The sequence below is a fragment of the Balaenoptera ricei genome, chromosome 14 (genome assembly GCF_028023285.1).
Source record: "Balaenoptera ricei isolate mBalRic1 chromosome 14, mBalRic1.hap2, whole genome shotgun sequence".
Lineage (NCBI taxonomy): Eukaryota > Metazoa > Chordata > Mammalia > Artiodactyla > Balaenopteridae > Balaenoptera > Balaenoptera ricei.
Genome location: NC_082652.1, coordinates 30,304,564 through 30,375,491, shown reverse-complemented (window position 1 = coordinate 30,375,491; position 70,928 = coordinate 30,304,564). Strand labels below are relative to the sequence as shown.

Sequence of the window (70,928 nt, the reverse complement as noted above, 5' to 3'; positions counted from 1 at the left end):
CACAAATACTTTACCTCTTAGCAAAGATGAAAATAGTTTTCACAGATTTCCTGGCAGGCAGCACCACAGCCTCGCCAATCCCTTTCATCTGCAGATTTCAACATAATAAAGTATTGATCTAGGGAACAGAGCTTGTTTCAGTGTCACATTCCCAAAATGTATAAAACCAGATTCACCAGGGCCTCCACTTTGGGATACTGCGAATGTTCCTGAGGCTTTGTGGAGTGATATTGGGATAGAAAGCGCTGGTGGGGTAAGAGAGACATGAACCTCCAGGGTGTGAGATGCTTTATTCAAGAGCAGAACATCTTCCTATCGGTTGCCTGGTTACTCATCTTAACTGGGTGTTACACTGATGCACAAAACTCTCCTCTGCCTCCAGTGCCCTGAATGGTCCCGCTTCCACACCACAGCCTTGTAGTCAAAGCTCTCCTGGTGCCAGACCGGCCTGAGCCCCAGGGTGGGAAGCCGGCGGCATCTGAAGGTGTGGCTCTTGTAAGAATCTGATCCCTGCCCCTGCCCGACTCCAGTCTGAGAATCTTTGTCTTTCAACTGCGCACTACATTTAGTGTAATTACTGGTATAATTGGGTTAAAGTCTATCCTTTTACTATTTTTTTAAATCGTCCCCCATCTGTGTTTCTTTTTCTTTTATTGCCCCTTTTGAGGTTAATCTTTTTAAAAATTCATCCCTCTCGCCTATGAGTTCTTTAGCTGCATACCATTTTACTGTTCTTTTCGTGGTTACCATAGAAACTGGGACATCTTTCCTTGACCCATTAAAGTCTAACATAAGTTAATTCTTTCACCACTTTCTGAACAAAGGGATCTTAGAACACTTTAACTCCATTGTTGTGCTAGTCTCAGCCTATGATAGTCATGCTCTTGGCTAGGGGTGCCTGGGGCGCTCACCTGGGCCGTCCTACCTGCAGCAGCCTCCACAGACACTTCCCTGACCAGGATCCAGTGACGTGGCTGGACTGGACCTTGTGGGTCTTATGACTGCAGGACGCACCTCAGCGACAACCGTCAGGGAACTTCGGGAAAAAAGATTCGTGACTCACAGGTCCTGGAGGACACACAGCACACCCTTGGCTACACATCAAGGTTGGGGTGGAGGGAGGGAGGGAGTGAGGATCTGGGGCTCTGCCTTTATTAGGGTCCCAGGTGGGGTGTGTGAGGTTTTGTGAGTTCACTCTTTATTGGCGAATTTAAAGCATAAGAGTGGGAATCGGGGCACAGGAAGGGAGAAGAGGGGTTACTTGAGTGGTCACTTATCCGGGTCACCCGGGGCCTTCTGAGAGGGGACCTTCCTGGGTGGGCGGCCGGCTCCTTATCTATTTGGTTTGCTAGTAGCCAAGTCGTCTGGCTGGAGGTCCACTCATTAGAGATGGATGCCTTTGAAGTGGATGCTGGGCAACCAAAAGCTTGTCAGGCTCCTACACCACATCCATCTGCCCACCCCCTTTCTCTCGTGCTCTTGCTGCGTGTGTTTTAACTTTATGCACATCTAAAACCCTTCAGGGCAGGATGACTGTTTATTCGGTTGGTATTGATTTCTGTTTCCCACACACCCGATGCTCGTGGTGCCTTCCTGAGCCCCTGGGGTCCACCTGGGACGATGTCTCTTTGCTTCTGAGAGGTTGCTGAGCTCCAGTTCCTAGAGGCTGGTCCATTTCTGGTTCCTTCTTGATCTTGGGTCAGCCTTTCAGGATCTGTGTGGACAAGCTGGCTGCTTCCCAGGGCCTCTTCTCTCCTGAGACTGAACTCGACGTTTTGCCCCCAGCACCATGATTTGCAGAAATCTCTGCTCAGCTTCTCGGCCACTGCCTTTGCTTTTGGAATTGGCATCTGCCCATGAGGAAGAGCGGCCCCCAAACCCACAGCTCCTCTGGGGGCTTCCCTCTTCTTCTGGATGTGCAAATTCTCGTGGTTCTGGTAGCTCGCAGTGTCCTTCAAGCAGGTTTCTTATGTAACATGATTTGCCCAAGGTCACGTGGCTGGTTTGGGGCTGAGCCCAGGCTCAAACTCTGGGACCCCGACTCAGTCCCATGCTCTTCCCTGAGGCCATGATCTTTGCATCACTTCTGACGCTGTCTTTGCAGGATTGAGGGGAGGAGGGAGCAGACCCTCACCTGGGGAAACTAGGCAGAGGCAGCAGGAGAAGGGCCCTTGGTAGCTCCGTGCTGCGTGACCTGATCCTTTCCCAGAGTCACAGCCCCAGGTGGAGGGGCCACCTGGCCAGCGGGTGCCCAAGCCCTCAGCAGTGGCCCAGCCTTGGTGTGGGCCAAGCTTAAAGCCAATCGTAGCGTGATGTGACATTCTGACATCAGCTTTCTACCGGCCAGTGTCTGGGACCATGGGGACATCTCACTATGGGGCAGCCCCTCTTGCTGTACGTGTACCTCCCAGAGGGGCAGTGACAAGCAACGGACACCAAGTCAGTATTTTCCCTTGGAATCTTCAACTTCCCAGGTCATCCAGCTCCCATTCTGAGGATGCTGAGGGTCCGGGCCTCCTCGGGGACAAATACTCAGGCCCCAGCCGTGTGCATTCCCTGCTGTTGTCCTGGGCCACACGTGTGCCCTTAGCTCTGTCCTGGGACTTGGATTCTTTGCCAACGGACTTCTCTTGGAGGTGGAAGGGAAACGATGCTTCTTCCCCTCTGACTGATGCCGTTGTTCATTTCACTTTCTCTCCAACCCTATGGCTTTGCTGGATTCTCAGAGTCACTTCTGATCCCTGGTGCAAGCTTCTTTGATTCCACAGTGAATTTTCTGAGAATCTTCTTTTGGTGTCAGTTTGATTCCTCACCCATATCTTCCACACATTACTGCCCCGAGGGAGGCAGGACGGCCAAGCCCTGAAGTGCACATCTGGGCATCAGAGATGCCTGGTTCTGCTCCAGCTCTGCCACTTAGTGGCCGTGTGAACAGGAACAGCTGACCTCTGTAAGCCTCGGTTTCCTCATCTGTTACATGGGGACATGATAGGAATTTAGGATTATTGGGGCACAGAGTAAACCCTCAGTAGGGGGTAGCTGTGTTACTGGTGTCGTGTTGTCAGCTTTGTCATGGGCTTGTTACCACAGATTGAAACTCAGATACTATTGTAGCCATGGAGATGAATCTTTTCCTTTTAAGTTTTGCAAGAACAGGTAAAGGTGTTTTAAGACGGGATCTTCTCACCTTCTAACCTATGCAAGACTTATGAAATCATTAATCTGAGTTTTTTCACATCCCTTTTCCCAGTATCATCACCGGAGAGCCAGCTGAAGCTCCCTCTCCTTGGAAACTTTCTTGGTGCTCCCAGCAGTGGGATCACACTCCCCTTTGGATGCTACAGCACTTACTTCCATCCTGCACAGGGAGCCGAGAGTTTATGTGCATCGCTTACTGCACAAAGATACCAAAAACTCAGAGCGGGCATGTGGGGATCACGGATATACGGTTTTACATTCCCACCAGCTTTCCCTGCAGCATGGTGGCAGTGTGGGGTGGGCTCAGAACAGGGATAAAACAGAACTGGAGTCAAATCCTGTGTCTGTTAATTATCCTGTCTTGGGAATGAGGGGATAATGGTTCCTACTTCTCAGGGTTGCTGTAAGGATTAAACAGTAGCTCAGCACAGCGATGGGCATCTACGAAGTGCCCGATAAATAGTAACTATAGTTTAGGAAGTATTGATTGACAAATTAATAGGGACACCTGAGATTTTGGCCATCTCTCTTCAGGGTCTGTAGCCTAAATGCCAGCTTCCCTTTTCCCAGATCATATTCATCAAATGCTCAGCAAAGTGAGCACGTGCTTAGCCGAGAGCAGCTCAGGAAGAACCCCGCAGACCTGACCTTGCTCTGCTGCCCTCACGCCCCGTCAATAAGCAAGTGCCAATGAATCAGCGAGGCAGCCTCATGAAAACCACGCTGGCCAGGAGGAGCCTCTCATGTTTAATACATTGCAGACCCAGGGAACTGTAAAAATAAATTAAAGCCCGCAATGCCATTGCTTTTTGAAGCCCTTAAAAAGTTCTTTCAACCATGGGGCGAGGAAATACGGTTTAAAACTAAGTGACGCGTTAAACACGACAGCATCTTCTTACAGTTTTTCTGATGACTTGCACCCATCCTCAGAGTATCACAGGCATTTTCGTTTGTTTTTCCAACAAGATGGTCACCTAGAAGAGAAAGCTTGACAATAATAAACAGCTTTAATTGTCAAATGCATCTTAGATCATATTTATGTGTAGAAACATCCTGGCGGGTGGAACGGAAACCTCCCGGGGGGATGGATGGTGGATGAGGGGTGGAGTTGCAGCGCGGAGGGAGGAGGGGACCCCATTGGGCATCTACCTCTGGACTTTTCCACGTGAGGCTCCCCTCGCAGCCTCAGACACAGTGGGCTCAGCGCAGTCAGGCCCGTGGCTTCAAGCACACGCTGCCCAGGATGGCGACTTGGCTGAAACGCCCCCAGACCTGAAGAGGCACCTGCTTCCCCACAGTATTAAAGGTCCCCGAACCATGCTGCTTCCGGATGGGCCGTTTTAACTTCCACTGCTCCCACCCCTTCCTCCATGGCCTGCCCGTGTATCTCGCCTCCCCCACCCAAACTGATCGGAGCTGTAGCCTCAGCTGGACGCGGCCCGTGAGCTACACTTGCTGTCAGATAAATGAACAGGTTCTCTGCTGCTTCAGGTCCCAGGGGCCTCCCCTCTCCTTCTTCAGCTTCCTTTGCATTCCCTCTTCTCCAAACACAGGGTCGGCGTGAGCAATGGGACAGCTGATGGACCAGAGGACAACAGCTAGGCTCTTCCAGGTCACGCTCCTTACCTGCACATCGGAAAAGGGAGTGACAGCAGAGGGAAATTCCTAACTCCTTGCCTTTGCGTGTCGTTATAGCTGTTTCCTGGAGAGGAGTCCCTGCTTCCCTCTTTCAGACCCTCCTCATAGCCTCTGTGTGCAATCCTGGAGGAGCGCTATCTCTCCTCCACTCCATCCAGTTCAACCCCATCCAGTCCAATTAACTGGAAACCAATCTGATCCGCACTGGGAGCCAGTCACCAGGGGCCATTTGTCTCTGCCTTCAAGAGCTCAATTAACTGCTGTAGTAATTTGTTACTATAGATTTACACATTGATTTTAGAAAACCCGAAAGCTCGAGCAAAGCACAAAAAATGAGAAAAAAAAAATCACCTTTAATCACACTCAGAGATTCCACCTTGATAATTTTACCATGTACATGTAGGTGTGTATATAGTACATATACGCACACGTTCGGATTCTGTGTTTTAGTCACACGTTGCCTTGCATCTTGGTCTGTCTGGGTATCCCCTGCTTTCCAGAGTCTGTGTCCCCATCGGCAGCTGCGGTGGACGGCAGCGGCGGCTGTTTCCCCCGTGAACGTGTTGAAAGGCTGATGCAGGAGTAAATCGTTACCTGTGCTCCGTTCATCTTACTTTATCTCCTGAGGCTGAGTCCACAGTAATAAGAAGGACTCTATTTTCAGTCCCGGGCGTGTTGCCCGTCCACGGGAGACCTGCCATCCCTCACGGCCTGGCTTGTTGGGAGGATCACCCTGGGCTCTGAGACAGAGGGTTAAGCAGAGCCAGGTCAGAGCGCTCTCAGAAACGCAGCCCCTTTGCAGAGGGGCCCGGAGCCTCTCCCCAGGGGGCGGGCAGTTGAGAGGAGCCTTATCTTCCAGGGCAATCATCAGGAGAAGTTGTACGTTTTCTGCACTACAAAGGCGCTGCTTTCTTCTCTTTGGCCCTGACAGGCGCTCTGGAGATCAAGACAACTGTTGGCCACAGTTCTGAAAACTCCAGATAAAGGCTTTGATTTGTTAATTAAATTTTTGCTATCTGCATGTGATATCTCAGCCAAATTGTATCCGCTGCAGGAACAAGAAGAAAGTCCCTCACTTCAAAGGGGCGCCCACTCGGTGACCTGTAATTATGGAATTTACTGTGGGGGAAGCGCTGTCTGGGGCGCACCTGCCGCCCTAGCGCCCCGCACGCCGCCCCCAGGGACAGCGCTGGTCTGCGGGGGGCCAAGGTGCCTGGCTCCGCGCAAGCGCAGAGGGGCCGAGCGGGCACCTGCAGGCGCGTCGCCCGGCCCCGCCCACCGCGCGCGGCCCCGCCCACGCCAGTGCTCAAGAGAACCGGCCTGTTTATTGACGCGAGAGAGGGGGTCACACCCTGGCTGCTGGTTCCAGGCAGGTCTCTGCCCTTTCGTTCCCTGTGGGTCGGGGACTTCATTAAAGGATATTTAGGGGTCCCTATATAGGGCTGTTTCCCCGGGGGAGCACGCTCACCATTCAGCACTGGCGGCTTTTCACAGGAATGCAATCCAACGCTGCAAACCGTCTACAGGGCCGAGTATCTACCGCGTGCTGTAGCTTCCCCTCTGCTGTAAGCAGAGCAGAGCCTGGTTTTGAGATTCCTTAAGCAATTCTGCAGGTCTAACCCCAATGCAGGCTTTGGTTTGACTAGTTTTTAAAAATCTTCCTTCGTCTTTAGTTTTAAAATTCAAAGTTGGTACTGTAATTATAAATATGATACAGAAAAAAATCTCCCTTCAAGCCATTTAGGAAAGATGCACAAGTACAAACTGGTCAAAAAGTATGAAATTCAATTAAGAAAGCAATTTGGGATCTATACAGCTTTCACGGAATAGATTGGAGTGGATTCTTTCTCAGAGGGAAGGCCTGGTAGTTTTGACTCAGGGTGGGTCCCATCATGACTGCAGAGCTGGTCTGCACTTAGCGAGGGTTCACGCTGGGAAGAGGAAGTGGAGGAAGAAAAGAAACTGTCCAGTGACCACGTGCTGCATTAAAGGGTACAGTCTAACGTGAGGCAAATAGATGCTGAGCTGTTGATCCGGGTCTGAAAATGCAGGCTTGCTGGTCATCAGGCGAGATCTGCCCTCTTCTCTCTCTCCACCATCACCCCATCTGCCCCCCGGGCTCTCTGCAGAGAACGAATCTGCTTTCGTTTGCTCTTGTATGGCTTCTTCTGAAAAGTGGCCTCTGGCGGTCACCAGTGGACATTTCACCAAGAAGGATATTAGCGGTGTCAGCATGTTCTAACGCAGACCTTGTCACTCGAAGTAAGAACGTTTTTAGAAACCACAAACTCTTTGGTATCTCCTTGCCTGGAAGCCTAAAAGAGAAGACACAGCACCAGGTCAAGAACCACAGAATTCGCGGCAAGGAAGAGAACCAATGGAAAAGGCAGCAGTAGCACCGGGAAAGGTGTGTGTGTGTGTGTGTGTGTGTGCGTATGTGTGTGATTGTGACATCATGACCCTCAATGTTTTATAGACCGAAGCTAAAGAATCTATTCTGGAACATTAAAATGGGTACCACTACTTCTAGCTTTCATTAACACTTACAGATGCCAGGCTCTATACTGAGTAAATTCTTCCCAACTATTTTCTCATTTAATCCTGACAGTAACTTTGTGAGTCAGATAATTTTATTGCCAATGAACAATAGGCTCACAAAGATCAACTTCTAACAAGGTCACACTGTGCTAAGATTTGATCCCAGGTCTATGTCTGTACCGTTCTCTTCCATGTTACACTGTTCCCTAAGATGGAGAGAACAACCTTCATAAAGGTACCTGAATACTTTCTGAAATGATATAAGATAGAGGAGTAGCCAAGGCCACATTTGTCCAAATATTAGAAGACAGACACATACTGTTATTTTTCAAATGAATTAACCTCATAATCCCAGGAATTTCTGCTCCTCTCCCTCAGATGATGATAATACTGTTTATAATTTGGCTGTAACTTCTGAGTCATTTATTTTGCGAACTTCAAGGAATAGTAGGTAACTTCAGATTTTAAAAACAACAAAAATCAGAGAAGAAAGACTACTTATAGGAATAAAGAGAAGACAACAACCTTAAATTCAAAGGCTTGAGAGGAAGATAAACATGCTTTTTTTCAAAATGTGCGTGAAGTCGAGAGACCACACATAAGAGAAATGAAGATTTTACTATAACATCTTCCCGTAATTGTTGGAATGAAGAGTGGCTTCCAAACAAAATATGGTAAAAGGTGCATCCGAGGTGCTTTGCATAATGAGCTTTATGTGTGGGTGAATCAGTGGTGGGTTAACTGACCACGCCTATTGTGAGTTTAACAAATATTGTAATTTCGTTTGTGCAAAGCCTATCACTATTCTTTTACACATCAGCCTCCATGATTCAGTGAGAAGGAGGGCACACAGGCAAGGGCAAGGATGTCGGGGCTCTGCAGTGATGCTCTGTCTCTGAACACCGGAGAGGAGATGCTTCCTTCAGAGGAATTTTATGATTTGACTCCACCCAATGAAGGGAACAGCTCTCTTTTCCTGAGCCCCCTTCCCTTCCAGCTGCCCCCCAAACAAATGTGAACAAAACAATCATAAGTGAGAACTGTTACGTCTATGGGAGGTGCTTTTTGGAAAACGATCCAGTGTCCTGTATTCCTTTGTGGCGACTGAGAGGGGCATTAGTCACACACCCATGTTATTTCTGATTTATGACCTGACGTGACATTGTGGTTTAAGGGAATAAGGAATCGGAGCTGCTGCTGCATTAGGGTGTAAGTCCGAGATGCGGAGATCCCCCGTCACATCTGGGGGCTCGGGGAGGTCTCAGCATTGCCCAGTCATCTCCTGCCACGTCAGAAAAGAAGAATCCCTCCCCCCCCCCCCCCAAATCTGCCTTAACTGCTGCCGTTCATGTTTCCTGAAACATCACGAACACTTTGGGGTTATTTGAAATGAGCTGGGTTTCGTATCTGTCCAATTGCTCAGAGATAACAGTGGGCAAATATGATTAAGATTCCAATCCTCCATAAGTCCTAGAAAACAGCATTAAAACTCCTTTGAAGTCTGTTTCGTCATCAGCCATGAGAAGGGCCAGGGTGACAAATTAGGATCAATACAGGGGCCTCGGGATCTGCGTCAAAAGGCCTGACCACTACGGTCCCCTGTCCATGTCTCCGGGGTCTTCCACGGGGTGGTGTGAAGGTTCTAGTAAACACAGCAGTGGACCTTGCCTGGAGGCTGCTCCTCCCAGCTGCAGGGAGGCTGGAACCCACAGGGTGTGACAGACATCTCCCTGACTCGTTCTTCTCTTCTAGGGAGAAGGTCACGAAAACCACGCACGTGCATTTTGACGGATCCTTTCAATCGCGTCAGGTTGGCATAAATGGACTAGAGGTGGCACAAAGCCCCTTTCCCTGGGGCTGGGGCAGCTCCTGTCTTCAGCCTTCATTTCTGACGATGGCAGGAGGCCGCCCACCGATCCCTGGGAGGCTGCCTTCCTACGCCGCTGTGCACGGAGGAAACTGCAAGCGTGGCTTCCTCCGAGCCTAAGAGAGCAGATCACAGCAAAGTGCGCCTGTGCAGGGTGGCCAGGGCAGCGCGGTTCTGAGCTTCAGGGAGAGAGGCTGGAACATGCACGCCTGGGAGGCGAGTTGAACAAGGCCTCCCCTGTGGACCAGAAGAGACCCAGGCCAGGTTCCACTGCTCTGTCTGCAGCCAGATATCTGGGTTGGAATCTCTGCCCTGCCACTTAGGGGCCTGGTGACCTTGGGCAAGGTCACTGATGCTCAGAGTGAGTCCCTTTCTGATAAAATGGGGCAGGTGATAGTGTCCGTTCATGGTGCTTGTGAAGAGGATCAAATGAATTAATACACGTGTGTCCTTAGAAGACTCTCTGCTCTGTAGTTATCAGGGACGTGTTAGTTATTATCACTGGATGGAGGGGGAATCTTTTTCTCATGAGCTTTAAATATCTCCTTGGTGGGCCCTCTGGTCAATCTGAGAGACTTAGGGTGAAGCAGACTTCCATGGCCATCAGCCCAACACACCACCATTGTCCCCTCTGCGTTTGGAGGGACAATCCATGAACTGCAGAGGCATCACCTGCCCTTGGTTCCGGCAGACGGGGCACTGCACGTAGGCAGATATGGCACGTGGAGTGCCTCCACCAGAGGGGCTGTGTGTGGACCCCGAGAAGCCGTCGGGACATGGCCCTGGGCTCTTCCTGGAGAGTGTGAATCCACGTCTTAGCTCCGCCATGGTCTAGCTGTGTCACCTGGCACTTTGCCAATCAGTGCTCCAGGCTCCTCACCAGGAAAAGAGGACTAATAAATCGTGCTTCCCTCCCAGGGCTGTTGGGGGGACTAAGTGCGTTGGCACATCGTGTAAGACACTTAGAATAGTACCATGTGTCCTACGCACCATGTGAGTGTTAACTCTCTCTACTATTCTTTTTATTAACAGAAAATAAGGACCCAGGTTCTCAGGGACACAGCCGCTGAATGCCAAATGGAAGAGTTGGTATACATTTCTTAATCAGCTAATAAGCATTTAAGAATACTCTGTCAGACACTCTGCTAGACCTTGGGGATGCAGAGGTGAAGAGGATTCTGGGCTTCAAGAAGCACAGGAGCTGGGGAGAGAGGGTAGACCCTACTTCACTGGGGGATGCTGAGGTGGTGCCTCCACAGCGAGCAGGTGGTGGCCAGGCAGGTAGGGCTGAGGGAACCACAGTGAAAATGATGGAAGCTGCAGCCGCATGCGCTGGGGGCTGGGGAACAATGGCTGTTTGTTATGGCCAAAGCACAGAGCAGGTGGGGAGGGTGATGTTGAGGATGGAAAGAGAAAAGGGCCAGCTCATGGAGGACCTTTATGTCACGTCGAGTTTGACTTTGTATTGAGCCAATGGGAATTTTTTGGTGGAGTTGGGCATAGTTCAGAGGCAGAGAGCCTTGAGAATGCTGGGGACCAGGATGATTAAAGTAGGCATTAGCCTTTGACCATCTGAGACTGGAGAGCTACTTTTCAGTCCCTGAGTTCCCAGTTCTTAGGGGAGCCATTTTCCTGCCCCCTTGGAACCTGTGTGGCTATGTGACTTCTCTAGGCTACAGGAAAGTGTTTTATTGCTACGTCTGCACTTTTGCTCCCCTGTTGTGGAGTAATGGGAGCCAGGAAGACACGGAGGTGCCCTGAGGTTGAATCACAGAGCTAGCTCATGGACGACAGCTGCCTTGAGAGTCACCAGGACCTGCAAGGACTTTGGTGAGTGAGAAATAAGCTCTGTTGTGCTGAGCCCTGGAGTGGGAGGGCAGAGAAGACTCCACTGGGACTCAGAGGTGGCCCTGAGTCGTTTGGTTATTTTTCCCTCTGTGTAGAATCAATGGATTTAAGAATCAGTGGGATTTCATAAGAGTTTATCTTGTAAAGTTATGGTTGTATTAAAAATTCTCAGAAACTGAAGTTTTTATCCCTAGGAATAGTAGCCAGGTGCTAGAAAAATCTGGAAAATAGCAGATTCCCAATTAATGTATTTTTCCTTTCTCCTTCCTTTTCTAAGCTTTGTAACTGATGCTGATTTGTTCTGACCTGAGAGAAATGCCCCTCTTCCCTTCTGCTCAGACATGTACAAGTTCTGTCTTATTCAGTCAATCTTCATTTGTATGTAACCATGTATTTACCATTTACTATTTCTAGTCTTCCATTTGGGGACATTTCCTTCTGCCAGAAGAAGAAAATTTCTTAGTATTTCATTTAGCATGGGTCTGCTTACCACTTGCATACTTGGGCTTTTGTTGGTATAAGGTGTCTTCATTTAACCTTCACCCTTGAAGAATATTTTTGCCATGTACAGTGTGATACTAGGTTGGCAGTAATTTCCTTCCATCTTTTGTAGTCATCATTCCATTGTTTTCTGCCTTTCATTGTTCTTCTGTTGAAAATCAGCTGTCAGACTAATTATTGCTCATTTGCAGTTACTTGTCTTCTTTCTCTGGCTGCTTATAAGATTTTCTTTTGGTCTTTTTGGTTTTCTGTAGTTTTATTGTGATGTATCCAGCTGTGCATTTCTTTATATTTATCTTGCTAGGGGTTTGTAGAACGACTTGACTCTGTGGATAAATAATTAAATAATTTGTCATTCTTAGACTTAACAAATGCTTTCTGAACACATGTCCCAGAGCTAGGAGTGTAGTGGTGTGAACAGACAGGAAAGTAGGCAGTCTCAGCACCAAGGCTGCTGTACCTCTGGGGCAAGCACGGGTGCTCTGGGAGCACATTCTGCTGGGGTAGTTGTCTAAGCCAGGTTCTGAAGGACAAGTAGGGGATCGGCAGGTAAAGCACAGGCAGAGGCTGGGACAGTGTGTCTGAGCAGAGGGTCCATGAATGCAAGGCTCCAAAAGAAGACGGCGAGAAGGCCTGTGGGGCTGGAAGTAGGTCAGCATGCCTGCAGAGCAAGAGCAGAGAGCTCTGAAGGGGGCTGGCAGGAGACAAGACTTTTTTGTCAAATGCCCAACTCCAACTGCTTTAGGCAGGTTTTCCTTCCTATGTGACATCTTTCCTAGGATGATTCAAACCACCTCAAATGCAGCTTGTCCAAGGATCTGGTTTATATTTCCCAAATCGCTGCTTCCTCCAGATGCCCAGTCCCCTTGATGCCCAGTTGCACATACTGGAGAACCGGGCGTCATTCTCTGGGTGACCTCATGGCCCTGATGGTGTGATTCTGTCCCTTTTACCCCTATAGTCTCACCTCTTATCATGCTTTGTCTTGCCCTCTCCACTCCAGCTCTGCTGACCTCCTTTGCAGTTGCACAAACACATGCTCCCTCCTATCAGATAGATTTTATAAATGGTGGTTCTTCCTCCTGGAAAGCTTCCCTGACCACTTCACTGCTTCCTTGAAGGAGCCTTTCATCCCCTACCCCACCCACCACAACTTCTCATCCCACATCACAGTTCCTCTCACAGTGCCAATCACAGCTTGTAGTCAGATGTTGATCTGCGTGGTTGTGTGTGTGGTGCTGGCTTCCCTGCTCCTCTAGCTCCATGAGGGTGGAGACCACGTGTGCTCTGCTTACATTTATTCCCAGGACCTGGCACAGAGAACATGGTCAATAAATACTTGCTGAATGAATGTTCTGTAGTTATATTAAGGAGTTTGGGTGTTATCTTGAGGGCAATGAGGAACCACCAATATTATAAACGAGGGAATGATTTCATAAGAGTTTTTGCTTTAGAAAGCTCACTTTTGATTACAGTATGGAAAAGTGTAGGGAGCCAAGACTGAAAGTGGAGAAGTCTGATGGGGCTGTTGTATTAATGCAGGTGGGAGATGAGGCCGCCCCCCTCCCCCCACCACCGACACAGCAGCAGTGGAGGTGGAGGCAGAGTGCAAGGTGTGAGGAGTGTTAGGGTCCGACCTGGTGAGATCTGGTGACTGAATGATGGGGAGACAGGATGACGTCACATCTCTCATCATTGGGTTGAATCGTTGGGCTGATGGTGGTTCCCTTCATGAAACAGGGAGCAGACGAAGGAGTAAGAGGGAGGGGTGCTAGAAGTGCCAGAAGAGGAGGATGACTTTACAGAAAGGAAGATGATGAAATTGGCCTCGGGCTTGTTGAATTGAAATGTAGATGCCCAGGAGGCAATTGATCTTAGTCTCATGAGAAATCAGCCCTGAAGACATAGGGTTGGGATTTGTCCTAAAAGCCATCACAAAGCTCTTCATTTGCAGTATGCCTTGGCTCTGAGTGACTCTGAGGAACACCAAGGACTCAAGTGTCACTTATAAATATTGACATACAAAATATATATGTTTGCATTTTATAGGGAAATAACAGCAAAGGGACAAGTGTGAATGGAGAACTTCCTGAAGTGACTTGAGATTGGAGATCGTTTGCCTCTGACTGATGCTGTCAGTTGAACATAGAATTTTCAGTAAAGCTGGGGAAGGTCTGACAGCGGAGGTCAGAGAATCTGGACAGGCCAGGCAGACAAACATCCTGCCTGACAGGGCCCCCACCCCTTGCAGAGAGCTGTCCCCCTTAGGCCCCTTCGTCTTGCAAATAGTTTGTTTAGTTTTCAGCTCTCACGAAGAGGGATGTAAAAAGATCAGCCACAGGGCAGATTCAGCAGGGTAAACATTAACTAGATGGTGACCTGGCCTCCTTCCCCGACTGATGAGTAATGGCTTGAACGCTCAAGCTGAGTTGCGTCCAGCCTGGAGAGTCTATATTGACTTTTGGAAGATGATAAAAGAGAAGCAGAGGCTCCTAAATGGGAACTGATCTCATGTATGTGGATGGGTTGCTGCTCCGAGTCCTGGAGGCTAACGTGGCCAGAAGGAGAGGAGACACCCTGCTCAGTGTTCATCCAGCAAACTGAGGGGTGCAGAGAGCTTGTTCTGAAATGGCCAGACGCTCTTCCCAACTCGATCAGTCCAACTGCTACTCATATCCAGAATGCTCGGTCTTCGGGGGAGCTCAGGGTGTTTGGCTGATGTCTGAGTCCAGGGAGAGACCTCACGTCTTGGGGGGCAGCAGAGCCCTTGTCACAGGAGAGATTCTTAGTGGGGCCTGGGGAACCAGTAAGCCACTTGGATTTCACAAAGGGTTGGGTTTATCGGGAACTATATTCAATATCCCGTGATAAACCATAATGGAAGAGAATATGAAAAAGAATGTATATGTGTGTATAACTGAATCACTTTGCTGTACAGCAGAAATTAACATAACATTGTAAATCAACTATACTTCAGTTAAAAAAAAGAGTTGAGTTTATCAAAGAAGGTCATGCAAAGGAATCCTCTGCTCATCCCTGAGTCTCCTGAGAGGGGCTCTCCTCCCCGGGGTTTGGTCCCACTCAGCCCCTGGGAAGACGACCGAGGGTCACCTGCTCCCACTCTCCTACCACATGACATGGCAAGAGATGTCAGCATTTTAAGTCTGTGTATTGAGAGTATGAAAAAGTCCACTGTTTTCTCATAAACTGTCTAAGAGACACAAATTGATTTTATGACAAGACCGTTTCTCTTCTGTCCTGTTTACTTTCTTTAGTTCTTGGTTCCTCACTTTGATCACTATGGCCTGATAAATTCAGCTCAGCCGAAGCCATCGTGTTCAGGAAGCCCAGGGAATTCCCGCTTAAACCGTTTGCAAGTGTTGCCTATTCATGGTGAAATAAGACCCTCAGAGCCTGACGTGCCTTAAGAGCTGACATTTGCCAGATAATGGAATGGATGAAGATAACCCTCCCCAAGTCCCCGTGACTTTGAGCCCCTCCCCGACAGGTCACAAGGTCGAGGAGGCCGTTATGGTTTTAGTGCCCAGTTTTGGGACCTCGTGTTCAAACCAACCCCACTTTGCTCTTGATTGTATTATGGAGAAATGTGAAAATAAACTGACTTTACAATTTTGGTACCATTTATCTATCTATCTATCTATCTATCTATCTATCTATCTATCTATGTACTGTTTATGAAAGCACTCTGAGTTATTAGACTTAAATGGAAACACTTGAATTTGAGTTCTAACTTTTCTTTGTGATGTGGGACAAGTCATTTAACCACCTGGCTTCAGTTCCTGTGAAATGTAAAATGAAAATTGAGCTACATGATATTGAAAGTGCTTTCCAGCCGCCCCCTCCCCCCAGTTCTGTGATTCTCAAGCATCCTTTGCTCCCTGGTCCCCCGGCCCTCACCCTGTGTTGGCAGCATCCAGGGCTGTGCTCAGCTCGGCTGCCCCTGCTTGGTCTCTGTGTGTCCTGAGTCCCAGTTCCTGGCGGAGGCCCAGTCACCCCCCCACCATGTTCCTGTCTCCCCTCCTCCTGCAGCTTCCCTGCCCCACGAGCACAGAGTAAGCCAAGTCTGTCTCCCAAGTTCCTCCGTCTCCCCTTGATGTTCCTATCCCCTCCTGCCACCTCCAGCCTCGGTTCCAAGCTCCAAGCCAGTGTTCTGTCCTGCACAGACCCTCTCGTGAAAGAAGAAAGTCACCTGATGAGCTGATTCGCAGTGAGATGCTAATGGCAATGCTCTTTCCTTTTGGGAAGCTCTCCCATCCACGGCACGTTCAGTGTGCGCCAGGCTCACGGCTATCCCTCTCCCCACAGTGTGGTGAGATCAGCACCGTCACCCCATCCACGGCCGGCACGATGGGCACTCCGAGCAGCCCCATGCGACTGCCCTGGGGGTCACTTAGAGGGGGACCAGGCAGTGCTTTAGGGATATAGACTATGGACATGAGGCGATTCCTGGAGCCTCTGAGCGTGCAGTCCTGATGTTATCACATGCACCCTCTCTCTGCCTGCATCCTTTAGCTCAGGCCAAGAGACGATGTTCGCTGCAGCATCGTGGGGACCGGCTGGCAGCACAGCTTCCTCTGTGCACCCTAGACTGGCCACAGGGAGCCCGGGTCCTGCCTCCCCAGTCGGCGAGGGTCCTTCTGCTCTGGTTTCCCTCCAGGGTGGGTCCCTCACGTTACTTTTGGTGGGGCAGGAGGGGAGTGTCATTAGTTTTGCTAAGGTTCATTATGTTAACATCATAACTCACGTCTGGAAAATGAAAAGGAAAAATATTTAGATGCCAAATGTTTATTGGCTTCCAAGGATGAACATAAATATTCAAATGTACAAACCCAAAATGGCAACCTGCCAAACCAAGCGTGTTTGCTGGACTGTTTGTTGTTGATGGTGAGTAAAGAGTGGCTTCTGAGACCTCAGTTTCGAGCCTCCCTCCCCATGTTTTGGATCTGAGCGCAGAGGTGGCCCAGGAGCTTCCCCTGGACAGGCTGCATTTCTATGGAAAAGCACTGGTCTCGTGACTCAGGAGGGGGCGTTGTTCTGAGTACTGACATCCTCGTGACTGGGAGAGAGATTTCTATCACTGCTGTCCTTTTGCCAGGTGGGTCGTTTTTGTCTGGTTTCAGACAGAGAAGAAGAAGTCTGTGCATCTTGAAGTTCATCCTGCTTGAAAAACAATTATTTACTTCATTTTGTGCCAATTTTTAATGATACGCTGGTATTTGGATTTAAAGCTCAAGCTTGAGCCATGAGTTTGAGGGAAGCAAAAAGTAATTTGGGGAATGTTGGAAACGTCTATTAGTAACTTTCGTGTTATAGGACCCCCTGCTTTAACTGGTGAGGCAGTCTCTCCTTGAATCCTGCTTCTTGAGATGAAAGATGGGATGAAATGGGTCTATTCGAGGCACTTTGAAATGAGGTCTTATCAAAATAAGGGAGGCGAACAGGAAGGGAAGGAGACAAAATGTCCAATTTTCTGTATCTTGTAGGAATGGAAATGTACTCAACTTCGTCCGGCCATGATTTTAGATACCTTCGTGCTCGTTAACATCACAAGGAGCCACTGCCACATGCCACACAAACCACACGCAAGTAAAGTGTGATCAGATGCACCGCAGGCCCCAGTCCCCAGAGTTTCTGACAGTTCTGTGAATTCACCTTTGGAAACAATTTGAAAGCCACACTTGACGGGAAAAGCCCTCCTCTGGTACTTAGGTGAGGATTTGAAGTTCTCTGACTGTTGCCCGTTTGCATAATGAGCTCTGATGCTCTGATGGCCATCTCATCCTGGCCATGCGCACAGATGCCCTGAGCACCTATTTGTAAGACACTGCTTAGAAATCGGGCGTGAGGCAGAGATGAAACAGCAGGACACCAGGGATCCCAGGAGCTGTCAGCCCTGAGCCCTGGCCTGTCCTGACGCTCAGGGCCAGTCTCTGGGCACAGGGGACACCCCAGCCACCAACTCGACCATAAGTGTCTGTGAGTCTTGAACAGGAAGGGGAGCAGCTGAGTGTGCATGGCCAACGGTCACGCGGAAGCATCCCTAAGCCTGGCTGTGACGGGTCACCTGCTCAGACACAGGCCTGGCCTCACCAGGGCCAGGTGGGAGAGGACGCCTTGGCCAGGAAGCCTCTCAAGTCTCACCAAGGTTCTTCCATCTGGAGTCTGATCCCCAGGACGCTCCCAGCCCCACCTGAGCTCAAGGGACATGCCGCCAACACGTGCGGACACTTGACAGAGGCAGACAGCTTGAGTTAATTGACACGAGTGACATCACAGCAGGTCTCTGCGCTGACACTTGAGCTCTGCGTAGGCAACTGGAGTCGTAGAGGGTACATTGAAGGGAGGCCAAGAGAGAGTGTTCCAAACCCTGAAAGGAATCCAGAATGGGTTGAAGAGGAGGAGGTCTTTGAAAAGGTGGCTTGACAAGGGCTGCTGGATGGTGGGGAATCCAGTTTGCCGTCCGTGTTGTTCAAGCGCAGGCTGTGAGCAAATCGGCTCGTGGTTAGTACGATCCCCGGGGAGAGCAACTGGGAGCGACTGCTGTAGTTCTCAAACTTCTCTGACTACAGCTCACCCTAAGAAGCTTTCACTTCCTATTCTGGTATCCCCCTCCCATCCACACACATACACACCTCAACACGAATTTCATGAAACAATACTTGCCCTTTTCTACACATTATGCACTGACATCTGATCTATTCTATTCTATTCCTATCCGATCTTTTCATGAATTCATTAAAATACTGCTATTCAGTATTTTATCACATTGATTCCAAATCAAAAGAGTAGATCTTTGTTCGTTTATGGCTGGGCCACCGCGCATCTCTTAGGAGAGAAATAAAACCAGGGACATAGATGTATCTGGGTGAAGCATAACCCCTCATTTCTCTAAGGGGTGGTGGAAGAAGCACCCAAAGGGACCCCCAGCTGTGTAAGCATCAGTTGACACAGGGGCCGGCTTCCTGCTCCAGAACACTGATGGGGCAGGGGCGCTCCCTTCTATGGAATCCCCACTGGGTGTATTGTGACATTTCCATAGTTTCCATCAGATTACAAATAACAAGAAGATTGCTTTCTTTTATGAGATGGTTCAGCTCATGAGAGGCTGGCTGAGCAGCTATGAGTTTGAGGAGGAATAACTCTGAGGATGGTTTAGGCGCATCGGAGGTGAAGCCCTTTGCAGCGCACCAGGGTTTCTCAAACTCCGCACTATTGACATTTTGGGCTGATAATTCTTTGCTGTGTGCTGTTATGGACTGAATGTTTGTTTCCCCCCTGAATTCATATGTTGAAGTCCTCACCTCCAATGTGATGGTATTTAGTAATGGGACCTTTGGGAGGTGATGAGGGCTGGGTAAGGTCACGAGGATGGGTCTGCATGATGGGATTAGTGCCCTTAGAAGCATAGTGAGACCAGAGCTCTCTCTCTGCCATGAGAAGACACAGCAAAGGGCTGTCTGCAAGCTGGAAAGAGAGCTCCCACCAGACACCAAACCCTGCAGGACCTTCATCTTGGGCTTCCAGCCTCCAGACTGTGAGAACATAAATTTCGGTTGTTTAAGCTATGCAATGTGCAGTGTTTGTTGTGGCAGCTCAAGCTGACACCTGTACTTTGTAGGATGTTTGGCAACATCTCTGCTTTCTACTCACTAGATGTCTGTAGCAACCCCTCCCCCTCAGTAGTGACAATTAAATGCTTCTGTATATTGCCATGTCCCTTGGGGTGCAAAACTGTCCCCATTTGAAAATCACCGAGGTGCAGACCGGGAGCAAGTCTCTGATTTTGTGTTGCTTATCCTGTACGGGTTCTGCGGATGGGGCATGAGTGAGAGGGGGGTTCATCCTGGGAACGGCCCTCACTGGCCACTTCTGGACTCTCATTGGTGCCACTGTGATAGCCTGAAGGTAGCTGTGGGCACCTTAGAGCTCTACGGCCCTTGAAAGGAACAGAGCCTTGCAGCCCATGCTGGCCCTTTAGTTCCCTCCCTTCCCCAAGGGCACTGCCACGCTGGCTGGCAGAGAAACAAAGCTCAGTATCATTAATGACCCGGTTTCTTCTCAACGTTTCAAAAACACTGTCTTGATTTGGCCACTACTACTCACATGGAAACTTCCGACACATGGATTTTGGAGAAGCTCCTTTTTAGACAAGCTTGGATGAGACAAGCTTTGAAATTTGGACTAAGATCAGACGGAAGACTCTGGTTAATTGCCCTTAAATTACCTGGGACTTTTGGGATGCTGAAGAGAGAAAATATTGCATAGACATATCCTGACAAATCATTTCCATCTGAGGTGGTTTGGATCAACTTTCCAATAAAGGGATGATGTGTCTACTTCCAGTTGAGCTATCCCCCCAAATGGACATAGCAGTTGCAATATTTCATAACTTCTCTCTGGTGATTAGTTTTAAGCCTGGTCCCTGCTCTTTTCCAGGCATTTCCGGAACCATGAGAAATACACAGCTCCATTCAGAGTTTATGGGCAGAAAGCACCCCACGACCCGTGTGGGTTGTTACATGGAGACCCTGGCGAGGTGATGGGTGCCACTGTGAACAGGGACATGCAGACCTCTCTGGGCCCCTCCCAGCTTCTTTAAAGTCTTGATAACAGATGTTGAGTCTCGGAAGTGGTGGCATTTTGCTCCCCCGTCTCTCTCCTCTGCCTCCCTGGCTCCGTCGAGCTGTCAGCTCTCCCCTGTCTTGTCTGAGCCACTCTCTGCCACAGACACACTCCCCAGAGCTTGCATCGCTGGCTGCACCTTGTCTCCTGGGTTTGCTGTTGCTGTTCTCTGAACTCTAACAGGCGGGGAGGAGTCGCTGGGGAAACGGCTCCTGAAACGAGCTTCCCCTGTGCGCTCACAGGCCCGTTGGCTGTAATCCGCCCCGGAGTGAAGCCTGCCCCCTGATTTTGATCCCCACCTGTTCTCCAACACACTCAGCCCCTCTCACACCTGCTGCTTTGGTGTCTCCTGCTCAGATCAGCGTGTGGATATCTGCTCCCAGGCAAAACACACGCTGGCTGGGTGTGGGATTGGACGGCACCCGGGAAAACGTAGAGCTCATGCCAGTAGGAACCATAACAGTAATTAATAGCCAGGGTAATAATCATCTTGCTGCAGTGGCCATGCACTTGAAAGAATATTCTTTGGGTGTTTTTTTTTTTTTAATGTCCCAGATGAGACAGGAAGATTGGGCTTTTGAAGACATAAAAGAAACCCAAAAAGGACTGGTCTGGGATCCATGTCGATGGCACTCACTATAGTCACTAAACTTGGTTTAGTGACTGGACACTTTTAGGTTCTGGACATTTTTTTCTTCTGAAGTGTTTGAAAAGTGTAAATACGGGAGATGGAACAATAAGGAAGAACCGTGGGGCCCTGCTTCGCAAGTGGACTCTGCCATCTCCTGCCCTCGAGATGGGGGCCCCCTGACCTCTGCGAACTCCTCCTTTCTCAGTTTTTAATGCTCCACACAGACCCTGGGATGATCTTAAGAAGTGTCGCCGTGAACTCTGGGCGTGCGTGTCTGACTCCTCAGACCCCAAGCGTCTCCCTGCTGCTGGACCAGCCCCTGCTTTTGGGCACAGATGGATCGAATGGGTCTGTCTCGCCCTCTGCATCCCAGCCAGTCTCAGAACCTAACATTTGCTCTCAGTCTCTCCAGCTCTGAGGCCCCGTCCTTGTCCTTGCAGGAATGAAGTCACCCATGGCAGCTCCTGTCTGGGAGTGGTATTGCCTCACCCTGGGGCACGGCACCTACTCCCCCCAACGAAACGTTCCCTTCCTCCTGCCTCGAGGACCTTAGACCTCGCGCTGACCATGGCCCCCCCTCCCCTCAGTGCCTGACTCCCTCTGCCGTGGCCAGCTCTGCGGGTCCCCTCTGCCCTGCCCACCGCCTGCTGTTGACTTGCTATAGGGACCTGGGCTTGCTACAAAGAGCCCTGTCTCTTCCACCTAGAAATAATAATTAAAAGTTAAACCTGGTATATATGTGGGCAATGGAATATTATTCACCCATAAAAAAGAAAGAAATCCTGGCTTTGTGACAACATGGATGGACCTTGAGGGCATTGTGCTAAGTGACATAAGTCAGACAGAGAAAGACCAACAGTGTATGATCTCACTTACATGTGGAATCTAAAAGGAAAAAAAAAAAACTCATAGAAAAAGAGATCAGAATTGTGGTTACCTGAGACGAAGGCTGAGGGTGGGGAAATTCGTTGAAGGGGGTCAAAAGGTACAAACTTACAAACCATTTATAAGAACCAGGGATGTAAGGTACAACATGGTACCACAGTTACCACCGCTGTATGATGTATAGGAAAGTTGATAAGAGAGAAGATTCTAAAAGTTCTCATCACAAGGAAATGAACATTTTTGGGGGTAACAATTTGATACGATGGCTGTTACCTAAACTTACTGTGGCGATCATTTTGCTATATATATATGTGTGTGTGTGTCAAGTAATTATGCTGACACTTTGAACTTGTATACAGAGCTCTGTGTCAATTATATCTCAATAAAACAGAAAAAAAAAAAAACCCTTAAACCTAAGGTGGGTGCCCACGTTTGGAGCTCTAGGCAGTTCACCCGGGAAAGGGCCAGGACGATGGGATGGGGGCTTCAGGCCCGTCAGGAGCCAGGCCCTGGTCCCCAGCTCCAGCCCCGTCAGACGCCCAGCTGCAAAAGTTACCTGAGAGGAAGGGAAAGCCACTGCACCAGATGCTGGAACAGCTGAACGCCCTCTTTCCTCTTTTCTGAAGCCGCCTACCTTTCATTTTTTTCCTGGAAGCCTTGCTGCTCCTCTTCCTTCTGGGGAAGGTGCCGCACACCCTGGTTCACACCTGTCCACAGGCCCGTCCCCAGGATGCTCATTAGCATTGATTTGCATCCTGAGCGCTAGTGCCAGGCCCGTGGGTCCCCTGCTCACGGTCCCTGAGCCCCTGCAGCCACCCTGCGTGAGGGTGCAGTGCTGGCCCCGGGGAGCCCTGTGGCCGCTCCTGGGCTGGGCACCCGGCAGCCTCGGGTCTCAGCCAAGTGCATGCCTGTAAGCCCGACTCTCGGGTTGTTTTTTCCCTCCTGGGATGTCGTCTGCTTGAACACATCCCAGGGAGCCAGGAGCATGGGGGGACTAGGGCACCCTGTGTCCCCAAGTGAACCCAGAGGCCAGGAGCGGGGGGCACTCTGACGCCCTGTCACCCTGGGTCCAGGCCCTTGTTCCTGAGCCAGACCTGCCCTCAGGCCCTGGCTCTGATCACTGGAGCTCGGCCTTCCCCCCAGCTCTGCCTCCACGCCGCCCCCGGGATTGGCAGCTGGAGTTTCTGGTACTTCCTGCGCTTAAGCCCTGCCAGGGAACATGCCTGAGCCCAGGTCCCCTTGGCCCCTTTTGCAGGACGATTTTGTTGCTGCCTTAACTGGTCATTCTACCTCCCTCCCTGGTTCCTTCTCCCGGATGTACTGATTGTCAACGCCCCGCTGAGCCGCACCGCCTCCTAGTCAGAGAAGGGACTTCAGAACAGAGCAAACCCAGACACGTGATCTCGCCTTTCTCTGGCTTGGAAATCTTCAATGCCTTCCCTTAGTCAACCAAATAAACCCCAATCCCTAGAAATCAAACTGGCCTAACCATCTGATTTGTGTCGCTTTCCCTCTTTGTAACCCCAGCACCAGCTACAGCCACGTCGGTGCCGTTTGCGTGGGTCCAGGGCCCCTGGGGAAAGCCCTGGGGCCAGGTGTGTCTCAGAATTCAGAATCTCTCAGATTTCAGAAAGGGAGTAATGTGCGTGTGTCATTCATATATCATATAAAACCTACAGCAGGGGCGGGGGCTGCACCCCATCATCAAGCATGTTAATATTTCTGCAGAGAAACGTCTGGATACTCGTACTAAGTAGGTGACATAGAGACTATAAATAGCTTCATGGCCGTTCAGGGCACGTTTTGCTGCCAAATGAAGTTTGGAAGTTTTGTGTTTTGGTGCTTTGTGAATTTCAGGCTAGAGGCAGAAGCACGGTGGGTGTACCTGTCATCATTGCTGTGAGCTGGGTGGCCTCGGAGGGATGAAGGGACATCGGGCAGGCCCCAGGTGATGGGGTGGGGTCAGAAGATGTCCGGGAGGAGCAGAGGGCAGAGGCCGGGCAGCCGCTCATCGGGCAGGGACCAGAAGGCTCACTGTGCTGGGTAACCAGGGTTACCCTGGGAAGGGCAAACATGCGGCACAGCGGGCCCTGCTGGAGACGCCTGCTGTGAGAGACAGACACAGCGTCCCTTGGCCATTCAACGTTTGAGTAATTCCCAAAGTGGTTGGAACCCTCCCGTGGACACTGGCAGGACTTGGGCACAGGGGGAAGCCCTCACTGGCAAAACTGGAAGAGACCAAACGTGGTGCGTCTGTGACGGCACCCAGACCCTCCCCGCTTGGAGCCCGACGCCCTCCGGGTCTGCCGGTTGTTATCAATGCCCAGACCGACTGCTTCATCCCAGGCCACCACTCTGAGCATCCATGCTAGTTCTTAGGGGAGACATTAGTTTGAAATATGAAAATATGAATCAAAGTCAGTCTTTTTTATTTGGACTTAGGTTATGCCTTACTCCCCAATTGTCTTTACAGTATTTTTATATCTCGTTCTAGCAGAAGGTTCTCAAGAGCGGCTTGCCCCTCGCCCCCGCTTCTTCTCAAAGGGAGGCAAGAAGCGTTCGGCATGCTCACAAGTCTGTGGGCCCGTGTGGGGGGCTCACACATCTGGATGTGGTCGCTGCGGGGAGGGCTGGTTAAACCCAATAGTTGGCGCGTTTGGGAGACTGAGCAGTTTGGTCTCCAGCTCCTTCATCTTCCTTGGTATGTACTTGGCGTTTCCAAAAACACGTATGCTGCTTCTCATTAGCAACAGAGCCAACGCTGCAATAAGTGGGTTTCTGATAAAAGCCATTAGTATCCATTCCTTTTTTTTTTTTTTAACATCTTTATTGGAGTAAAATTGCTTTACAATGGTGTGTTAGTTTCTGCTTTATAACAAAGTGAATCAGCTATAAATATACATACATCCCCATAGCTCCTCCCTCTTGCGTCTCCCTCCCACCCTCCCTATCCCACCCCTCTAGGTGGTCACAAAGCACCGAGCTGATCTCCCTGTGCTATGTGGCTGCTTCCCACTAGCTATCTATTTTACATTTGGTAGTGTATATATGTCCATGCCACTCTCTCACTTCGTCCCAGGTTACCCTTCCCACTCCCCATGTCCTCAAGTCCATTCTCTACGTCTGCGTCTTTATTCCTGTCCTGCCCCTAGGTTCTTCAGAACCATTTTTTTTTTTTAGATTGCATATATATGTGTTAGCATACGGTATTTGTTTTTCTCTTTCTGACTTACTTCACTCTGTATGACAGACTCTAGGTCCATCCACCTCACTACAAATAACTCAGTTTCATTTCTTTTTATGGCTGAGTAATATTCCATTGTATATATGTGCCACATCTTCTTTATCCATTCATCTGTTGATGGACACTTAGGCTGCTTCCATGTCCTGGCTATTGTAAATAGAGCTGCAATGAACATTGTGGTACATGACTCTTTTTGAATTATGGTTTTCTCAGGGTATATGCCCAGTAGTGGGATTGCTGGGTCGTATGGTAGTTCTATTTTTAGTTTTTTAAGGAACCTCCATACTGTTCTCCATAGTGGCTGTATCACTTTACATTCCCACCAACAGTGCAAGGGGGTTCCCTTTTCTCCACACCCTCTCCAGCATTTATTGTTTGTAGATTTTTTGATGATGGCCATTCTGACTGGTGTGAGGTGATAACTCATTGTAGTTTTGATTTGCATTTCTCTAATGATTAGTGATGTTGAGCATCCTTTCATGTGTTCGCTGGCAATCTGTATATCTTCTTTGGAGAAATGTCTATTTAGGTCTTCTGCCCATTTTTGGATTAGGTTTTTGTTTTTTTGATATTGAGCTGCATGAGCTGCTTGTAAATTTTGGAGATTAATCCTTTGTCAGTTGCTTCATTTACAAATATTTTCTCCCATTCTGAGGGTTGTCTTTTCACCTTGTTTATGTTTTCCTTTGCTGTGCAAAAGCTTTGAAGTTTCATTAGGTCCCATTTGTTTATTTTTGGTTTTATTTCCATTTCTCTAGGAGGTGGGTCAAAAAGGATCTTGCTGTGATTTATTTCACAGAGTGTTCTGCCTATGTTTTCCTCTAAGAGTTTTATAGTGTCTGGCCTTACATTTAGGTCTTTAATCCATTTTGACTTTATTTTTGTGTATGGTGTTAGGGAGTGTTCTAATTTCATTCTTTTACATGGAGCTGTCCAGTTTTCCCAGTACCACTTATTGAAGAGACTGTCTTTTCTCCATTGTATGTTCTTGCCTCCTTTATCAAAAATAAGGTGACCATATGTGCATGGGTTTATCTCTGGGCTTTCTATCCTGTTCCACTGATCTATATTTCTGTTTTTGTGCCAGTATCCTACTGTCTTGATTACTGCAGCTTTGTAGTATTGTCTGAAGTCCAGGAGCCTGATTCCTCCAGCTCCGTTTTTCTTCCTCAAGATTGCTTTGGCTATTCGGGGTCTTTTGTGTTTCCATACAAATTGTGAAATTTTTTGTTCTAGTTCTGTGAAAAATGCTGTTGGTAGTTTGATAGGGATTGTGCTGAATCTGTAGATTGCTTTGGGTAGTAGAGTTATTTTCACAATGTTGATCCTTCCAATCAACACTCTTCCGCTCGCCGCAACTGGAGAAAGCCCTAGCACAGAAACGAAGACCCAACACTGCCAAAAATAAATATAAATAAATTAATTAATTAAAAAAAAAACAAAAAACGAGTACAGCTTTAAAAAAATAACAATAATAAATCATTGTGACTTAATAATTAATTGGTTTGGGGTGGGTCCCCCAAATGGAAAACTATAAACACCTTCCAAATAGTTCTAAAATGTGGCCAAGGTAGAAACCCCACTCTCAGTTCTCCTGCATCCTTGTTCGACAAAGTGAAGTACAGATGTGTTGATCGCCTGACCCAGGCTGGAAGGGTGAGTTTGGGGCAAACAAGGGATCAAAATTTAAGGTCTGATTTGCCGTCACTGTTGCAGGGTCACCCATTGGCTCTCTTTGCCTGGGACTGAGGGGTTTCTGGGAAGTGAGATTTGTGTTTAAAACCCAGACTCGGAACAGAACAATAACCTTGTGTTCAGCCAGGTGCTGCTGCCGAGAGCCTTCCTCTCTCACGTGAGCCACGTCTCACGGTCACAGATGCTCCTTGATCCACGCGAACTTCCTGGATCCCTGCCCCCGCCGAGCCAGCCCCACGGCATGGGCAATACTGCATGCATTACAGAGGGTACGCTGCCGTTCAGTGACTCCCCCAGGACGGGCAGGCGGCAGATACCCAGAGCTGGGTCTCTTGATTTGCTCCGGATTTTCTTTCTACTAAACCACATCCCCATGGCCTCTGAGACTTGACGCCACTAGCTGGCTGGTCTTTAAGTCAGTAAAGCATTCGAGGTCAGATTCGTGCCATCCTAAAAGCGAAAACCCCACAAGCTTCCCCTTTCCCTGTAACTACAGACCCGTAGGACACTAAGACGAGCTGTCGCGTTCAAGGTGAAGATGCACGTTGAAAACGCGGGTGTCCTCTGTGGGAAGAAGCTGTGTCTGACCCCCGAGGCCACCTGTGACAGGGGAAGTGCTCCCCCATTGGGTGGTCCTGGCTGGACTTACCCGCCTGCCCATCTGCTCTCTTCTTCCTTGAGTGTGAGCTTCTCGAGGGCTCAGTCTGGCACAGTTTTGGTTTTATTCTTGGTGCACAGAGTGTGGGATGATGCCAGGCCTCGGTGACCAGCATCTCCGATGGCTCTCTCTGCTAAGACCAGGTCTAGCAGGGGCTCCAGAGAGGCCCTGGTCAGAGGTATTAGAAATAGTCTTCCATCCCCAAAGTCCTACTGGGGCACATTCTGCAGCTCCCTCTAGAATTTTCCTTCTGTCCTGGACGGCCCCGTGAGATTGGTGAGGTCACATGCTATTTACAGAAGATGCTCTTGGGAGAATGCCCCTCAGTCCTAGGTGCTGCCTCTGTTCTCCAAACACCTGTGCTGCGTTCAGGGGTCCTTGACCCACGTCAGTGAGAGGCTCTCTGTCCACAGGGCAGTAGAGCCTGCCGTCCACACAGCCCAGGAGGGGATGCCGCGAGCTCACCCCCACCTGCTGTCGGCCTCACGCTCCTAGTAGCTGTCACGGACCCCTTTTCCCAAAGCTCTCAAATGACCGAAGACTTTATAGTCACAACTTCCTGCCAACACTCTTGCAGGTGAATGTGTGCTTCTCTTCATGCACTAGGAAATGTGTTTGTAGATAAAACTTTAAAATGTGGATCATCTCCCCAGTGACTGGTCACCTCTGAGCTCGCCTGGGGCCCCGGTGTCCATCAGGGACACGAGAGGAGCGGCCGTGGAGGGGTCCGGGAGGAGGTGCCCTGGACCCCGGCTCATCCTCCGGAGCGGCCGGGAGTCTTTTCACATCGTGGAGCCACAGAGCTGACTCAGACCAGCGAGGGGAAGGCCACAGGGGGCGGGGCTCCAAGGATGTTGTTAGAGAGGGGAGCCAGGAGGGGGCCCCCCTAGTGGGCGGTGCCCTCAGGCTGCCTCCCCCACCAACCCCGACGTCCTGGGCGCTTGGTCCCAGAGCTCAGCCGGACCCACCCTGGCTCAGAGGACAGCCTGAGGCTGAAGTGCCTCGATGACAGGACGCGGGGACGAGGCGGCCACGAGGTGACAGAGGCCAGTCTAGCCTCCGTGACGCCGGCACCCCCGGGGTCAGAGTTCATGGGCAGCCGGTGCCTTTGAGGGTCTGGTCCTCACCAGTGTGACCCTGGGCTTGGACAAAATCCATGGAGCTCAGTTGTGGGTCAAGGGTTTTTTCCCTCTGTGAGTTGTTGTTTTCTCTCCAGAGCTCCGAAGAGGAGAAGACAGGGGTCTGGGGCCTTAGAGGAAGAATGGGGATGAGGGAGTGGGGGGCTACTGGAAGGGAAGGAAAGACAGTCACAGAGAATCTGGAGGCAACGGAGGAGGGAGGGAAAAGTCACCCCAGATGTACACAGTCCTGTGGTTCCCGGAATCCTGATGCCCAGGCCCTGGATCTTCTGCCAAGCTGCCTGCTGGACAGACAGTGTTGGGTCTCATGGCCCCTTGTCCTCTGACAGAGCCCAGGGCTGGGGGAGCATTAACATGTCAGCCTCGGGGGACAGCTGTGCCTGATGGCCACGTGTCCTAAGCACCGGCTCAGCACCCCGTGGGCGAGGCTGGCAGAAAACCCGGCGATTGGGCGTTTCCAGCAACGCTCAGCCATGCAAGGGAATCGTTCCTCTAATGGGGGGCTTTCTTCTTCTCCCACTCGGGGTCCTGGGTGGCCATGAGCCCAGCACATCAGTCCAGAGACAGCTCAGTGGGAAAGAGGTTCTGGTTATTCAGCAAACGCGTGATCCAGTGATTGAGCTGGTTAAACACATCTGGACATAGAAGTTTCCTTGTCCAAAGGGAGCAGGTGAGAACGATTAGAGAAGGAGTGGGGTGAAAGGGGGGCTCCAAGGGCAGGAAAGGCTGGGGAGGGCAACTCGGTCCCCAGCCAGGGTCCCCTTCATTACGGTCGTCACTGTACTCGCCATGGGGAGACAGTCCTGGGGTCCTCAGCCACTCCGTGGGCTGGTGACTCGGTCCCTACACCACAGAGACCCATCCCAGCCATTGTGTGGGGACCAAAGCGGTCCTCACGCGGCCAGGCTCCCACCCGGCCCACAGTGAAGGGGCTGTGCCTGGGCTGAGACTGCCCCGGGGTCCGGGGGTGGCGCTGGCAGTCACACTGGGGCTCCAGACTTGTCCAGGACACACGAGGACCCTGCTTGCCGAGCAAGGGAAGCCAGTCCGATGGTTTCCAGCAGCGATTAGAGCTGGAAGAAGGCCCATCACTGCAAGGACGTGGGGCTGAGCAGAGGGCCGAGGGACCCTGGGGGAGGACACATGAGCTGGGCTGGTCAGGGTCCCTCTCAGAGGAGCTGATGGTGGCGCAGATCCCTCAATGGTGAGTCTTGTGTGCGCGGGCTCTGGGCACGTGTGCCCAACGGGGGCTGGGCTGAGATGCAGGCAGGGCCTCGGGGACCAGAGTCCACACCATCGGGTGGACACAGGGCCCGGTGGGGGGCCAGGATGGGACTGAGGTGGAGTTGGGTCCTGACACCAGCACAGGTTGGGTGCGGACGAGGGGGTCCCCGGCACTGAGGGCCGGACCACCCACCTCTGCCACTTCTGCCCTAGCCCTGCCAGTCCTGCTTCCATCCACACCCTCGGGGGCCGCAGGGACCAGGCTGTGGATGTCCTCCAGGGGCTCAGACTGCCTTCTTGAGCTGGTGAGGCCTGGTTTCCAGCCTCAGAGCGCATGGCAAGGCGGGCCAGGACGCGTGCTTTGGGGGGCTCCTCTGTCGGTCCCCAAGCGTGCATTCGAATCCCGCCTGAACAGCTTGAATGAGCAGTCTTTCTCACCTGTGACGTCGGGATGGCAGGAGCGACACGGATGCCCCAGAGGGCTCTGGATGCCAGCTCAGAGGGAGGCGGCACAGTGGCAGCACGAAAGCCGGTTCAGAAACACGGATTATTAACTGCCCTCCTGAACACAGAAGACAGGAGCCTCTGGAAGAAATGCACCCTCAGTGAATTTGGTTTCTGTGCACAGATGAGCTGGCCCCATCAGCCCAGCCCCTCACCTGCGTCTGCACCCCATACGCGGCCTGGTCAGCGAGGATGTCCGGGTTGTCTAGTTTTGATGTGGGTTTTCGAGGGAATGTCCTTGACTTTAGAAAACACCTGCTGCGGTGTTTAGGGGTTAAGAGACGTTACGTCTGTGACCTATTCCCAAACAGTTAAGGAAAATAATAACAGGCAGACACGGGGAGGCACAACAGTGTGTGTCAAGTGTGGGCTGGTGTGAACTCGTGGAATCTGGGAAACCTGGGTGAGGGGGACGCAGGGATCCTCTGAGTCATTTTTACAACTTTTCTGTGAGACTGAATCATCTCAGAATAAAACGTTTAACTATAAATACATGGTGCTGCCCATAGAAAAGCCTACGGTGGGTAGTTTTTTAAAATAAAAATATATATGCTGGCACATAAAGGATTTCCTCTCTGGAAGGAGGCAAGAGGCAGGGTTAGCGACGATGATCCTGGGAAGAGGGTTCACTTTGTGTCTAGTGTCTACACTGCTTGACTTTGATGATCCTGTGCGCATTGTTGCTTTTATGTAAAAATACGTTATCAACAGAGATCATCCAGGTGGAGAAAATATTGTCCATTAAAAATGTTTTTTTCTTCATATTTCTCTTGATTAAAAAAAATCGCCCACAAATGAAGAGCCCGGGTTACACTGAAGGTGCAGAGGGCAAGTGAAAGGGAGAGAAGGAAGCAGGAGGGGCCATGAAAACGGACATCCAGGCTGGAGGATGGGGGAGTGGGGCTCGGGGGTCAGCCCTGGAAACCCAGCGGCCCACCTGTGACAAGGGCAAGTGCAGAGGGGCTGAGGAGCCCTCACCCCACCCCATTCCCCACTGAACAAGCCAGCAGGCTCAGCGCCCCTCTCGGCCCTGGAGGTAACATCCCACGGGCTGGCTCTGTGTGGCGTCCAACTCATTTGTAGGGACTTAAAAAAGCTATCCGATCTGGTCACGGGCTGGGTCTTAACACATGTTGGTTCACGCCTGTGGTGTGAAGAGCCCGCTTCGAGGCAGAGAGGAGAGAGAAAGTCCCAGAGAGAAGTGAGGGAGCTGGTGTCTCGTCCCACCGTGGCCCTGGACGTGGCCGGGGATCGGCGACCCGGCCTCAGCCTTCTTTGAGGGCATCTGTGAATATTCTTGCCGTTAGAAGGAAGAAGGGAAGGCAGAGGGGAAGGAGCAGGGGGAGGAGGAACGGGCGTGAGGGCCGTGTGCAGCCCAGGAGCTTGGCCTCGGGGGGTGTAACTGATGGTCAGAAAAATCCCTCATCATCACAAGCAGCGTGTCTCTTTACAGAGCTGTCTGTCCCCAGAATTTGAATAATCAGCTTCACAGAACTGGGAAGCTACAGGTAAGCTGTATTTCTGAAATAGTGGAATTTTGGCTTCTAAAGCTTCACTGGAAACATCAAGTTCTAGTCTGTGATGCTGAATACATTATCTTCAAAACTGACCTAGAGCATTTTCTTTTTTTTCAGTTTGCTATATACCATTAAGGATATTTCTGTGAGATTGTTTTTACACGTGCTTGGGTTTTAAACAATTGCTTCTTCCTGTATTGCCAGAAAGTGGAAAGATTTTTAGGATAATTCAGTCTAACCACTGTTCGAATTTTCTAGGGTGTCACAATGTTCTAGCCTCATAATTTCTATGAACTCGAAAGGGAGGAAAGGATGATGAACTGATCGAGGGGTTCTATGTGGAAAAATGAGGAGATTCTTCAGAACGGGAGGTCAAGGGACCAGTTAGGTCATTTTGTCTAAAGAGAGAGAGAGAGGCTGCTCCCGGTGTTTGTGGACTTTTTTCTGGTTCCATCCCAAGTGACTCAGCTAATGAGCTTTCCCATAACCTGTTTTTGGAAAAATATCCAGAAATCTACAGGGTTTCCTGAGTAGGAAAAGCTCCTGTTCCGATGAATTTTCTTGTGGTTCCGTGTCCTTTGCTGGAGATCCTGTTCATTCTGTCACGGTAGTTACATCCCCCCAGGATGACAGTTAACAACTTTTGGTTTATGTCTGTCTGATGCCTCCCTATTGTGTACTGTCAAAACGCCTTCGACTTGCTAATTGCTTCTCCACTTCCTCAAGGCTCAGAGCTGGATTCAGAATTTTAGGTGATCTGAGCTGAAGTTCACGGCCCAGTGTTATGTCTGAATCCGAGAATCAGGCAACTATTGGTATTTCCCAGTGATGAAGGATGTAAGGTCTGCAGCTCCTGTGCTGGACCTGTGGGTCTGCCCCTCACGGGCCTTGTGACCTTGAACAAGTTACATGACCTCCCCAGCCTCCGTTTCCTCATCTGTGAAAGAGAGACCCCCATAGGGCAGGGCTACACACATAAAATGTGTAGCACGGGTCTGACTGCTGAAGACGTACCTGACTGTCAGCCGCCGCTGGTGCTGGGAACAGAGTTCCAGGTCTGGAGAAGTCGTGTGAGATTTAAAGCAGATTTTCTCGGAGTTTGGGGCTTCGGCCCCATCTCCGTGGGGTATGGTCTGCTTCTCCTGGAGTAGCCGTCACCCCGGGCTGGCCCAGGGCCCCTGAGCGGGGCTGGCGCCTCTGGGACCGGCTCCTTCACAGCTGCTGAGAGCATCCTCCAGCCCCCCCCCACGTCATCTCCCCAGCCCTGCTCTTCCGCGGCTCCCCCGGGGGGAGCAGGTGCTGTGGCCCCCGCAGGGCTGCCCTGGAGCTCAAGTCTGCACGGCATCGTCAAGGTAACCCCAGGAGTGTGAGGACTCCGCCCTCCCACTTCAGGGGTCTTGGCCCCCACCGAGGGTGGGAGAATCGTTCTTCTCTCCTCTCTCACTGTCACCTTTTGCTCTTAGGCCACCAAGCCCAAAGCCCCCGGCCTCAGTGCTGTCCTAACGCTGAAGCTTCGTGCTTTCGGGCGCCAGCACCACACTGCAGGGGTCTGGGTGGGTCCAGGGCACTGAGTGAGCCCGAACCGCAGATCCAACCCCTGTCCTCGTATCAGGAGAGGCCCCTCCCCCGCACAAGGTGGGGAAGGGCAGGGACTCCCCTGGGCCCAGCAGCTACGTGCTTTTAGACCTGGGACTAGGGCAGAGTGTCAGCCGCTGGTCTCTGCCGGGGGTCCTGGGCTCCTCCCGTGGCCCCAGCCATGCTCCACACGTCTGTGTTTGCAGAAGGGTCTCTCCTTCTGGGTCCCCAGCTCCACTGCATTCACCTTACAAAGGAAAACCTGTTCTCGCCCTGCGTCATCCGGGCGCTTCTAACAAGAGAGTTGCCCTCCATCTGTTGCAGCAGATTTTTAGATTTTCCTGGTTGTGATGCAAATCAGCCAGGCAAGAACCCCCTGAATGCAGGTGGAGCCAGCACCCCCGAGCACGATGGCCGTAGCTGCAGGGTCTCCCTGGCCCCGGCCCCTGGCTGCGATCACTGATCATATTACTGAGCTCTTCCCGATTCAGTCATCGCTGAGTAAACTCAGCCTGACAGCATTAGTGAATGGTATTTGGCTGTTTGGCTAAATCTGCCACCGTTTCCTGTGGGATGTGCCAGCTCTGCTCTGGTCCCATTATGGCCCATGTTGGTCCCCATTTACTAATGTTCATTCTTGCAGGAGGAGTCATGGTAACACTTCGGTCATCTCGCCTGGCCGGTGTCCAATTCCTAATGGAAATACATTAGGAGTATCTTTTGTATTTGAAAAAGCAAACAAATGTGGCCATTCTCATATTAATCTCCAGCAGGACAAAACTTCATGTCAGAAGGAACAAAGCACTCAAAACAGCCTCTAAGATCTAATGAGCTTCTAAGGTGTTTCTCTCTTAGAGGGTCCCCTGTCCCTCTGTCACGTGGAGGGCAGTTCTCTTGATGCAAACACCCCGAATGTGACAAATGTGACCAGGTGAGAGCAGGTTGTCCCTTGAATGGTGAAAGCAGTGGAGCTGGTAGCCCCAGAGGAGTGTGCCGCCTCCTTCTGCAAATACGGACACGCCCCAGAGCGGCTGGGGGCTGAGGAGTAGTTCAAAGAGGTCCCGAGGGGAAGGGGGGACGAGGTGCCTTTGGTTCTCCACCTCCCGGCACATCCTTTAATCAGCACAGGTCGGCTCTCGTCTAATGGGTGTATGTGTGTGTGCATGCGTGTGCAAGTGCACGCACGTGTGTAGAGTTTAAAGAAAGTGTGAATGCCACATTGGATTCTCTGAAGTAACCAGAACTCTGTAGAGTCCGAAACAACCAGGCGAGGGACCCCCGTGTGAGCAGTGGGCCTAGGGTGGGGGGAATGAGTCCTTGTATCTACTTCCTTCATTTGGAGATGTAACAAATGATATTTCTTGTACTTTATCTCAAATGTGTGCCGACACTGTTGTAATTGATAGCTACAAATCCAGTGAAGCATTACTGAATTCGTGGCAGCTTTCTGTCATGACTGTCGTCACATGTTTTCCCAGAGTGTCCCAGAGACACAGCTGCCGCCATGCAGAACTTACTGGTTGGTTGTTCAAGTGGGACCTTCAGGCTTGGAAAGGTCGGGAACTCCTGCCTTTTGTATTCAAGCCTCACTACACTCAAGGAGCCGTCCTCTGTCTGGTTATTTTGTCCCGGTATCTTGGGGGACAATGGGGCGGTTGCCCAGGAACAGCCCTCCCGCCAGTCTACGAGGTGACTGTAGCTGGGGAGCAGATATTCCCTGGATACCGTGCTAAAGCCGGTGACTGGGCCTTCCCCACGTCTCACGGGCACTTGAGGACTGGATCCAAAACAGAACCGCCGCGTGCCCTCCCGCCGGCTGCCCTGGGGCCTCCCGGGAGAGTGGCCCGGCTTCTCCAGGGCCCACACCTGGTGCAGAATCAGGCCGTTTCCTTCCCCTCTCTGGAGTCAGCTGGCATGTGGGAGAGGAGGTGTGGACAGAGTGAGTGGAGCGCAGACCCTCACACGAGCAGGCAGCTGGCTGATTTCTGATGGGACCCCCAGCTGCTCTGCAGCATTTTTACAGATGGATCTTCACACGTGACCTTCACAGTGTCACACGTTCCGGCTCTGAGGCCACTTTTCATCCTAAGCTCACTTTACCTGCTACAACAAGATGAAGGCGATGAGCATCCTTTCCTGACTTGGTCTTGGGTGTCTCGGGGACGGTATTCCTCGCTGGGTGCTTGATAAGACATGGGCTTCTCTGTTGAATCCTCCAGTCAGTGAGGCAATATTCTAGCAAGAAGAAAAACTGTAAATCACCACATCAGTCATCATATTTTTCCAGAAGGAGCTGGAGGGGCAAGGTACATAGGGTAAGAAAAACACCTTCAGGCCTCCAGTGTGAAGGAGGGGTGGCTGAGGTCTGACTTCAGCAAGTCAGTGGAGACACTGAATCCCCCAGTCTCCTCCAGGACCAGCCATCTTCTCTTCTTCCATAAAACAGGGCATGGAGTAGCAAACTCCCACGCTAATTCCAGATACGTTTTTATTTCTAATAAGTTCTATGAAGCAACCTCCTGCTGCAAACCCTGACCCAGGCTGTGTCCCAGGTGGGGTTTTTCTATTTTGGTTTTTGAAGAAGCAAACCACATCCCGTGTATCATGTGTGCATGGCCTCTCAATATCTCCAGGAAGATAGTTGATCTGTCAATAAATACTAATAACATCACAAGGATTTAGAGCTTATTAGGCAATTAACTCTAAAAAGTGATGGAATTGAGGTTCAGAGGAAAGAATCTGAGTGATCATGCTCGTAAGTATTCAGAGTCACCAGGAAGCTTCAAAGAAAATGACTGGGAACCACAGAAAACAAGGGAATCAGGTGAGCACTGAGTATGGCCAGGAGTTAGGTGGTCAGTCTCCCTGGATGCTGGGAGAGCCACAGCTCAGAGCCAGCTTCCCCGTTGTGACCTGCACAGGTGGCCGGGTTGGCACGGTGTTATAGTCAGTTGTCTGAATATTGGGGGAAACTCATTTCCTTTATTCCTGGGTTATATTTATGCAGAGAACTCAGGATTCTCCCTGGAGAGCATACATGAGACTTACAGCCCCAGGCAGGGAGGGAGTTGGGGTGACGATGGTGATGTTTTCTTGGTCCCCAAGCAGGGAAGCAGGTAAAGCTCACAGGTGTGGGGAATGTGTTGGTCACTCGAAAAATCACCGGGTGACCGTGCTTCAGACCAGCCGTGGGGACCAGCCATCGAACGTGGAGGCCGCTGGGATGCGGCTGTTCTCCTAGGTCTGCTCCAGGGGAAGAAGTAGCAGGTGTGAAGACACGGTTTTGTTTTCGCTCCGTCAGGGAAACACACAAGAAACCGTTTGCTGTATTGGAGCAGCGAGTACTGAACAAACCTGCCCTAACCTCAGGCATTTGGAAACCTCTCCAGCCTGGGCGCTGAGCAGAGGATAGAGGTGTCCCCAGGGGAGGTGGCCGTGCCCTCACACGCTCCTCATTGTATGAGATTGGAGATGCGTGGCCTTTCTGAACCCTCGGCTCCAGTGGGGGTCCCTGGAGGGCCTTCTGGGGGGAGCAGAGTTGGAAGGTCAGTGGCCTCTTTGGCTGTCACGTCGAAGCTGCCCTTCCGCAGGGCTGGCCTCCACTGGAGAGTTTTCGTCACCGAGTCCTTCTGTCAAAATGATCCCTAAAACAGCCCTCAGCCGTAATTTACACCTTGATGCAAACGTAAATGAGTGGGTTCCCAGCACCGGGATTTGGGCCTTTCGGGGCCGCAGACAAGGGGGTGTTTGTGGAGAAGGATGGTTCCTGACTGGCCTTGGCAGGTTTCTGGGGAGTCCAACCCTGGGTGTCCTCTGTGGGTCCTGACCCAGAGCCCCACAGAACCCCCCAAAGAGAGAGGCTGTCAGACCCCAGGGCGGTTGAAGCAGGGGGGCCTCAGGGAGGCGGAGGCACGGTTTTCCTGACCTGGTTCCTCCTCCTGTGCTCCGTCGGCCCCTCCAGGGAGACTCAGAAGGATAACGGAGCTGCTGCCCCACTCACTTCAAAAGAAAACGTTCCTTTTATCTCTCGCTGTAAGATTAGGAGTCCAGGCACACTGACTTGTGTCTGAACACTTTAAACACACTCTTGGGAAAACATAAACAGGATTTATACAAAATGCTTTAATCCCCCCCCACAGAGCAATGAACTCTCACGAAGGGGCACCAGCCAGCCGAGGGCGGGGTGAGTGCATATTTGCTTGTGTCTGTTTCTCACCTGGGCCTCAGGAGTGGCCTCACGTCAACCTTAAGCATCTCCCCAAATTCTCTTGGACGCAGGTGCTGAGCTGGGGAAACAGGCGAGCAGAAAAGGTCTGGGGCTGTGAGGGGCTCAGGGGCTCATATTTATAAACAAACCTCCATTTAAAATTTTGATTGATCTGACTTTCTTCTTCTGGGGAGTCTAGATGATTCTCACGAGGTTCTGCCATCCACATGTTCCTAAAAACATAAGTGTGAGTGGAGTTTTGGGAGATTGAATCATCAACCCATACAAGCGCGGGGGTGTGGCCGTGACTGCGAATTCTTTGGAAATGAACCCTGACTGTAACTGTTTGGTAAATCAGCACTTTTCCAGCCTCATAGAGCTCCATAGGCGAGCAGATTTCAAGATGGTCTCCTGCAATGGGCTTGTTTTGTGGATGAGGAAACGGGGACCCAGAGAGGTTCAAGTCTTTCTCAGCATCACACAGCAGCTGTAGCGACATCTGGGTTGTGTGTAAAGCAGGACATGTTTGCATGTAGACCCAACACTGTACATGGTGATGACACATTGGCCTTTCTGCTTCATTTCAAGAGATGGAGTAAGGCCAGCAATTTACGGACTTCATGGTAGGAGAAAAGATACACAGCTGCATGCACAGACACGCACATGCACAAACACAAACACGCGTGTACTTTATTTTTGCAAAGGAAAGGGAAATAGGGAAAAGAAGTGTTGACACCAACTCTCACATCCTTAGAAGGGAAGCCAAGCCCTCTGTTCACTTGAAGTGTCTGAGATATTAATTACGTTTTCTTAAAACTACTCAAGTTCTTAAAGTGGAGAGCAATTTAAAAGTCAGGTGGGACAGAGAGGAAATGACTTAAATATCCATCTCTCTTCCCTGTGAGTTAATGTCTCCGTTGTCCGTGTTCTATTATGTCTTTGGAAATAATAACTCTGGAGGTTTATTTTCCTTTTATTTATTTATCAAGTTATCTTTTGGCGGCCCTGTCTGGCCGCAGGGGGACCGGGCCTGGGCCTGTCCGGAAGGGCTGTGCGGAGAGTATTGTTTGCCTTCTGCGCCTGAATGAACATCTGGCCGAAACTCGCAGCCCAGGGCCATCTATTTGTTTTTAGAGTGTGGTCGTTATTTTCTGCCCATGTGCCCCAGTCAGCCTGAGACACTCCTGGCTCCTCATCAGTGGGAAAGGACCAGAACGCCCTCACTAGTACTTTCTTCTGTCGCCTGCAGGGCCTCTGAGCTGTCCCTGATGGAGCCATGGTGGCCGGCAGCACTTTAGTGCCCCCTGGTTCCCAGGAGCTGGCAGGAAAGCCGGAGGACCCCACCTCCCAGGGTTGCAGTTCCCTGGGCTGAATCCCCGCCCCCCCCAGTGATAAAACATAAATCACAACATGACAAGTGGTGCAACGGACACGCCTTGGAGGGGTCGGCCCTGGGCTGGTGCGGCTGAGCCCCTCCAAGTGGGAAGGGCTTATCTGCCGTAGTCCAGGCCTCTGTGTCGCTGCAAATGGGACTTGAAAGCGACGCCCTAAGTGGATTAGGCCTAGAGATTAGCGAGAGTATCCTGTGTTGAAAGGCCTGGATTTCACTCTCCCCAGAGACCCCGAGGATTTGCGATGGACCAGTATTTCCAATGCTGTGGCAGCAGCTGCCACGCAGGAGACCCTGTTGCCGAGAGATGGGGAAGGGGAGGAAGAGGCTGTCCTTTCATGCTGCTTTGCCCAGGCCTGACCCGTCCCTGTGCCCCAGATGCAACGCCTGCCCCGCCTTTAAGGGCCGTGCGTTACCCAGACAATCGCCAGGCGAGTCAGAACCTGGAAAGGAGGGGCCAGAAGGTTCTCTTCCAGAGATGTCCAGGCTCCTGAAGTCACTCAGTACAAAGGCCGGAGGGGCTCGTTTGATGTTGGGGGTTGTGGCTGAATGTCCCGCTGTTGGTCTGGATGTACAGGGTCGGGGTGGGGGGTGCTGCGGCGGCAGCCAGGCGCCCTGAGGGTCCCACTTCCCAGGCCTCCTCGGGGCCTCTCTGTCCTGGCAAACTCTGCTCGGGGGTTGGGGGCGTAATTGCTCTCAGATGCGGAGGGGACAGATATTATTCACTGAGCAGGAAGCTGCTTGCCGGGCACCTGATGTGGAGGAGGCCTTTGTTAATTGCGTGTTGTTTTCCTCATTCCTGCGGGAAGAGCAGGTAGCAGGCAGGCCGCTAACCTGGCGGGTGCCTGTGGGATTTTGTCTCGCGGGAATTTTCCGTGTAGTTCAGTCCTATGTCCTCACTGCAACCCTCGAGCCACAGGAATTGACTCTGTGGTGCAGCTCCCCTCCAGGAGAACCCGGGAACTTGCTCAGGATCATTGCTAACAGGTGGCAGAGCCAGGATTCAAACCCAGAATTTTGCGTTTACCTGGGGCTGACTCACTGCTCCGATGCCGGGGCTGCCCGCTGATCAGACCGAGGGTGTGGATTTTCCACTGGGTGTGGGATCCTCACCCGGCTCCGGGGAAGGCGGGCTCCCCCCGCCCCACGCTGCCCGCTGCACGTGGTGGCCAGCTGCGGCTCCCATCCGGGCAGCGGTGGAGCGGAGCCAAGACTGCACATCAAAGGGGAGCAGGGAGGTGTGCCGGCTCCTTCCTGACTCCGGCCTCCGCCGCGTGCTTCTCGGCCTGTGTGAAATTAACCGTGGCCAGACCGCTGGGGGATCCCGTTTTGCAGGACAAAAACTGTTATCCCAGCTTCGTCCAGTCCAGTTGCAACTGGTCATAGGTGGGCAGGTAGAGGACTGCAGAGGCTCCTTTATAGGAAGTTCTTACCACTTTCACTGGAGGTGAAAGAATCTCTGACCGAACAGTTAAAACTGCTTAAGGTAAAAAAAAGCAGAGCTCAAAGTACTATAAATTCTTAGTCATTTAACGGTCTCATGGAATGGGGTAATCTGACTAATTTTTCAAAGAATTAAAATAGTAGAAATTTCTTTAACAAAATGCTATGGAAGATAATAATTTAGAAACAAAAATCTACTGGGCACCCATGTTGTGCTTTGTGTAAAAGTTGTACAAGACCCCGGAGAGGTTCTCGTCCAGTGGGGAGACAGACCTTTGAACAACCTCAGTCCCAAACGATTAGGACTGCGGTTAAAGTGTGTACAAAATGTTACTGAGATAGAGAGCACGGGACTGGTGACGGTTTAGAGGGGTGGGGAAACCTCAAAGTCTTCCCCAAGATGACAGTATTTTGGCTGAATGCTGAAGGATGCCTGGGGCATCTGTAGAGAGGGCAGAGAGAAGGGCATTTGTGGCTGAGGGCAAACTGTGTGTGCGTCGGTGTGAAGGCGGGAAGGGGCCTGGTGTGTCCGGGGACTGGCTTCGGGTCCATGCTTCTGAAAGCAAGCCATCCATGCTCTCTATTGTAGACAAAAGTGTGGAACCCCAACTCATTAGAAGGTAAACCACCTTTTACTACATTGTCTGAGGATGCCCAGACAATGTTAAAGAGACTGGGTTAGAATCTTGGCTCTGCCATGCTGTTTGTTTGTTCATTCATTCATTCAAATGCATTGTCAGGCAATGCCTGGTCCCGGACACACAAAAGCGAGCAAAGACACAGACACTGGTGTCAAAGGCAGGACAGGCTGGGAGCAGAGTGTGTGTGGATGGCACAGAACAAGGGTTTCTCCCGAGCTGATCCGAGGGCAGGTGGTGGAGTCCGTGGCATGGAAGGTTTTCATAGAAGAAATGACCTCTGAGCTGAGTTTTAAACCTGAATGAAAGTTAGGAGGTCCGAGGAAGGTGGGACATTCCATGCAGAGGGAAAGGGAATGGGGAGGAGGACCAGCCCGTGAGTTGGAAGAACCAGAGTTCAGCCTGTCCTGCGGTGTAAACAGTGGGCAGCCAGGGCAGGGGCTGGTGGCGGCTTCAGGCCCGGGGATGGAGGGGTCTGTACAGCATCAGATCTGTTCCACGTTAGAGTCACCCCAGGGAGCTTTACAGACGGATCAGTGTGCAGGTCCCGCGACAAAAGGTCCTGACTGAATTGGACTGGGTCCTGGCCGTGTTGTCGTCTGTTTTTGAAAGTGGGTGACTGATGTGTGTGCAGCTGCAGGGGTCGGGGTGGGGGGCAGGCACTGAAGAGCTTTCGATAAAGGGCCTGGCTCAGTCGCTCTGTGATGGGGAAGGGCCTTTCTGGCAGAAGTCTGGAGGAACCAGCGGTGCAAGAAGCAGGAAAAACATGTTGGAGACGATTGTCCACACTGGAGATGGTGGGGCCTGAACTGGGGCGGCAGCTGTAAGAGTGAAGACAGACAAGAGGAAGCGTTTTCTAGAAACATCCAGGAGGTGAGATCAGCAGGAGTTGATTGATGCTGAGGACGTGAGGATGAGGGAGAATTCGAGGTGGGCACTCCAGTGGAGCTGTCGCGTCAGATAGAAGACACCCAGTGATGCCTGCATGTAAGATAAACAAGGAATGTATGTTTTTTAGTATAAGGATGTCCCATGCAATATTTGACGCAAACTTATAAATATATATATATTTTTTGAATCTGACAATCTTTGTCCCTGGGCTTAAGGTGGAGACGTCAATAGACAGAGATTACAGAAGGAAGAGTCATCGTGTTGGTGATGAACCCAGAGCTTTGTCATCAGCAGGAGGAGACATCCAGTTGGCCATTGTTGGATATACGTGTCTGAAGTTTACAGGGTTATCCAGGCTGAAGTCACCAGCATAATTTTGTAGAAGTTGAAACCATGGAATGTGGATGAGTTTTCTCAGCCCCATTAGATGAAGTGAGGACAGTGGCAGCTCAGGATGGAACCCAGCTTTTCAGGTGACTTTGAGAAAGTCATTGAGCTTCTTGGAGTTGCTCTTCCCCATCTGTAAAACGGAGAATAATAAAACCCGCGTCAGATACTTGTCATCTCCAGGTATGACACCTTGCCTGGCTCTTACTATTACCAACGTTATCCTTGTCACCATCAGTGTCACTTAAATGGATCGTTCAGAATAGTGAGCAAAGACAAACTAGTGTCTACAAAAACAAGTAGGTCAAAATATTAGCAAAACAATATACTTATGAAGAAACAAATGCAACGAAAATAACCACGAAGCCCCAAACTATGGATTATTTGATGTAGTTCAAATAGTAGGAGAAATCAGAGGGATAATTCTTTATTACAATAATCTCAGTTCTATTAATTATATTCTCCAAAGGATGAAGTGAAGAAAGCTAATTTGCATCTCCCAACACACCCCACCAACAGAGTCTTCTTAGCAAAGAGTTTATTTTCTTTATCTTTAGCCTTTCTGGGAAGTAAATGTTTAAAGATATAAGTAATATTCATTTTCTATAGCAGGAGAAAGAATGTCAATTGTCTGAATTGGCCCACAAATACATACAGATGGAGTGCACGTGCACACACACACACACGGCCCTACCTGATCTCTCTTCAAATTTTGTCCGGACACGTAAGCCACACAATGAGTCGCTGTTTGTTCTGTACATACAGAAAGAAGCAGGACCACCAGGGCTTTTTAATCTTGTTCCAAAGGTGGGAAACAAATGCCTCGATGAAAAGAAAAGGGAACATAGAAATGTTTGGGAAAAACTCAAAAAACTAATTCCTCAGAGGATCCCCTTTAGCTCATCTTGAATCATGTAAACAGTTTTAGAGAAATCTATATTCATACATATATTCAAACACTTATTTCAAGCTCCCATTTTATATACATCTTCTGTTTGTTTCCCACTGGGTGTCCAAGTAGCATCCTGACGTGTTCCATCTGTCAATCAAGTTGCCAAAATTTACAAATGACCTCTCAGGGCCTTGCTCTCTTGTAGTAAATCACTACTAGGAAACAAAGAGGCACAAGACTCAGACTGAGCCTCTGAGCTTCTAGATTGGGAGTGAGGGTGGGGATGCAGGAAAGGCACTAATTTAAACAAGCTCCTTCCACACTTGTGCACAGAGAGAAACACCCAGGAAACAGGCAGCACTCGTTCACTGGCTGGTTCATTTCACGCCCAGAGGCGGGTGTTACAGCCCAAGCAGGAGTTCGGTCCTGTGAGGTGGGAACAGGGAGCAGACAGCCGACAGCCCGCTTCCTGTTACACGATGCAATAGGGCTCTGCTTAACGAAAAGAACAAAATGCCAAGAGGGGGAGACCCTCGGATTAACTCTGCCTGGGTGGGACCAGAAGGCTTATCCTGCGTTTTCCAGCTGGTTGCTCATCCAGTCTTAAATGTAGAGGATTAAAAAAAGAAACCCGTTGCCTGATTTGATATGGTGCAAGTCTCCTGGCAGAGCTAGTCTCTGCTTCCCCTGGACAAGCCCTGCGCTTACTCCATGCCTCCATGTGGCTGGGGCCCTCCGTGTCTGTCTACACGGCTACAGCCTAAGGCACGGGCTTGTTTCCCAGCGCCGTGGTCCACCGTACACATTGGTGTTTCCTACACGTTTGCTGTTGGCGTGAATGGATGCAGCCCCTCTAGAAAACACAAGTGCCCTGGAGCAGGAACTCCTGCTCTCACCTTCTGCTCCCACCCACATCTTCTCTCTGCTAAATGAAGGGGTCCGAATATTGGGCGCTGGGCATTCTGTCTTTGCCGGGGAGAGGTTGCCCACGTGGGAAGAGAGGAAGGTGGATTCCAACAGTGGCAACAAAATGTAGGGATTAATGTCTGAACCAGTGAATTAGAATCTCAAGGGGTGTTCCTGTTATTTCCAACTGTCACAAACCATTAAGAAGACTTCGACCCAAGTGACTGATTCTCGGGTCCCTGAGTGGGCTTCAGTGAGAAGTGATCAGCAAGTTGTGAGCCCAGGAGGCCACAACTTACTTTCCGGCTCTTATTCTATTGCCCCTTCTTATCCAGGGCCCTAAGCATTCTTTGGAAACAAACAAAAATCGTAATAAAGCAAGCAGAGTTCACTAAGGGCACATAAACATTTTAAGAGCAAACCAACCAGATTTCCTTTCATACATATTGGTTTAGAAAGGTCCACTATGAGAAACCTTTTGGGAACTATAATCACGTCAGTAGTCATTTCACTTAGTTTAGCAGAGAAACAAAACACATACTCTTTCAGCTTGATTAATTAAGGCCCACGGAAGGAAATACCAACGTGGGAGCAAGGTGGCGGGAGAGACTTGGACCACTCTGTACATCCGTTCTCTCTGTGTGATGTGTCTGTCTTCTCTAGTCATTCACCTGATAGAGCCATGACAACTCGTGTATGGAACCAATAAAAAGTTTCCACATATTGTCAGATCCGAAGTGTATCCTCAGGTCCAGACATCCTCATCTTTTATGCTCTGTACTTCTTCTTTGGCAGAGTTACACTGGACTCTGGCATTTTGCCAACTTTCAGATACACTTAAACGCTGGATGTGAGGAGAGGAAGGAGCTGGGATCTTTGCCGTGTGTCTGACCTTCCCAGACTCACAGGTGAAGGCAGATGGGAGTGGTCCTGGCGAGGCCCTCAGCCTCCATCTCTCCTTCCCATCCCACCGCTGTAGAAAAGAAAGAAAGAAAGGCTGAGATACTGAAATCAACTTTACAGCTGGGGAGGGGGCAGCATCAAGAGGACTCCGCCCACTACGTCTGTATCCACTGTCCTGCCCGAGTCAGATGTGCCTCTGCAGAATCCCCGGATGTCCATTTCCAAGGCCACAGAGAGTCTTCCTTACCCGGTGTCTGTATTGAAACCACCTGGATGGGTTTTGATAGACTAAGACTTAATTAAGGAAGCCAAGAAGTTTGTTGTTCATGAATAATTGAAATGAACGACTGAGTGAACTTATGAACTAAAAGCCAACCAAGAACAAGTGGATCACCGGCAGCAAACTCATGTCAAAGCCTGTAAGAATTTTCTAAGAAATAAGTACATTTAATTCAGAATTGAAAATGCCTTTTGCCATCACTAATAAAAACATTTCCTAAGGAACAGAGGAAACAATTTATATATTCTCCAAGTGTATGTATGCATTTATTGTATACATTTATATTATAAATGTGCAAGTATGTGTATACCAGAAGGTATGGCCGCGCGTTGTGAGCTGTTATTACTTTTATGGACACACTGGCGACCCCATCCCACGGGAGACCGCGCCTGAGAATAAGCCTAGGGGTGCACGGCTGGGCGTTCACCCTGAGACCGTGAATCACCCCAGGCTCGAGGCTTGTCTCGGCCTTGGGTGGTTGCCTGCAAACAGTTTTTACTGTTATTTTGAAACACGGGCTGGCGCTTGGGCCCCTCACATGCCATTTTCTCTTTGTCACAGGGAAACATTTTCCCTGAGGGATGAATTGCCATGTGTGGGAACCCCTGCCCCAGCTTATGCAGCTGAAAGACTTGGGAAATAGGAAACGGGAGGTGGGAAGGGCGAGACAGGAATGACCGGAGCTCTGTCCCTGGAAAATTCCCTTTATTTCTGTCACGACAGAGCTGGGCTCGCGTCCTGCCCTTCTGACCCCAGCATGGAAGGAAAAGGGGGGCTGGCACCATTGGGGGACCACACCGGTCCCTGCCTCGGATGGGACCTTGCTGTGACTGGGCCCCATCAGGTCCCTACTGCCATGCCTCTTGCTGCCACCTTCTGGGGTCCGTGTGGCCCTGCCTCACCTTGGTCTCGTCCCCCGAGCCTGGACCCTCCCACCCGGAGCCTGGACCCTCCCACCCGGAGCCTGGCTCACAGCGTTCGCTCTGCCTGGGACGCCCTGGCTGACCCTCCATTTGTTAAACCTGAACGTCCTTCAAGTTCAGCTCCAATGTCACCTCACCAGGGATCCTCCCCAACCACTCAAATGCTGCAAGAATTTACCTGTCCCTCTTCTCTGCTTCTAGACCGTTTCCTGTAGCCACTTCTCACCACCGGGAATGCCAGGAGAGTTGATTGGGAGCAGAATTGATTTTGTACACTGCATATCGATGCAAGCAGCAAAGGACTTACCTGTGAATCTGAGATTTTGCCCACCTGCTTTACACCCCACCCCAAGGCTGAGAATATACAGAGGGGCCTCGGAGCTGAGCCACCGAAACCGCGTGTGTCCCGAGTAGGTTCTCTCCCGTCCCAGCTTTGGCTCCTGATGTGGACCCCGGTCTCGTTCCTCTGTGCAGAGAAGCCCACCAACCCTTCCCACTCACTAACTACAACTCAGAACTCTGGGAAACCACAAAAACAACTATCTGAGGGCTGTGAAGAGCAAACAAAGCAGGCAGATTGTGGAACCGACTCAAACTTGGAGAGATGATTGCACACAACCACTGGTCCCCATCGTGGGATGCTGAGAACTTTAATAGAAACTCCATCCTGCTTGCCAGAGGAACTAGGAGAAGGGTGCAGAGAATCCCGGAGGGGACCCCCTAATTCTATGTGTAAATCCACACAGGTCTCAGCCTAACCCTTGAACCACCCGTGCAAAGGACAGGCCCCAAACAGCATAATGGGAGTATTAGCTTCCTGGGGCTGCTGTAAAAGTCTCCACACACTTGGTGGCTTAAGCCAACAGAAACATTTTCTCTCCCAGTTCTGGAATTTGTTCTGGAGCCAGAAGTCTGAGATCAGTTTTACTTCTTGTTAATTGGAGTTCATCAAAATTAAAATTTTTGCTTTTTTGAAGATATCGTAAGAACATGAAGAAGCAAGCCTCAGACTGGGAGGAAACATTGAAGGATTTGTAGGGACACTATATTAAGAACTTGTACAGCTCGATTACAAACAACCCAATGAAAAACTGGGCCAAAGATTTGGATGCTTTCAAAAGAAGGTACCCGAATGTCTGGCAAGCACATGAAGTGATGCTCAACATAATTTGTATCAGGGAAAGATGAATGAAATGGACAATAAGATACGACTGCGCTCATTGCATTGGCTGTAATTAAAAACAGTGAACATGCCAAGTGTTGGGGCAGATGAGGAGCAACTTGCTGGTGGGGATGTGAAACGGTCCAGTGCTCTGGGAGACATTTGGGCAGTTCCTTTAAGAGTTAAACATACACCTACTCCATGGTCCAGCCCAGCCTTTCCACTCCTGAGTCAAGTTACTCCAGAGACATGTTGTGTCCAGGACGTGACTGTTCTTTGCAGCTTTGTTTGAAGTAGCCAAAACAGGAAACGACCCAAGTGCTCACTGTAAGGGTAAATGAGAATCATTTTCTCCATTTATAAAGGCCCCAAAGACCATTTTTCCTTTCTCAGAGTGTGTTCTGGGAGACGCAGTGAATCTGTGTCCTTGCTCTGTTTGGAATACAGGTCCGTCTCTCCAGGACCGAGCCCAGGCTCCAGGCTTACAACGTAGAGATGTTTCTCTGGCCACGTGGACGGACTCAGGAATTAGCGCCAGGCTCCCTCACAGGAGATGTGGCATGGAGCTGGAAGAGAAGAGACATGATTGATCTTTCTTCTCTTTTGTGGCAGAAATATGTTGGATTTCCCCCTAACTTTGTAGTCATCTTCAGGCCACCTTACCTGCATGTAAATCTGTTGATGTTTGCTCCGTAATGTGGTGTGTTCTCTGTTCTTCTATTGGTCCAGAGGGTCTTTCTCTTGGCCCTATTTGCATCCTCAACCCCACCCACAGGTGGATGGATAAGCAAACTGTTGTCTATCCAGACCACGGAACACACTCAGCAATAGAAGAGAATGAATTGTTGACTTGTGCAGCAGCATGAATGGATCTCAGAGAGCGGTGCTGAAGCCCAAGTGGAAGCCGGGTCTCTCCGACCCCATCCTCAGTGGTCTGGGTATTTCCCAGGGCTGAGCTCTTGGCCCAGAAACAGCCGTACTTTTCCCTCAGTTTGTTGTCTTATCTTCAGACTATTTTTTCACAGCCAAAGTGGAAGTCATAATGGGGGTGGGCAGTGAGTGGACTTCAGTCTCATCACTTAAAAACATCTATAAAAATATGCAGGGCTCTGCCTCAACCAAGAGCCAGTGATCCTGAGAACAGGGTCTTGAGTCTGAATTTGCAAACAGGTAGTGACCCAAGAGCTGCCTCCTCATCATCTGGGGACTTCCTTAAAAATAGCTCCCTGAACACCTGTGGGAACTGCAAGTTAATTGATCTGAGATGGTGCTGGGAATTTGTATTTTCATGAGGGGTCCAGGTTATTGTAACACGCAATAAAGTGTGGGCACCGTGGCTCTGAGGGTCACGTCATTGACTGGAAAATTCCATCTTTTTCAGTCTCTCCACTTTTGCCTTCACCAGCAGCTGGTGCCTGGAAGCCCCTCAGAGGAGCTGACGGCAGCCTGCACACCAGAGGCCCCTGACCAGCTACCCCCATTATTTTTGCACTTTGCTTTTATTTCTTTTAACTGAGTCTTTGAAGCCTATGAAAATGCAAACTACCTTAGGCAGATGGAGTGAATTAGGAGATGGCCCAAAATTCTTTGCCTTTCTACCCACTGAGAGGTAGGGTCTCTGTCTCCCCCTGCCTACCCCACTGCCTTGAATTTTGGAGGAACAGATGCAGCAGAAGATGGGACTGTGCCAGTTTCTAGGCCCAGGTCTTAGGGAATCGGCAGCTTCCCCTTGCATCTCTCGGAATGCTTTAGGAACTCTGCGGCCATGCTGTGAGGAAGCCCCAGGGGCCCTGTGGAGGCGAGGGGAGGGTGGGTGTGGGTGGGTACCAGCCAACAGTGAGGGCACGTCTTCCAGGTGCCTTGAGTCACCCCAGCTGAAGCCTGTGGATCTGGGTGAACCATCCTTGCCAGGCCCAGGGCAGACTCGGGACTAAATCCAGGACTGCTGTTTCGGGTGGCTCGTTTTGCAGAAATGGGGACCTGCAAGGGGAAGCTCTCACGTCGGTGTTTGGGACCAGCTCTCAGTTGTCCGTCTTCTGTCACTGAGCAACGGTGACCCAGGACAAGCGGCCGATCTTCACTGACCTTAATTTTCTGCATCGTGAATTTGGGTAAAACTGGACTAAACGATCAAGATGCTTAAGATTCAATGATTTTGTGGAACTCTGTGATTTTTATCTTCATCCGAATGAAGGGTTGGTAGGTGGGTCTGGATGGGAGGTGGAGAGAGGGGAAATCTTCCCTGACAGCCCACCCCTCACCTTTGGGATAAGTGGGTCCCTGACTCTCTCCAGCTCAGTAATTCTCAAAGAGGGGGAGTCAGATAACATCTAACAGCTCATATAGGTTTTTAGTCACAAAATGTTTTGATATTTAATAAACCTTAAAGGAACATATGAGATGCTGCATCCTCCACAGGAAGCAGGCATTAAAAAGAAGCTTGGATGCCTCATTCTGGCTTCTCCGACTCTGCCTGGGGCCGGACCCACGTTGCCACCCCCTCCCTCTCACTCGGAGACCAGAGGGTTATCCCAGAGATGATCTCAGGGCATCAGGAGAAAGCTCGGCCCAGTCCGTCTCATTTACTGAGCTGCCTTACCCTCTCCCAGGCCGATGCCGGGGGGCTTGCCCTGGAACAGATTTAATTCTTTTATTTAGTGTCCCTGAGGACAGCGGAGGGGGTGTCCACCTGGCCCCTGACTGCGTGGAACCACGTCATAAGGCCTTTGGATTCAGGACCTCCTGTTGCCCTGAAATGAACGATGTAAACTCGTTCCCACCATCCTGAGTGGCTCCTGGCAGGACTTTCGAGGTTGAATGCACTTAATCCGTGGGGATTTCCTATTTTGAGAGTGAAAGGTGCAGCCTTGCTAAGTATAATTAAACACTTACCCTCGGATGCTTTTCAGAATTTATCCACAGCAGCATGTGGTTTGTGTCCTGCTGGGACTTTAAGGTTATTGCACTGAGAGGGAGGGTAGGGTGGGAGGTGTGTGTGTTTTTTTTTGTCCTGGTAATTTCTCACTTGCCTCTGAGCTGTGCAATTTTCAATGGGAAGAGCTGACCTTCCAAATAACCCCTGTGATGCCACCGTGCTCTCACCTGTTTCTATCCTTAACGCTGAGGGGCTCAAGCGTTCAAGGCCACACATGGCTTGGTCGTTTCCTTCCAATTTGTGCAAGAAGTCTGTCCATTCTTCTCTGATGTGGACTTTCATTTCAGACTTATTAAGCCGTTGGAAACACCCTTCCCTTCTGAGTCCTGAGATGATCAAATGCACATTCCTTCCCTGTATTTGTTCTGCACTTAAAGCATTTCAGACCATTGGGCTTAAGGCATTTCTCTCATATCTGTGTGGAATATTCCCATCTTCTCTCATCTTTGCTGAAAATACAAGCCAATCTATTTCTGTGAGTTGTAGATATCAATACAAATCCAGGTCCGTGATAAAGGACAAAATATAGAAGGAACCCAGGTGAGCTGGGTTGGGGGTGGGGGAGGAAGAAAAGGACAGTAAGTGGAGATGTGGGATTAAAAACATGACCCCAGGGCTGAGACACAGAAACATGGGTGGAGTGAGATGGGTGAGGAACATGTATCTGTCAGTAGGGGACAGGTTATGCTGTGGTAACAAACAGCCCACTGATCTCAGGGCCTTCAAACCAGGCAGGTTTCTTTCTCTTGCACAGAAATCCCCTGAGGTCTGGGTGACCCTCCAGAGCACCTGTCCCTTTTTTCACTTTTATCAGACAACAGAAGACCGAGGCTCGATCTCAACTGTGTGGGAAGCAGAGGGAACTGGTTGTCAGTGAACAAAAGGAACGGTTGCCACAAAATAGAAAGAGGGGGCACATGGGGGGAAGAGAGGTTGCAAACTTCGGTGGGGGGCCCAGGAGCACTTGGGGGTGTGAGGTCAAGACTTCAGGGTATACGGACTCAGGGGCCTTTGGGGCTGACGAATGCCACCCTCGTTCCAGCCCAATTTCTGAGCCAATTGAGAAGGGAGGCTCGGGGACCTGCTGAGAGGTCCCTGTGGCTTGTGACAAAGCTGGTTTCCCCTGGGGAGGGGCATGTGTGTCTCACTCACGGGGATCCTGTCAAACAGAGGAAAACAAGGAGGAATGAGGGCAGCCCTTCTCCCAATGGCCCCTCTAGAGGCTCCAGGTGGAGGGCGGCTGAGCCAGAGATGGAAGCAGGAAAAGACAGAGAAGCAGACTTAGGGACAGAGACTCGGAGAAAGAGGAAGACGTTCTCGGGAGAAGAGAACACCTGGAGAGACGAGTGGGATGGGGAGACAGAGAGATGCAGGGGCTCAGAGAGAAGTGGTGAGAGATAGAGACATAGCGAGACAGGGATACAGAGAGAGAGACAGAGACAAAGATAGACAGAGATACAGACAGAGATAGAGAGAGATACAGATAGAGATAGAGAGACAGAGACAGAGAGACAGAGACAGAGAGGGAGGAAGAGGAAGAGAGAGAGAGGGAGAGAAATCAGACTTTTGGGGGAACCAAGGCAATAACTACAAAGAACCCGCCTGGGTGGGTTTGGGGACGTGGAGGCTGGAAGGCAGGCGGACGGTGCCCGGAGCTCTCCTGCCCACCTGCTGTGTCCTCCCAGATTTTCATACTTTCCTATTCCATCTACAGAGATGTGGGTGACTCATTGCTTGGAAGTTGCTGAAGGGCTGTGGGTAGAGAGTAAGCCTTTCCTTGCTGCTTGGAGCCCTGGTCCGGGAGGTGGTGCGGGCCCGGTGAGGGGGGAGATGGGGGTGCAGGCCCTGGGCTCTGCCAGCGGTCTGTCACCTGGCCACCTGTCTGCGCAGAGCCCCTCTCTGCGTCTCTCTCATCCATCTGGACAACCATTGTTGGTTAGAAAGCTTGTTAAAACATGGCCTGATTCAAGCAGAATCTATTTACAGCCACTCACTCTTAAGCATTTTTGTCTGCTTGTTTGTTTATTGCCAAAATCACACAACAAACCTTTGCATTGATTCTTGCATTTGATAGTTTTCAACTCAGAAAATGAAAAAAACAAGTGGAGTGGGAATGGCTGTCTCACCGAAGACTCTGAGTTCAGCTCCAAGTCCCCTGTTGGGCCAAGGTCGGCATCATTGTCTCATCTGTGTGTATTCTTTTCAGCTGTTCGCAAAAACCACTTTCCAGGCCTTTGAAGACGCACGGATGCACATCTTCTTGGTCAAGTTCCCCAGCGGGAGGTTTGCAGGATCAGATGCCCTACGCACCCCCGGAGAGCGCTTGCCTCTAAATGCTTGCTCCCTTTTGGCATTTAGAGAATATCTGAAGTAGTCGACATCCTTTCTGGCCTTGACAAAATCCATAATGCATTTTCCCAAGCACTTTGGCCCTTCATTTTTCAAGTGATCTATTTTCTCAGGGAAACGTAATCCGCATGTTTCTCATTTACACTTAACTCATCAGTCTGCTGTCTGGTGAAGTCGGGTGGCGTTCAGGGGGCCCGAGGTCGCTGTCATTGAGCTTAATCGGGTGTGGGACGCACAGCGGCCACTCACCCTGCTTCAGACCACGTCCCCTCGCCTCTGAACTTCACTGTCTGGGGCCAAAGTAAATGTGTTTCTCCTTCCCTAGAATTTGTGACTGATCCCCTCTAAACCCTCCTAAGGGCTTAATAAGAACAACATGGGCTCCCTTCCCACCTCCCACCTCTGTACTTCCCTTTTCCTTAGCAAGTGCTCAGTGTTACAAGTAGATCTGTGGAGACAGATGACTGTAAGGGGTTCTGACTTCGGTCTGATTACAAAGGTCCAGGCCGGTCTTGGGTTCAGCTGAAATTGGGTGTCTGCCATTGACCTGACTTTCCTCTGCTTGGGAAAGTCGAATGTGCATCCCAAATGAGAAGTAAACAAAACTTGGATTCACTAGAAGCCAACCTTCCACGGGGAGCACCGCCAGCCCTGACAGACTTCCCAGTCTGCTTTGATAAGTGGAAGGCAAACCCCAGGGAAGGGCTCCGATACCAGAGATTGATTGAAAACAAACACCGACTTAGATGCACATGGTTGGGCCTGCGCGGCTTTCCACATCTGCATCTCAGAGCCGAACGATGAGAAGTCTTCGCTCTTGGAATTGCCGCCCAGGGCACAGCGAGATCCTTAATCATCACGGAAAAATTCAACTGTGTGCAGTTCTGCTGCAGGAAAATATGTGCCTGCGTACGTTTTAGAAACATCTTCCATGTGGACAAGGGAAACAACTAGAACTTTTCTGGTTAAAACAAACTTAACCCCCCAAAGTCAAGTAACCAGAACATACCGCTGCCTCCAATATTTAAAAACAGAGGATGATAAAAGTCACCATTTATTGATTGTTTCCTGTGAGCCAGGAACATCACATACCTTATCTGTCCAGGGGTTGACGTCACCTCCCAGGGAGAGAGCTGGAGGTCGGGTGGAGGTGGCAACGTGAGAAGGTGGTGGTTCTGGGCCCCAGCTCCTCCCCCACGTGGCTGCTTCTCCCAGGACATCGTCATGGAGGCTTACGTGTCTTCATTCAAATGCTGCTTCTGTCAAAAAGGGAGTCCGCGTTTTCTCTCAAGGAGGCTGTATTTCAGCCTTCCTCTCCAGGTTAACCCAGGATTAAATCAGGCGTGATCCAAGCAAGGAATCAAGGCTGAACTCTTCCTTCAAGGAGAATCGTGCAAAGAGAAATAATGGAAAAATAGCCACCACATTTGGAGAAGTTTGGAATTTCCCTAATACTTCCCTGAGAAATGATTTTGGAGAGACAAGAGGTGGAGTCAGAAAGCAGGGCCCCTGATCCTGGGGACACACACACCTGTGCCAGAGGAGGCTGCTGGGCTTTTGAGGCGGCATTAAGGATGGGGAATGACCATACCCACTTCCCTGGGCTGCCCTAAGCGTGTGAAATGCCTTATCCTAGTGTCTGCTCGTGGCCATGGGCCCTGTCGTAGGTGAATCTGAATCTGTGAACAGTTCATATTTGACCAAGGAAATGTTTTTCTCCTCATGGAATGGTCATTTTGGTTTTTCAATATGGCAACCAAAGCTCTAATCAAGGCCAGTCTGCGGACAGGCTTCTGGACAAAATCATGGTTTCCCCTTTTCTTTTGTTTGCTGCACATGGTTGACATCAGTGATGGAATTATACTGGATTTAAACACATCTCATTGCACACGGTCAGAAACTGGTCTGCAAAATCAGGCTGAACCCAGGCCCTGAGGATGGTTCTCAGCCTTCCTGCTGCAGGTCAGTCCAGAAATCCTGCTTCTAGGCCCCTTAGAGGAACAGACGTTCAGATACACGTGCTGCAAAACACAGACCAAGAGAAAATCTTTCTGGACGTTTTTTAGTCCCTTAAAATGTGTGTGGGTTTTGAGACGGTAAAGAGCTGGTTTTAATCTTGGTTAAACGGAGGGAAACCATCATGGCTCCTTATCAGCCCAATTATTCATCAGTAGTGAGGTAACTGAGAAAACTTCACAGCCAGTGTAAGGTGCCCAGAGATTGCTCGCAAACGCCGACTGTGTATTCCCGTTTGAAGCAGCCTGTCTTCCCTGATGCAATGCGATGCCAGGGGCACTGCACACTCTGATTCCCACATGTGGGCAGCGGGTCCTCTGGACACACCCATTTGGAGGAATTCAACAAAGAGGGAAAGTGGAAACATCCACTGGGGTTTTTTTTTTTAGGTTTCCCAGTGCATTTAAATTTTTTTAATTTAATTTTTATTTTATATGAAATGTCTGTTGGGTTTTTGACGTTCTAACTGGGGGAGGAGGAGCCAACTGTAGTATGTGTGCAAGTGTGTGTGTGTGAGAGAGACAGACAGACAGACACAGAGAGACAGTGATTCTGCCACCCCCAAAGCTCCCTGAGCACATGGGCTCCAGCCTGTGTCTCTGAGTCAGGCTGCGCGGCCCCTGCCCTCTCAGATGCGACACAGACGACAAAAGCACGCACAGTTTGAATCCTCGTGAAGAACAGTGTAACCCACTCCCTCCAACGACTATGTGAAACTGGAGTTAAAACTTCCGGAACCTGTGACCCCCTCCGTCAGTGGGAAAGTCCCATCTCAGCCCCGACTTGAAGGATGAATGTGTCGCCCTCCCCCACCCCGCCCCGAATGGGGCTCAGCGCAGGGCTTTGATCTTCCTACATGAGAAGAGCGACTTTAAATTATGAAAGATGGCTTTTGATGATGGGAATAAAACGGATCTGCTCCCACTGTGCTGGGCTCCACGTCCCCCCTCTCACATTCCTGAGCTTCCCATCTGGGCATCCGAGAGCTGACAGCTCGGGGGGTGGGAGGGGAGATGTGTGTGACAGCTCCGGGGAGGGGGACAATGGGGGGACGTTGGGAAACGCCGCTCTGGTCCTCTGCACCCCAGGCACTGACGTCCAGCCCACATGATAAAGTGCCACCACGCGCTTGCTGCCAGGATGCGGGAAGGACGCAGGGAGGTGGGAAGGCTGAGGAGGAGATGAAAGCACAACTTCCAAGGCTCCTTTAAGTTGTACCATCCTGAGCAGAGCCAAGCCTGAATTATGTAAAAGCTGGCCGTGTGCCCACATCGGGCCATGCTCAGATGGTTTTGTAAGCAGGCGCTCTGCACCCGGCACACGGGCTGGTCCACCCTGGACCAGGGAGATGCCTGTGAAGCGTCCCTGGGACTGGTGGCCAGACGGCTGGCCTGGGCGAGAGGGGGCCTTTCTGGGTACTTGAGCTCCCGGTGCGGCCAGGTGGCAGGGTCCTGTCCTCCCCATGAGGACACCATCAAGATTGTTTCAAGCCCACCCCGTCCCTGCCTGAAATGAAAACCACGCCTCCACTCTGGTGTCAGACTTGGAAATCAAATTTTCTCCAGGTCTTCCTAAGGTTCTCAGAGGAAACAAGACCTTTTCCTGGGTCTGCAATTTTATCCTTTCTGCACAGACGCCCCTCCCTGCACGCCCTTTGCCCCCTACCCCGGGGGCTGTGGGTGATCCGAGAAACTCAGCCCTGCAGGGACCCTCATGTTAACTCCCTTCTGTTTGCTGCTTTGGGGCCCAGGTGTCGAAGGGCTCGTGGCGGCCCTGACCCAGGATCTGAGGGCACAGCCAGCTGTACCCCGTGGGTTCTGTGTGTCGGGGGACACATCCTACAAACAAGGACTAATCTGGTCCAGTTTCTGCAGCTCCAACCCACCCAACACCGCAGTAAATGCAGAGATGCAGATCTGCATTCTTTTCCCAGAGGAACAAAATAATCAAATGTGCTGGGTGACACTCAGGGGGCCATTTAATGTGAGCCTGGTGTTGCTTCCCGGGAGACACCAGCGGCAGCCACATGCAGGATGGCCTTGGGCACGTGGAAACACACAGCTCCATAAGAGGACTGGGTCTGGGGGCCCCCAAACCGGCCTTGAAGCCTCTGGCCTGATTTAGATTTGTTCATAAAAACAACACAGTTGGTTCCTGTTAAGTCAATAGCATGTGAATTGCTTCTCAGACATTTAGCTCTGGCAGGTCCTTTAGGACACGGCTGCATGTATGCTGCACTTCACAAGGCCTGGCTAGCTCTGCTCTTTTCTTCATTCCATAGACGGCAGGAAAGAGAAAGCAAAGAGAGAGAGAGAGAGAGAGACGGGAGCTGAGAGAATACCTGTTGGACTCTGATTTTCATCACTTATCCCATATTTTCATGCCGAATGACTTAGCTACTACCTTTAAAAGACATCCTCTGTATTTCCTCTTTCCTACAGTTTCTATTTCCCATAAAAAGTGGTTTTGGAATTGGACGTCAGCTTTAACTCGATCAGCCGACCCCCACAGGGACCATTTCCAATGGCCTGGTAAGAACTGCCACCCCCGTCCCCAGCTCAGCCCCACCAACTCCGAAAGCCTGGGTGTCACCTGGGCAAGAGGCAGGAGGCAGGGATGCAAAAGGCAAAACTGCCCGTTTCTCCATTCTCCCGTGACTCTGGATCGTGGAAATCTCTCACCAGCCCACTAGAATTCAACCTGGTACCTTGGGACCTTGACGTGTTGGCTCCTGGCAGCAGTGAGAGGCAGACAGCAAAGGTCCGAGGAGAGCGTGGGTAGTTGTGTACTGCTCGCCGTGGGCCAGGCTTCCTTACAAATGGCCCTGGTTGGAATTCGGGGTTCTGTGGAGGAGGGAATGATAATATGACCAATAAAACAATCACGTCTCTTCTGCTGGATGCTGACTTAATCTGGGTTAAGGCAAAGCACACTTGCCTCATTTGCCCCCGACCTCCAGAGACATCTTGTTGATGTCACCATCAACCAGGCAGAAGGGAAACGGCCCCACTGTGTTTGGCCAGGACTGACCTGGGCCACCCTCTGAATTTGCAAACCATCAACCTACAGAGGGGTTGGCGCAAATACCTACGAGGTATATACAGCAAAACGCTTACAACAAAGGCCTTACACTGAGGACGGGATGGGAATCCTGGCTCTGGCACTAATCAGCTATGAAACCCCAGGTAAACCAGTTACACTCTAAGCCTTAGTTTTCTCATCTATAAAATGGACATAATAGTACTCCTGTCTTAGGGTAGCTATGAGCATTCATTGATACAAAGTACATAAGATGTTTAGCACAAGAACAAGTACTTAATAAACAGTGGTAGTGTTATTACTATTATCACCCAAAGAATTGTCATTAGGTGATTTGAGCCAGGAATGAATAGCTTTCCCCAATAGGGTCCTTAAAAATGAAACCAGCTAGTCATCTAAAATCTTGCCTTCTCTAAGCCTCAATCCTAGATCTTGATTCTGACATCCAGCATCTTGAAAATGTGCTTGACCGGTTCCAAGGGGCTCACTGGCAGAGACCCCCTGGGGAGGTGGTGTTGGAAAAACACTGTTTAGCATTTTAGCAGCGACTTCCAGACGAGGCACAAAGGACACTTACACTGCACTTCAAACCGCACATTCCCGGTCAACTCAGAGATCAAGCTCTGGGGACAGAGTCGGACCTCACAGAATGAAAACTTGGGTCTTTGGCAGGAATCCTTTGTGAAGCATGGGAAGAATTTCCTTTACGGGAATCCATGGCGGAGGCGTGGGATGAGGAGAAGGGCCACGCAAAACCAGAGACTGAGCTGGGTGGTTGCTTGGCATTCTAATTAAATTAGAAGAATTCTGCTCAGTGGAATGTCTTGGAACATCTACTATGTGACCCAGTTTTGTTCGTAGGGTTTTAGAGCTTATGGCGGGTGCTGTCCACAGCCAGGAGGTAAGGTAGAGTCATTCCAATTTAGAGATATGCTAAAATTATGATTGAAGTTTACGTGAAAATCTTTAGGTTATCTTAATAAAGCCTCTCCCAGGTCCTCCAAGTTGGCTGTGAAGGGCGGTCAGAGGTCATGTCTCCAAGATTCACCTGCCCTTGGCTGTCTCTCTCCTCGGTGTGCTGGTCACGTCATGGCCTTAGGAATGCGAATACCTCTTGCTTTCCTCTTCAGGAATATGGACACAGGCGCCCTCCTAATTGCCAGGTGTGTGGTGGAGAACAAGGTGTAATGTTTCCTAAGACTCGGTTCAAGTTGAGGGTGATGGAAGAGACTAGAAGATAACACACAACTGGCTCTGGAAAGGGCAGCACCCTCATTCAGGAAGACCTTCCACCCAACAAAGGGGTGAGCATGCTCGTATCAGAGCCCCCCAGAGAGCAAGCACTTCACAAGGAGTAGCCCGGAGTGTATGGAGTTGCCCTACACACGTGGTGACCCAACGTGTAGCTGTGATGGAAGGGTACGCGGAAAGGGTGGGGGGAACAGGCAGTTTCCTCTAGACTTTCACGGCTTTGCTCTGAGCTTCCTCAGCCCACGATAAGGGCGTTTCTCCTCTGGGGGAACTGGAAAAAAAGTGTTTGAAAACTTTGCCACAAGCTACAATGTAAATATCATGAGGTAAAATGAGGATCAGGACTGCGGGGCCCAGGCAACAGGCAGCAGCAGATCTCAGCTCAGAGAGGCCGTCAGTGGATGGGAAAACCCAGTGAGGCCACTGCTGGATTCTCCTGCATCCACAATAGAGCTGTATTCTGTCGCTTCTAGAGACACAGAGATCTATTTCAATAATTAGTAGGTTTGAAGAAGTCTTGAGAAATACTAGCAGCAAGTATTTTCCAAACAAAGGAAGCAAATTGCCTTAAGACCATGCAGAGGAGTTCAGCTAATTTGAACTTTTCATCGTGTGCACTTGCGTGACTGAGGGAGTGTGGTAGAAACCGCCCACTGGTCCCTGAGGTCTGCTCTCCCCTTTGCTCTCTTAGTGACAGTGCTTTCTGAGCTTGTAGTGGGCATCCGGCCGCCTAGATGCAGACTCCTTGGGGTGAGCTGTGATCACCTCTCAGGAGGGCAGTGGGAGTGATGCGTACCATGTGCGGTCACCCCAAAAGGAACCACTTGATCCTGCTTCCGTCCCCTCTCTGGGGGGCTGGGCCACAGGGGGATGGTCAGCCATGTATGCAGAGGGGTATGGCACGCAAGTGGGGGGCTCCTAACTCGGGTCCACCTCCCTTTGGGGCTCGTGGACTCGGAGGGCAGGAATGCAGCTTGACTCTCACTAATCCCTGTCTGACATCTAGCACCTCCTTTATTCTCGGATGTAGGCAACAGATGACTGCTGTTAGCAGAATCTGTGATTTTTACCGTCAATAGAAATAAGGTAATTTCATATGGCGGTTCCGTTTTTGCAGATGTCCTGAAATATTTACACTCATCTTGTCCTCAAAGTTATAACTGACATGAGGTCTGCTGGGGGACCTGGTTATTTAATGTGCTTATTAAAGATTACAAGGGAAATCAATTACATTGAAGTACAGTTACCAATATAATGGGTTTCTTTTGTAATCTTATGAGTTTAATTTCATGCATGTAAAAACATTATTCTAAGATGGGAGCCATCACCTTTATCAGACTGCTGAAGGGATCCATGGTGTGAGCGTGCACACATAGGCATACGCACACGTACACAGGTACACGCACACACGTGTACACACACATATACACATACACACATGCACACATGCACATGCACACACATACACACACACGCACACACGCATACCCCTTGCCCAGGGGACAGTGGAGAACTTGGTCAGAGGAACCTGGGCCGAGGGGGACTTTGTGACCTACCTACTGTGAAGACTAATAAAAGAGAGAGTAAAAAGCTACCATTTGGGAGAGTATCATAGCCTCTGCCCTGATAATACAGAAATTAATCTTAGCTTCAGGAAGTCTCTAGCTTTCAAACTTCTCCCAGTAATACAAGGTCTGTGTGTGTGGAGGGGCTGGGAAGGTCCCGGGGTTGGCTTGCTGCCCCCCATTTTCCCCCGAGCTGGAGAGGAGGGTTACAACCACACTTCCTACGATGCCCTGTAGCTGAAGGGATGGGCGTGAGCTACGCTCTATGAATTACTGCGCTGGTGGGATTCGGGGCGCAGGAGTGGGGCAGAAGCAGCCTCCTGCCTCCTCTAGCTGTGTAACAGCACGAAGTGTGGAGACCAGATTCCATCTGCTTGTGGGAGAGCACCTGCTCCGTTTCTCCTCTGTGTCCTGTGTGCCCAGAGCTGGCCGTGCTGGGGCATCACAGCTCCAGTGGGGCCCCGGGTAGAAGCTCATCCTCCTGTGTCATTTGGATGATGTCCTGGAATTCTCTCCCGCATGCCCAGCCGAGCGCCCTTAGCCCTCCTGACAACCTGTAAGCACCCAGTTTCCCGTATTAAATCCTTCCTGCTCGAGACACCTAACGTGGTTCCTGCATTGGGTGTGGCAGGCCAGGGGGTGTGTGCCTGTCTCACAGAGGTTGACCCACAGAGACTTTAGCATTTTTTCATGTAAGGAGAGCATGACTTTCACCGCTTTTCCCAATCAGGGGCCCAGTCGCCCACAATTGTGTTGCCTGACATGTTATTACCCTTCATCCCCTTGAACACGTCACCTGTCTCTCACAGTAGCCCAGCGAGCCGGCCGGGGCACGTGGTGCTGCACAGGTGAGAAAGAGAATCACCCTCAGGTGACAGAGAGGTGGGTGGCTTGCGGCCAGACCTGGCCTTTTGTCTCCCGAGTCCAGGCCTTTTGCAGTGGGTTCTGAGGACAGGCCGGGGGCGGGGGAGCTTTCATTCAGAAACAGACCTCCAGCTGGGACGGGCCTCCCCTAGGTCACCGCAGCCCTGCGCTTTTTTATATCTCACGATTCCTTATGAGCTGTCAGTAGTCTAGGTTTTTTAAAAGGTCATCTTAAGCAAGGTTAAGCTCCATGCGAACTACCTTCTGAAACTCCTTCCTATGGTCACCATGTGGTCATCCTTCGCTCTGGACGGAAGGTGCAGAACACGAGGATGTAGCTGACCCCGGCATGCTGGCACGTGCCCCTGGGGTCCCCTGTTTAATTTCTCTTGGCTGGTTTACAGCTAAGGGAAATTGCCAAACACTCTTCCCCTTAAAATACTTTTTCCATGAACTGCGCTGACTTGCCCTCCCTGTGAGCAAATTCCAGAAACTCTCCCTTGGCCTGCGAGCAAAGATCGTTCTGAGACCTGAGGCTTGTGGCCGGTGCCTTCTGGCCTCTGCTTCCCCCCGCCCGCCCCGCCCTGCCCCCCGGGGCTCGGTTCTCCTGGCCCCTTACCTGGATCATCTGGGGGGCATCGCAGGATGCTTTTAAGGGTCTGAGAGAAGGTTTGCCAAGAAGGGCGGGTCTGGCCTGGTGGAGACGTTTGGTGAGTTTTCTACAGGTTGTAGCGTCTGCCAGTTAAGACACGTTTATTATTTATTATATGCTGTGTGCAGAGGACATGGGTGACCTCACACCCAACCCGGAGGGACCCACGGGCACCGTTTCAATGCTACGAACGTTATGGACAGAACGGAGAGTAACAGCCCATCAGAGCTGCCGTGAGAGGCCTGGGAGAGTCAGGATGACAGGGCCTGAGTCAGGGTCCCCTGAGAGTCAGACTGTGGTGCCTGTCTGTAAGGTGGCCAGGCCGGGCTGTGCGAGTTCCAAGGTCCCTGCCAGCGAAAGGTCTGTAACCCTACCGTTCATTCCCCTGGCCCAGGCGCCAACGCTCAGAGTTAGCTTTTCCATTTCCTCCCCACCACTTCCTGCCCCAGCAAATACAAGTTGTCGCTAAATTCAGAGGCAGCTGGGCCTGGGGAAGGGGGCTGACTGCAGACGGGCGCCCTGCAGGCCCTTCCCACGCAGGCTGCGAGGAGGCCGGCCTTGCCGGCTGGCTGCGCACAAATGGGGGCCGATGCCCACCATCTGCCCCTCCCTCTCCAGCCCACATCCTCCTCTGGCTTAGAGCTGTCTGAGTGACCCAGCAGCTCGTCTGCAGGTTGGTGGGGAAACTCCCCCAGCAGGTCGGTTTTGAGGGGCCCGGGCGAGGGAGGGAGCCCCGCAGAGGACAGTTGGCCGTGGCCCTGGGGCGTTGACGGGAGGGGCGGGGGCGTGTCTGCCCAGAGTTGGCTGCGTGAGTCCAGGGCGGAGAGGGCCCGTCCTGTGTACAAACACAGGCCCAGGCTCTGTTTCCCCCCGGAAGACACATGTGGTTCCATTCAGATCGCGTTGGATCCTAATGCAGTTTCCTTTCGTTGTTTGGCTTGTTTTTGTTTGTTTTAGAAGAATTCACATTTCCTGTGCCCAGGGTTGTCCAAGCACCCCCTGCACTGCCCTTTCCAGATGGGATGTCCTTTGAAGGCGCCCCTGGCCCTTGCCCGTCCTCCACGCCCCCTCCCACCCCAAGCAGAAACTGTCAGCAGCTTAACAGTGGGGTGTTTTGAGCATTTTCTGTTTTTCAGAGCTGAGAGCCCTTGGGAATCTTTCTCCTGGTGGGGAGTGCAGTCCTTTGAAGGACCTTTTGTTTTGAAAGAGAAAAATCAACCGAGGAAAAAAGTGCAAGCTCTCTGCAGTGAAGTTTAGGGGCTCAGAGATGCCAAATGAGAAAGATGCCCTTTAGGAAGGCGGCGTGGAGACTCCACCTGTGGCTTGATGACCCTGGGGCCCCTGGTGTCACCTGCATCACCTGTGTCCAGGCAAATATTCTGCCTGTCCATTAAATGGGATCTACACCCACCTTTATTAGCTAATTTCAGATGTGCCAGGAAAGCAAAGGTTTGGAGAATTTAGGTAAAATGCACCAAGTCACTGGCTGCTCAGTGGTGGAGGCCACACTTCCAAAAATTCAAAATTCAACAAGTGGGACCATAACAAACTAAAAACCTTCTGCACAGGAAAGGAAACCATCAACAAAATGAAAAGGCAGCCTACTGAATGGAAGGAAATATTTGTAAATCATATTTCTCATAAGGTGTTAATATCCAAAAATATGAAGAACTCATACATCTCAACAGCAAAAAACTAAACAATCCAATTAAAAAATGGGCAGAAGATCTGAATAGATATTTTTCCAAAGAAAACATACAGATGACCAACAGGTACATGAAAAGATTGCAACGTCACTAATCATCAGGGAAATGCAAGCCAAAATCACAATGAGATAACACCTCACACCTGTCAGAATGGCTATTATAAAAAAGACAAGAGATAACAAGTGTTGGTAAGGATGTGGAGAAAAGGGAGAACCCTTGTGCACTGTTCAAATTGTTGCAGTCATTAAAAGTAGAACTACCATATGATCCAGCAATTCTACTTCTGGGTATTTATCAGAAGAAAATGAAAACACTAACTCAAAAAGATATCTGCACCCCCATGTTCATAGCAGCATTATTTACAATAGCCAAGACATGGAAACAATTGAAGTGTCCATTGATGGATGAAGTGGATAAAGAAATTGTAGTATACATATATAGTGGAATATTATTCAGCCATATAAAAGAACAAAACCCTGCCATTTGCAACAACATGGATGGACCTTAAGGGCCTTATGCTAAGTGAAATAAGTCGGAGAAAGACAAATACCATATGACCTCATTTATATGTGGAATCTAAAAAAGAAAAAAAAAAAAGCTCATTCATGTTGATTGGTGGTGGCCAGAGGCTGGAGTCGGGGGTGGGTAAAAGGAAGGAGGTCAAGAAGTACAAACTTGCAGTTATAAAATAAGTAAGTCCTGGGGATGTAATGTACATCATGGTGATTATAGTTAGTGATACTGTTTTTGCATATTTGAAAGCTGCCAAGAGAGTAGATTTTTAAAGTTCTTACCACAAGGAAAAGAAGTTCCATAAATATGTGAGGTGATGGGCGTTAACTAGACTAGTATGGTGATCATTTTGCAAAATACACAAATGCTGAGTCATTATGTTGTGCACCAGAAACTAATATAACACATGTCAATTATACCTCCATTATAAAAAGGATAAAGTTAAGCCATTTAACTTGAAAAACATTCCACGGGACAGAGAATCCAGGGAAAGGCAGAAGCAGGAATCTAGAGAGAGACCCACAGATGGTCGGAGGGAAGTGTTCCTCGGAGCCCTAAGACAGGTGCAAAGAAAGTTCCTGTTCCCCACGTCCTCACCGGCCGATACCAGCACTCACTGCTACAAGAAGCAGAGATTTGTTGGACCATACATCCTGGATTTTCTGGGATCTCCCTGATTTCAACCATTGTTTTTCCCTGCCAGCTACTTCCAACCTGGCTCTAAAAATAGAGCTGGTGTAAGTGTAGAGATTTTGGAAGCTTGAACCATCTGTGCAGAGTTTGAAAACATCCTTGTTCAAGGACAGAAATTCATAAGCACAATTTCAGAAGATGATTTTTGCCTCCTTCCTGTGTCCTTTACCAGGGTGTAAGGGAGATGGCACTAAGAGAGAAAAAGTAAATAAAAAAATTAAAAAAAAAATCCACCAGAGCATTTTAAATGCAGTGTTCGTTTTCTCTCTCCAGCTCCTGTGGAGTCGAAAGGCAAAGGCAAGGCCAGCGGTGAACATTCCAGCCAGGAGCCCTGCCCGCAGCCAGGACTATGGTCTGCTTTAGAGTAACCATAGGACAGCCAGGGGTGGTGGGGAAGGGTGAGTCATAGCCAGGGGTTGGGGGGGATCTCCTTCCCATGGTAGAGGAGGGTGTTTCTGACCTCATTAACCTGGGGAATGAAAAGTGATATTAGGCTTTGGAAAACTCCGCCCAGGGAGTTCTTATGTTCTGGGAAGTGTGGTTCCTCCACTCAGATCCCCGTGGGCTGAGATGCTTGTGAGTGCTTTGCTATCCCACTAAGTCTTCATCTGCAGAAGGGAAGTTCACCCCTGACCCTAAAGATAGTTTCCAATGATACCTACCTTCTGGGAGCTCTCGTCTCGATGAAACGGAGGAAACACTTTGGGCATCATGCAGTGAAGGTGGATCTGGGCAGGAAGTGGAGCTGGTCCCGTGGAGTTTCAGGCCCAGACTTGAGGTCCATCTTCTGGCCCCAGCTCTTCAGGGGTCTTTCTCAGGGAAGCTGGTGTCCTCCCCAGCCCTCGGGGCTCCTGTGGGGATGATCAGTCCTCTTGAATGGCTTGACGGCCTCTGGAACCGGCAGAGTCCTGAAAGCTTACTGTGGTCTTTTAGGCAGAACCCCCTTGACCTTGTGTGTCACTCAACAGCCCTCTGCTTCCCCAGAGGCCCCTCAGCTTTCCTCGCAGCCTCGTCACGGCCAGCAGCTGGTCAGGTCACTTCTCCTCTGGTCTTCCTCCCATCATGATGGCCAATCTGAAATCCAGGCAGACTGGGGAAGAAGGAGGGGGCCCAGCAGATACAGAATTTCTGCTTCTTCCCACAGGTTCTTCTTCTGTCTATTGCTACCGGCACCAGCTGCCACAAAACAGCTCTCTGGCTTCTGCACAACCTCTGTGGATTTTCCTGCCCTCACATCCAGGAAGTCCAACCCCACTTTAAGAAATCCTGGAGGGGTTAGTGGAATTCTACCACGTCCATGAAATAAAGTAAGCAGGTTACATGTGCAATTTCTACCCACAGAAAAGCTCTGCGGCAGCCTCTTTGGGAAGAGTCTTTTAGGGGAGGGCCTTTTACTAGGAAGCCCGTTCTGGATAACACCTCAAAAAGGCTTACCTCGGCACATATGCCAAATCCTTCATCAAATAACAACGAATGTACAGCGGGTGCCTGCCAAGACTCACTGGATGAAAGCCACCACGATTTCCCCCTACAGGGCTATAAGCAGATGGAATCCAGTGTATTCCACACAGTATGAATGAATAAGGCAGGGAAGAAAGTTTCTCGGAGAATCTGCTACAAGTACCTTAGATGATAAAAAGACTGTTTCTTCATATTAATATTTAATTGTCAGGGGATCATTGCCAATTGTCTGGGTTTCCTGCTGGAATGAGCATATGCTGCCATTCTGACTTCAAATGCTGCTGCCTTTGAGAAAGCCCATGCAGGCATTTTCTCAACCAACTGCAGACCAGTCCTAAATGGTGCCAAGCAGGCAATGTTTGTAAGCTGGAAAAGTCGAGCAAAGTGTCCAAGATCATGTCAGAAGGGAGAGGAAAATAAAGAAAAAATGGTACCTTCCATGAAAATATTATCTCAGACTCAAGATGCAGATAAAACCTAACTGAACTAAATTTCAAGTTAGACTTTTCAAAATTTCTAAATGGAAAAGGCAAATGTTGCATGAGATCACCTGTTATTTGATTTTTTTCCCCAGATAGTTCCATATTTATGAGAAGGTAGTCTGTATGGTTTAGCTTGTGCCTGGGTAACATAAAGTTCTCAATAGGGTTCTTTGGAATGTTGGTCAGGGAGCACAGTTGACCATTTGGAGGGCCAGCTGGTCTCAATTCTAAACTCCTGAGGCATGATATCTAGAGAGCCACAAAGATTCTGAGGTTTCTAGGGTTCTGATGTATAGGTGTAGAGGCTACTGAAGACCAGCATCCTTCTATCCATTCACCCACCTAACCATCTATCCACCTACCTATCCATCTATCCACCCATCCACCCACCCACCTATCCATCCATCCAATTACTTATTTATTCATCAGGAGAGGGTTTTGCAGGGTATCTTTGAATTAGTCTTAGAAAAATGTGCTCCACAGGAAGTTAGAAGTGACCCTCTTACTGACAGGAAATAGAGCATGACACATTCATGAGAGAGCTGGACTTCAAGGGATCAGGACAAAGATTCCCAAACCCAGCACGAGGGCTCAGCACATGATTCACGTGTTCAACATTAAGACAGAAGCTGGCTTGAAGCTGAAAAAGGCCCATGATGGGTGAACTGCTTGGGCATCCAAGTGATGACCAATGTGGGTTTCCCATGGGGCTGACAAATGACTGTGAAGAAGGCACGTGGAGAAGGAACCAAAGGGGAGTTATTCTCCCATCTTCTGTCCTTGCCTGAGAGATAAGGACGCTCAAATGGTCGGGAATTTGGTGGCTAGCGTATGGGCTCAATACACCAACTTCTTTGTCAACGCTGACATATACTGTTTCACGTTAATTAAATAACATCCTGTGCCAATGGCGCACAGGGAAAGAAACACTATCTGATTCAATTTAGTGCCTAATACAAGTAAAATAGGTAACAAACAATGTAGATTATTCATAAAATAATGAATCATAGCCTTTCACATCTACAAGAGTTGGCATGAAGTTCAGTCATTCACTCAGCAAATATCTACTTCCAACAGGGGAATTTTTTCTGTGCTGCTTGGGGGTACCACATGTTACTTTAGCAAGGCTGATGCCATGTGGAAAACGGCCAGTGGTTTCAGTGTCCTCTCTGGAGCCTGGAAAGAGTCCTGAATTCGTGCCAGACTGAAGAAGCTGGCCGGCCCCAAGTCCCCGTCCTTAATGGTCCTCTGTGACGCCAGCTGCTGTGACCTCACATCATTGTGATGCCAGCGGCCCAGTGGAATGAAGTCTGCTTGTCTCTCATGCAAAAGTCCTAAACAGGTGTTCCTGGCCAGTGACTAGCTCTTCTCCAAGCAGTGGTTCAAAGCGCGGCTCTTTTCTTCTCTTTTCCTCGTATGGTGCTGTCACCCTTACTGCCTGGCTGTTGAGTCCTCTGGGCTCTTCTGCATAAAGTCTGATGGGGAGGAGCTTGGAGGAAGAGGGGCAGGAAGTCTTAAAGGGCCAGGCCCAGGGCCACACGTCCATCCACCCCTTCCAACTGGTCAGAACTCAGCCTACTTGACCTCCAGGCCTCGGGACACGCTGGGACAGTCCAGCTGTGGGCCAAACAAGGAATCGGGGTTCAAAACATGTTTCTGGAAAGGTTACGGGGAGGCAGGTGCGGCGCTGGGGCGGTGGGTTTGTGTGGCATCCACGCCGTGCAGAGGGCTCTGGTTACCTGTCAGGTTCACAGGTAACGACTTCATAGGCAGGGCTGGGAGTGAGACCAGGGTACCTGGACCAGCCCACAGCCCGCTGTACCTGACCTCCGACCACGGACTCGTCAGAGTCTAGGGGGAGCCACTCCAGGCTCAGCGCACCCCCTGTGCCCTGGACCTGGCCTCTGCGGGGCACACAGGCGCAGCGGTGCCGTAGCTGAGCTTCTCAAATTGTGCAGATGTGTATAATGACACCTGCTGGGAAGAACTGCTGCAGAGAAAGAAACCTCACTAAAGACCCCCACGAGGCACTGCCACTGCCCCCTTTGATGGCATCTTCCTCTCTAAGCAGATTAGGACTTTCCTCCTTGACTCTCCTGCCTCATGTGGTGGTGTTAATTCTAGTTTGCTCTTCTCTAAAGACGGAGACCAGCTGCTCCCTTTCCAACTGCCTAGATATGACTCAAGATTCGCTTTTATTAAATTTCGCCTTTTTCCCCTCCAGGCTGAAGCCATGTCGGTTCCTTCCCTCTTCTTTCCTCAAGGGGCCGTGGTCCAGAGCCGACAGCACCTCCTGGGCAGTCTCAGAGGCCACCTGCCATCTTGCTGGGGGACCTGGGGACCTGGGGGGGGGGTGACACAGGGCGCAGAGTGGTGGCCGAGGGCCCAGAGCTGCCGCTGCCTCTGCCTCTGACTGTGTGACCTTGACTGTGGACTGAGTCTGCTGAACCTGAGGGTCCTTCCCTGAAAGAGAAGGATAGGATAATTTATTTCTAAATTTCTTCAACACTTAAGCATCTTATGACTCCTAACAATTCTATTCCTTTTAAAAAATTCTGGACTTAGAGCACACCAATCCAAAAAAGAAAATCAGTGTTTGTCAAAGTTCTGGAGGGGCATTAATTGTATTTTCTGGGCATCAGAATCTTTACCCTAAATCATCAAGTAAGACTCATCCAGTTCCAGTATCCATAATTGTTCACCCAGTGTGTGTGTGTGTGTGTGTGTGTGTGTGTAATTCAGGATCTTTCTTTTTTTTTTTTTTTCAATTTAATTCTTCTGGCAGGAGCAATAGAGTTACCTGATTCAAAAGTATAAAAAGTATAATAAAGTATAAAAAGTCATAGATTGAAAGTCTGACTTTTACTCCCCTTCCTTCCCACCCTGTTCTCTGTTACCTCATTACTTCCTGCCTAAAATTAACCACTTTTATTTGCTTCTTGTATACTATTCCAGTGTTTCTTTATGTAAATATGAGCAAATATATTCTTACCCTCCCCCAATTCTTCTTATATCATCTGCACCTTTCTTTTTTCAAAATTTATTTTTAGTTTTGTATTGAGATACAATCGACATATAACATTATGTTAGTTTAGGTGTGCAGCATAATTTGATATTTGTCTGTATTGTGAAATGGTCACCACAATGTTTAGTTAACACCCATCCCCTCACATAGTCACAGATTTTTTTCTAATAATGAGAACTTTTAAGATCTACTCTCTTAGCAACTTTCAAATATGCAATCCAGTATTATTAACTACAGTCACCACACTGGATGTTATATCCCCAGAGCTTATAACTGGAAGTTTGTACCTCTGACCTCCTTCACCCATTTGCCCACCCCTCCCCTACACCTTCCCTTTTCCACTTCAGTCTCTGACTTCTTTCCACACCTCTCTTCAGGCCGTGTCCCCATTGTTTTTTCATTGCTGCATAGTATTCCATTGTGTAGAACATCATGATTTATTCACCTCACCTCCAGCAGATGCATTCTTGGGCTGTTTCCAGTTTTCTGTCATTGCAAACAATGCTGCAATGCATAACTTTATAAATATGCCATTTTGTATGTGTGCAATTCTTTCTGAAGGATACATTCCCAGAAGAATTGCCAGGTCAAAGAGTAGGTGCACTTGAAATTTTACTAGATATTTCCAAACTGCCCTGCATGGAGTTGTGTCACCCTTACATTTTCACCCTCGGTATATGAGCATCCCATTTTTTTTTTTTTTAGATTGATTGATTGATTGATTGATTGCTATGTTGGGACTTCGTTTCTGTGCTAGGGCTTTCTCTAGTTGCGGCAAGCGGAGGCCACTCTTTATCGCGGTGCACAGGCCTCTCACTATCGCGGCCTCTCTTGTTGCGGAGCACAGGCTCCAGACGCGCAGGCTCAGTAGTTGTGGCTCACGGGCCTAGTTGCTCCGCGGCATGTGGGATCTTCCCGGACCAGGGCTCGAACCCGTGTCCCCTGCATCGGCAGGCAGATTCTCAACCACTGCGCCACCAGGGAAGCCCGAGCATCCCATTTTTTTCTGAATCTTTGGACATTTGCCAAGCTGATGAGGAATGATAATTT

General features: G+C 50.1%; 2 long non-coding RNA genes across 7 annotated transcripts; both read right to left on the bottom strand.

Moving 5' to 3' along the window:
* Nucleotides 1-40,612: 40,612 nt before the first annotated feature.
* On the bottom strand, nucleotides 40,613-45,025 carry LOC132347566 (uncharacterized). Its single transcript, XR_009497226.1, has 3 exons — nucleotides 44,731-45,025; nucleotides 42,956-43,083; nucleotides 40,613-42,394 (listed from the first exon to the last, which is right to left on the bottom strand). It is a non-coding gene; the product is annotated as an uncharacterized LOC132347566 (long non-coding RNA).
* Nucleotides 45,026-46,792: 1,767 nt separating this feature from the next.
* Nucleotides 46,793-66,194, bottom strand: LOC132347565 (uncharacterized). 6 transcript variants are annotated; one of them, XR_009497221.1, is made up of 5 exons: nucleotides 65,573-66,194; nucleotides 61,966-62,081; nucleotides 57,335-57,470; nucleotides 53,704-53,870; nucleotides 46,793-47,893 (listed from the first exon to the last, which is right to left on the bottom strand). It is a non-coding gene; the product is annotated as an uncharacterized LOC132347565 (long non-coding RNA). The 6 variants fall into 6 exon arrangements; XR_009497220.1 differs by lacking the exon at nucleotides 61,966-62,081 and having other exon boundaries at nucleotides 65,573-66,188; XR_009497225.1 differs by lacking the exons at nucleotides 46,793-47,893; nucleotides 61,966-62,081 and adding an exon at nucleotides 48,358-48,416 and having other exon boundaries at nucleotides 65,573-66,189.
* Between the last annotated feature and the right edge of the window lie 4,734 nt (nucleotides 66,195-70,928).